We start from the raw sequence: 72089 nt of genomic DNA on the forward strand, positions 1-72089 counted from the left end.
TCAAAATATTGTAACTTTAATTGCTACGATTTAATTATTGTCATTTTTAACTTTATTCTTGAAACATCTGGACTTTATTGTTGAAACTTTTGACTTTATTTTTGAAACATTTCGACTTTATTCTTGAAACTTTTGACTTTATTTTTGAAACATTTCGACTTTATTGTTGAAACTTTTGACTTTATTTTTGAAACATTTCGACTTATTTTCGAAAAATTTCAACTTTATTATTGAAACATTTCGACTTTATTCTTGAAACATTTCGACTTTATTGTTGAAACATTTCGACTTTATTTTCGAAAAATTTCAACTTTATTGTTGAATCCTTTTGACTTTATTCTTGAAACATTTGGACTTTATTGTTGAAACATTTGGACTTTATTGTTGAAACTTTTGACTTTATTCTCAAACCATTTCGACTTTATGGACACATTATCGACACATTTGGACTTTATTCTCAAAACATAAATGAATAGGCTTTACTCTCAAAATATTGTAACTTTAATTGCTACGATTTAATTATTGTCATTTTTAACTTTATTCTTGAAACATCTGGACTTTATTGTTGAAACTTTTGACTTTATTTTTGAAACATTTCGACTTTATTCTTGAAACTTTTGACTTTATTTTTGAAACATTTCGACTTATTTTCGAAAAATTTCAACTTTATTATTGAAACCTTTCGACTTTATTCTTGAAACATTTCGACTTTATTCTTGAAACATTTCGACTTTATTGTTGAAACATTTCGACTTTATTTTCGAAAAATTTCAACTTTATTGTTGAAACATTTGGACTTTATTTTCGAAAAATTTCAACTTTATTGTTGAAACCTTTCGACTTTATTCTTGAAACATTTGGACTTTATTTTTGAAACATTTCGACTTTATTGTTGAAACTTTTAACTTTATTTTTGAAAAATTTCAATTTTATTGTTGAAACCTTTCGACTTTATTCTTGAAACATTTCGACTTTATTTTTGAAAAATTTCAACTTTATTGTTGAAACCTTTCGACTTTATTGTTGAAACATTTCGACTTTATTTTCGAAAAATTTCAACTTTATTGTTGAAACATTTGGACTTTATTGTTGAAACATTTCGACTTTATTTTCGAAAAATTTCAACTTTATTGTTGAAACCTTTCGACTTTATTCTTGAAACATTTTGACTTTATTGTTGAAACTTTTGACTTTATTCTCAAAACATTTCGACTTTATGGACACATTATCGACACATTTGGACTTTATTCTCAAAACATAAATGAATAGGCTTTACTCTCAAAATATTATAACTTTAATTGCTACGATTTTATTATTGTCATTTTTAACTTTATTCTTGAAACATCTGGACTTTATTCTTGAAACTTTTGACTTTAATTTTGAAACATTTCGACTTTATTGTTGAAACTTTTGACTTTATTTTTGAAACATTTCGACTTATTTTCGAAAAATTTCAACTTTATTATTGAAACCTTTCGACTTTATTCTTGAAACATTTCGACTTTATTCTTGAAACATTTCGACTTTATTGTTGAAACATTTCGACTTTATTTTCGAAAAATTTCAACTTTATTGTTGAAACCTTTCGACTTTATTCTTGAAACATTTGGACTTTATTGTTGAAACATTTCGACTTTATTTTCGAAAAATTTCAACTTTATTGTTGAAACATTTGGACTTTATTGTTGAAACATTTCGACTTTATTTTCAAAAAATTTCAACTTTATTGTTGAAACCTTTCGACTTTATTCTTGAAACATTTGGACTTTATTGTTGAAACTTTTGACTTTATTCTCAAAACATTTCGACTTTATGGACACATTATCGACACATTTGGACTTTGTTCTCAAAACATAATAAAGGCAAATAGGCTATACTCTCAAAATTCTGTAACTTTAATTGCTACGATTTAATTCTTGTCATTTCAACTTTATTCTCGTAACGTTTGGACTTCATTTTTGAAACATTTCGACTTTATTCTTGAAACATTTCGACTTTATTGTTCAAACTTTTTGACTTTTCTCAAAATATTTGGACTTTTTTTGTAATTTCGCCTTTATTTTAGAAACATTTTGTCTTTGTTCTCAACACATTTGGACTTTATTCTCAAAACATTTCAACTTTATTTTCAAAACATAAGGCAAATATGCTATACTCTCAAAATATTGTAACTTTAATTGCTATTCTCGTCATTTTGACTTTATTCTTGAAGCATTCAGACTTTATTCTCGGAATTTTGACTTTTCTCAAAACATTTAGATTTTATTCTCGTAATTTCGACTTTATTCTTAAAATATTTTGACTTTATTCCCGGAATTTCGACTTTATTCTCAAAACATTTTAGATTTTATTCTTGTAACATTTCAACTTTATTCTCATAATTTTGACTTTATTCTCAAAATTTGACTATTCTTTAAACATTTCAACATTATTTTTTTAAACATTTCGACTTTTTTACTTAAAACATTTAAACTTTATTCTTGTAATTTTTTACTTTATTATAATACTCTCAAAATATTGTAACTTTAATTGCTATTTTGGTAATTTTGACTTTATTTTTGAAACATTTCAACTTTATTCTTGTAATTTCGACTTTATTCTCAAAACATTTCAACTTCATTCTCATAATTTTGACTTTATTCTCAAAACTCAACTATTCTCAAAACATTTAGATATTATTCTCAAAACATTTCAACTTTATTATTTTTTACACATTTCAACATTCAACATTCATGAAACATTTTGACTTTATTCTCGAAAAATGTCAACTTTATTCCCGTTATTTTTTACTTTATTCTCAAATCATTTAGACTTTATTTTCATAATTGACTATTCTTGAAACATTTCGAATTTATTCTCGTAATTTTGACTTTATTGTCAAAACATTTCAATGTTATTTACGTAAGTTCAAATTTATTCTCGTAAATTCGACTTTTATTCTCGAAACATTTCGTCTTTATTGTTGAAACATTTCGACTTTATACTCAAAACAAAAGGCAAATAGGCTATAATCTCTAAATATTTTGTTACTTCTCGACTTTATTCTCTTAATTTCGAGTTTATTCTTGATATATTTCGACTTCATTCTCATAACTTCGACTTCATTCTCGACACTCGACTATTCTTCATCTTCGATGATATTCTCGAAACATTTTGACCTTATTCTTTAAACATTTAAACGTTATTTCTGAAACATTCTGACTTTATTCTCGTAATGACTTTATTTTTGTAATTTCGACTTTATTTTCAAAACATTTCGACTTTATTCTCAAAACATTTAATTGCTATTCTCGTAATTTATATATTATATTATTATAACTTTAATAATTGCAACTTTATTCTCATTATTTCGACTTCTCAAAACATTTCAACGTTATTCACATAGTTTCAAATTTATTCTCGTAAATTCTACTTTATTCTCGAAATATTTTATTGTTATTCTCGAAACATTTTAACTTTATTCTTAAAAATTTTTACTTTAGTCTCGTAATTTTAGAAATTTTTTTAATGTGGCACTAAAACGCCTTGTAAATCACATTTTAAGTAAGCAACAAAATTTGTCATGAATTTTGTTATGCTCAAATAGCATTAAAAAGCTGGCTGGACCGGATCTTCTAACGGCAGCCATTTAAATCGCGGGATTTATATGAGCAAGATTTTAATTTATTCATCGCAATATGATCATCATTTGGTATCACAGGTACCGCAAAATGCTAACATCAAAAAAATGAATTGTACAGTAAACTGAGTCTGAGTCCCTGCTGAAAAAACCAGCATATGCTGGTTAGGTATGTTTTGGTGCTGGGATGCTGGTTTTAGCTGGTATATGCTGGTCCCTTGCTGGTCCTTTGCTGGTTTATGCTGGTCCCTTGCTGGTTTTTGCTGGTCCTTTGCTGGTTTATGCTGGTCCCTTGCTGGTTTTTGCTGGTTTATGCTGGTCCCTTGCTGGTTTTTGCTGGTTTATGCTGGTTCCTTGCTGGTTTTTGCTGGTTTATGCTGGTCCCTTGCTGGTTTTTGCTGGTTTATGCTGGTCCCTTGCTGGTTTTTGCTGGTTTATGCTGGTCCCTTGCTGGTTTTTGCTGGTCCTTTGCTGGTTTATGCTGGTTCCTTGCTGGTTTTTGCTGGTTTATGCTGGTCCCTTGCTGGTTTTTGCTGGTTTATGCTGGTCCCTTGCTGGTTTTTGCTGGTCCCTTGCTGGTTTTTGCTGGTCCTTTGCTGGTTTATGCTGGTTCCTTGCTGGTTTTTGCTGGTTTATGCTGGTCCCTTGCTGGTTTTTGCTGGTTTATGCTGGTCCCTTGCTGGTTTTTGCTGGTTTATGCTGGTCCCTTGCTGGTTTTTGCTGGTCCTTTGCTGGTTTATGCTGGTCCCTTGCTGGTTTTTGCTGGTTTATGCTGGTCCCTTGCTGGTTTTTGCTGGTTTATGCTGGTCCCTTGCTGGTTTTTGCTGGTCCTTTGCTGGTTTATGCTGGTCCTTGACCAGCAACATGACCAGCACAAACCAGCAAAGAACCAGCATTAACCAGCTAAGGACCAGCATAAACCAGCAAAGGACCAGCATAAACCAGCTAAAACCAGCATCCCAGCACCAAAACATACCTAACCAGCATATGCTGTTTTTTTCAGCAGGGGTAGCAAACTGTGTAGAGCATAAACTCCCAATCAGGTCAGCAGCAGAGCTTTAATCCCTGAGATTCATTTCTAACAGATTGTCGTGAATTGTTTCTTTTTACCAACAGTAATCCATCCAAAACAAGCAGAATGAATAATGCAGATTCCCCTCATGAACAGCCAGGCAGCAGTAAATACACACCGCTTCATCAGCGCCTCAGCTGGACAGCACACTTTCCACATCGGACATGACAGAGCGTGCCAGAAAGCAATAAAACTAACAAATGACCCAAACCGAATCCTAAACCTCACTCTTAGACCATCCATAAGATCAGTATTGAGAGGCAGCACATGTATTTGGCACTGCTGAGCTCATAAATCTACCCAACAGCCCCGCTGATGCTACAATACCTGAGGGTGTTTGCTGAAAGCAGAAACAGAAGCTGGATTAACCTACAATGATCCTGGACTGTTCAGGGCTAAGGGTTGATGAAACAAACTCTTCACATTCTCTGTAGTGAACGAGAGCCATGCGGGATGTTGAAGAGACCGTCTGCCATTTCTTGTTAGGAAACACTGACATCTACTGGTCATTATAGACATGACAGCGCTTTTACTTGCCCCAACAAAATTCTGGTATCCACATTATTCTTTAACAAAGAATCTTTTGGCCAAATGGGTGCCCTAAACAGAATTGCATTGTTGTATGTGTAACTAAATTGTATCATTTATAAATTACAATTGTAGCCTTGCAGAAGTATTCATACCCCTTCATTTTTTCACATTTTGTTTTGTTCCAGCATTTTTTTTTTAACTGCTTTAAATTAGTTTTCCCCACATCAATTTACACTCCATACACCATAATTATGACAAAGCAAAAAACAGATTTGCAAATTTCACAAATTTATTAAAAATAAAACACTGAAATAAGTACATTGCATAAGTATTCAGTACATAGTTGAAGCACCTTTAGAGCCTCAAGTCTTTTTGGGTATGATGTGACAAGCTTTTCACATCTGCATTTGGCAATTATCTGCCATTCTTTGCCTCACCTTTTCACCTCTCAAGCTCTGTCAGCTTGGATGGGGGCTGGCAGACATTATCTAGAGTCCTAGTTGTTCCAATCGTCTTCCATTATGGAGAATGCTTCTGTCAACCTTCAATGCAGCAGATTTTTTTCTGGACTCTTCCCTAGATCATTGCCTTAACGCAAGTCTGTCACTGAGCTCTACAGGCAGTTATCTTGACCTCAGGACTTGGTTTTTGCTCTGATATGCATTTTCAGCTGTTAGACCTTTTCTGAGAGGTGTGTGCCTTTCTAAATCACACTCATTCAAATGAATTTGCCACAGTTTAACTCCACTCCAAGTGTAGTAACATCTAGAAGCAATATGAATGCTCCTGAGCTAAATTTCGAGTGTCCCAGAAAAGGGTATGAATACTTATGCAACGGGATCTTTTCAGTTTTTTATTTTTAATAAATTTGCACAAATGTTAACCTGTTTTTTTGCTTTGCCATTTTGGAGTAGGGAGTGTAGATTGATGTGGGGAAAAAAGTAATTTAAAGCAGTTTAACATAATGCTGTATCAAAACAAAATGTGAAAAAATGAATACTTTTGCAAAGCACATATGGCTATGATTTAATTAATACAGTTTTTTTAATTTTTTCAAGCATTTAGAAATAACACAATTAAGCTTTTGGTTCATTTTGGCAAGGGTTGTGATGTCCACATGTTTTTATTGAGGCTGTAGCATTTCTATCGCAAGATTAAGTGGATATTTGAAATAAATGGTTGGTCAATATTAAACAAGGACTTGATCGTCCTGTACAGTAAGTGTGACAACAACGAGTAGGCTTATGTATGTAATAGTATGTAATGTACATAAATTGTTTATTTCGTATTAGCCTACATTATGTATTTTAACAGTGTTATTTAGTTGAAACCATATGATTATTATTAATTAACCATTATTAGTGATTATTGCCTCATTGTTTTTATATAGCCTAATGCATTTTAAAGTTCCACTGAAGTGCCTTGAAACACGCAGCGTTATGGCATCTTCACACAGCAAAGGCAGCACAGAAACCACAGACTGTTTAATGCAGTTCTGAAGCGACATAAATGCATTTACACAGGACATTAAAATTCTGGGAAACAATTGGAACTACAATTTTAAAATTTGTTTTACCAAAACAAATCCTACAAAATCTATAGGAAAAATAACAAAAATATATAAAACATGAGATAAATAAAAACAGGACACTACAAAATGTAACAATTTCCCGGGCGTGTATCGTGCGCTGGATGGTTTTTCACAATGTTAGCTTCTGTGGTATTGACAGTTATTACATTTTTTTTTTTTTTATGAATTGTTCCAGTTGTAAAAACACTCAAACCCTTGTCAAAAAATCCTATTGGAATTTCAGTTTAGCCTTTAGGATCTTACTGGATTCTTAGAATCCTTTTGGACATTCTGATTTATTTTTATGGATTTTCACTTTGTTCTGTAGGATTTTACTTGATTCTGAGAATCCTATTGGACACCGATTTATTTTAATGGAATTTTACTTTGTCCTGTAGGATCTTTTATTGATTCATAGAATCTTATTGGGCATTGCAATTTTTAAACGAAATTTCACTTTGTCCTGTAGGATCTTAATTTGATAATGTTGATTAATTTTACTTTTTTAGAGTAACACTGTTGTGTGCGCTTGTAACCCACAATAAATTGCAGCCTATATCAATACACACAAATATAAACACATAATATGTATTTTATATTTCATAATGTACGAATGAGTTCAAATGTATTACTTGTGGCTAAGAATTCACAGAAACACGAAAATCTACATACGGTATTGTCCTGACGTGGCCCCTTTAAGAAATCCGAACATAGGGCGCATGCAGCTGTAGCGCGCATCATTTGAAAATAACGGTCAAAAAAAGGAAAAACAGCGAGTGATTAACGGTGTTTAACTTGTTAAAATTTGATTTAAAGACGCTAAAAATGAAGAAATAGTAACACTTATCTGGTCTGCATCCTAAACCAACAATTTTGGGTGGCCTTGGTGAGTTGTTGAACTCGCGTGCATTTACACAGACTGTTTAATGCGGTTCTGAAGCGACATCGATGCATTTACACAGGACATTAAAATTTGGAACTACAATTTTAAAATTAGTTTTAACAAAACAAATCATACAAAATCTATAGACCTTTTTCCTAAGTAAACGATGAGCGCCACCATTACGAATTCTAACGTCAGATTGAATGCTTTTCTGTTCCGGTTTCCATAGGAACCCATTCAAATAGCGTCCATCTGTTTTTAATGTAGCTACCTTCCGCTGTTTCGTGTCATCTACACACTTATTAAAGTGAGGCACTGACAAATGACGCTCATTGCGACATTGCCAAGTGATGGCGCTATGTAGCCATGTGCTTTTTAAAAACATCATGTTTAATAACAGTGGTGAATATGACATTATTTTGGACATTATTTTCAACATTATTTTCAACCTGCTATAAAAAGTTTCCTCCCTCCAAAATCTCCAAACGATGGTCTATTATCAAGTGTTTTATTTTGTGAATATTTCACATTATATTTAATAACAGTGATGAATATAGAAAAGTTGATGTGAATACTTCATATCATGTTTAATAACAGTGGTGAATATAGAAACGTTTCTTCTTACCATATTTTTTTAAACCATATTTTCAGCCTGCTATAAAATGTGTCCTCCCTCCAAAATGTCCAAACGATGGTCTATTATCAATAACAACACAGTGATAGCTGCTGTAACTAAAAAGTAGCCAAGTACACACATTAACCTCAAATTGACATGGAATAATTAGTTAAACCCTGCCATATTCATTACATTGTTTTCTGATTGTACCATTTCTTTGTTTTAATGCTGCATTGCACATCTGAGCTTTTTGCAGTATTTTAATACTGCTGCAAACTATTTAGAATTGAATATTTTATATTGCCTTTTTAAATCATTTGTATTTTTAAGGTTTAGTATCTTATTGTGCTTGTTCAATAACAAAGATATTCTATTCAGTTAGCTCAGATATAGTTAATAGTTAAAATTAAATGATTGACTTTGTCAAAGATGAGAGCTTTAGTGAGGAAATGTTTTTTTTTTTTTTTTTACCATTGCTGCCCAGATCTCCTAATTTTCCAGCCTCTTTTCCAAATGTTGAAACTCCTCTTCAGTTTGTTCTGAGTGTGTTCACTTTTGCCTCTTCTTTTGCTTGAGTTTGTAAATGCATACAAATGATAAACTTTAACTCTATGTATTAAATTTTGCAATTAATCCTCTGATTACATGCTTGTCGAACCGTCAAGCCTAGTCACGGATCACTATTAAGTACGATCTGCTCCCTTCACTAAAATGTCACGGTTCCTAGGTTCCTACACATAACAAATAATATAAGCTCATTAAAAAAATTAGACCCCAGGTATCTGAGGTTACTGTCTATCAATTAAAAATGGCTTTGATTCGAAACGCACAAGATCGCAGTGACTTGATTGATGTTAAAGTACAAAAACACAATGTATTTATTTGACTGTGACTGTTTCAGCTCGGTGAGGGCGGGTCTAAAGGCGCTCATGTCAATCAACTGTCGTGGGAGTGGCCTACACTGACAAGAAGCTGAGAATGAGCTGATTTTAAAAAGGGGATGTTACTTTTAAAGATTAAAAAAAAATACAACTGGGTGGATTTGTATCATTGTAGGGTGGTTGTGTACACAAACTGCCAACACACATTAATGTTCAAACTACATGTAAAAGTGAGTTTTGCATCCGATGACCCCCTTTAATTTTCTGTATTGCTTTGGTTGTTCCAATGCATTACATGCTGATTTGTGATTCATTTTAGGCAGATAACAGCTCTAACAGATGCTATATATTTCTAGTGATTGTGCGCAAATCTCATAATCCTCGTTGGATTACTGAAACAGTTGTTGAGCGTAATGTTGTTTAAACAGCTCAGTATTGAATACACAAGATTAAAACAGATACAGTTGGAAAGATGAATCACTTTTTAAAGTCTGAATACTGGTAGCATGTTAGAACTATATAAAACATGCAAACAGCATTTGCAAATGGAGTGGCACGACTGTAATTGACCTTATGCAGGGAGCATTCTTTAGAAATTCAGCATAAAGATTAGCCAGCTCGTAAACTTCCGCTGAAGCCTGATTTTATATGTGCTATATAATAGTTGGACACTCTTGAGACTCATCTACTGCCTCGTTCTTCAAGGACATCTTAATCGTATTCTTGATAATCACTAACTTGCCTTCATAGTCATGAACACATTTTTAAAGCCTTTATTTTTTTCTAACTCTACAGCTGTGAAAATAAAATGTACTTCAAGGACTCACTTTTCATTCATAAAGACGACATGGGGAAATTATTTTGACGAAAACATCTCTTTTTAACCCTTATGCGGTCTTCGGGGGATTTCTGGACCCCGAATGGCGTTCGATAAAATTAAAAAAAAAAAAACCCTTTGTCCAAATGGTATGAGACTTTGTAAATCAGTCAACACTATCTTGATCTACAAATAAAAAAATGAATTGGAATGATAGCTTGATTTTATGTTAGTGTGAAAAAAAATACTCACGTTCGTGAATGCAATTATGAAATCACAATTTTTACAATAAAAAATACTTTTTGACAAAGTTAAGCATTTTTTGTACTGAAACAAAACCAGTTCTATTACATATTGAGTAGCAGTACACAACATGAACATAAGAATGCAACAACAACATCTTTTTTTTTATTTCACAAATTATAAGAGAGCAGTTTTTATGGTCTCCAAATGTAGTCCTGTGTGTTTCATGATATGTAGATATGAACTCAACTGAAAAAAACTTGTGAAAAGATATCTTTCAGGTGGTCAAATAGCAAAAAGCATATAGTGGAGCTCTGCAGCCACCTACTGGTAAAAGTATTTTTTTTTTCCATTTAAAACAGGTTTTTCCAAAAGATGGGCAAAAATCTTACACTAAACCATATCAAATTATCCATGTTATCCCCATGAATGAAAGATTAAAATGTGGGTATTTTATGAAGTGAATTTAACAAAAATAAAAGCTGTTTTTGCATATAAACCTATTAAAAATATATTTATTTAATAATTTATATATATTTTAAAAATAGCATAAAAATAGCGAAAACTGCACAAATGTGGAGTAAAAACATTAATAAACAGGGAAAACATTTTTATTATTTTTATAACATTTTTCGTTTTTTTTTAAACTATTATTTTGTTACAAAATTTAAGTTTTCTAGAGACCCCAAAGACCCTGAGTGTGATTCCAAAATCACAAAAATGACATGAAATTACCCCTATAACCAGAAGATGGCAGCAGAGGATCAATCATTGGCTGCAGCTGCCATTTCGACTCCCTAGTTTTTTCAAGACGTCTTGCTTTTCTATTTATTATAAAATTACTAGTATAATAAATGGTAGTACTTTTACCGCACTGAAGTACACAGTATAGCAAGTGCAGAAAGTCATTAAAATAAATAAGATCAGACACAACAGCCTAAAAGGGTGAATTATTTAAATACTTATATATATATAGTTCACTACAAATTCAATAAGTTAAATATCAATGGTATAAGAATTAAATAACACACTCAATCTATATGCTGTGTTTTTTTTTACATCAGCTTGTCAGATGTTTTTTCCGGTTTTTACTCACATATTTATTTATTTTTGGTCATTCTTGAAACGGTATACATGGAGGTTTGGTCCTCTTAGACAAACAAAACTCTATCACGGCACAGTACAGTTGACCGAAAATGACTTAGCTGGCTAATTGATGAACTTATTTTAATACAAAAAATTATTTACGTTTTATGTAATTTTTAATTGTACTGGTTATTCTTTATTTTAAGGTGTCCTTATTATATAACTAAAATATTTCTTTAAATTATGCTAGTAATGCGGTTTGTTTTGTTGACTGTTGTACTTAGAGTTGATTTTATAAACAAAATAAATTGTGGGTTATGCTTTATTTTATTATATTTCCTTATTATATAACACTTAAATGTTTATTTAAATTGTAGTCTATTTAGTATGTGGATTTTTTTTGGTGACTGAACTGATTTTTTCTGGTTTGGTTATACTTGATATATACTTGTTATATTTGTCCTTATTATATAACACTTAATATTTATATTAAGATTTATATTATTTATGTATATTAATATTTATTTTGTTTTGTTGATTGATGAATGGATTTCTGAAGATGAATTTATTTTAATAAAAAAATTATAATTTATTTATTTTAATTGTACTGGTTATTCTTTAATTTAAGGTGTCCTTATATAACACTGAAAGATTTATTTTAATAATACTCTTTTATGCATTTTTTTTTTTTTATTGTTCTACTAATATGAACAGATTTTATGGAGGAAAAAAAATATTGTGGGTTATGCTTTTGTAGGTGTCCTTAAAATATTTATTTAAATTATAGTCTATTTAGTGTGTGGTTTGTTTTGATGATGTTGATTGTTTAATTTGATTAAAAATATATAATTATATAATTATATATATATATATATATATATATATATATAATTATTTTTGTACTGGTTATGCAGTTGAACAGTTGAACTTCAGTTGAATTTTAAAATTTTATTTAATTTAAATTTAGTTTTCTACCTAAACTATTTCAGTTATAGTTTTTTTTTTCTTTTTTTTTTTTTAATGTTTCATCTAATGTTTGTTTTATTTAAGCTTTTAAAATTTTGAATGACCAAAAATGATTTTTAATATGCTTGCTTAATTGTTTTAGTCATTTAAGTTTTAATATATTAAAAATTTAATAATTTAATTTAGTTTATTTTAATTTTAGGTTTTCTACAGTTTTTTTTATCATTATTTATTTATTTTAATTTTATTATTCTATATAACCTGTTTCTGTTAGTTGCCAAGGCAATATTTATCATTTTTATTATTTTTAAATGTTTCATCTAATGTTTATTTTATTTAAGCTTTGAAAAATTTTAATTACTGTAATATATTTTTAATAGGCTTGTTTATTTGTTTTAGTCATATTAGTTTCAATTTAATTTAATTTGTTTTTTTACCTAAACTATTTCAGTAATGTTTATATTTTATTTCAGATTTTAATTAATTTGACAATTTAATTAAAATGACAAAAATTGATTTTTAATAGGCTAGTTTAATTGTTTTAGTCATTTAAGTTTTAATTTATTAAAAATGTAATTTAATAATTTAATTTTATTTATTTTAATTTTATTTTTCTATATAACCTGTTTCTGTTAGTTGCCAAGGCAATATTTATCATTTTTATTCTTTTTAAATGTTTCATCTAATGTTTATATTTTATTTAAGCTTTCAATAATTAAAATGACCAAAAATGATTTTTAATAGGCTTGTTTAATTGTTTTAGTCATTTAAGTTTTAATTTATTAAAAATTGTAATTTAATTCAATTAAATTTTAATTTAATTTTAGGTTTTCTACATAAACTATTTCTGTTAGCTGCAAATACAATATTTCTCATTTTTTATTTTTTTAAGTGCTTCATCTAATGTTTATTTTAAGCTTTTAATAATTTAAATTACCAAAAAATATTTTTAATAGGTTTAATTGTTTTAGTCATTTTTAGTTTTAATTTATGAAATAATAAAAATGATGATGATGATGATGATAATAATAATAATAATAATAATTTTATTTTATATTTCTACATAATCTTTCATTTTTAAAGTGTTTCATCTAGTGTTTATTTTTTTAATATAAACTATAAAATATAAAATTTTAATTACCAATAAAATATTTTTAATAGGCTTGTTTAATTAAGTCATTTTAGTTTTAATTTTTATAAAAAAAATGAATGTAATTTAATTTATCTAACCTATTTTCAGTAATGTTTATATTTTATTTCAGCTTTTAATCATTAAAATGACAAATTATTTTTTTATAGAGTAGTTTAATTGTTTTAGTCATTTTAGTTTAATTTTATTAACAAATAATTAATTATTTACATTTTACTGTTTCAGTTAGTTGTCAAGGCAATATTTCTCATTTAAAATTTTTTAAATGTTTCATCTATTGATTATATTTTAAGCTTTTAAATATTAAAATAATTATAGGCTTGTTTAATTGTTAAATAATTTAACTTTATTTAATTTAAGCTCAATTTAATTTAATTGTTTACTTAAACTATTACCTGAACAGCTTTTAATAATTAAAATGACCAAAAAATATTTTTAATAGACTAGTTAAGTTTTCATTGATTAAAATATTAATTTGTGTCACTGAGATTTTCCATGGTATGGCACAGTGAAAGTTGTGTTTTTACACACATAATAAGGAAGTGAAATAAATGTGAACAGAATGAGGTTCAAAGTCACCGAAGTGACCCAATGACCCGCGGCAGGACTATCACGTGATGACATTCCAGTTCCGCCGCGCTGAAGGTGCACTCCGGCTGCGTTACGTTTGAGCACCGGCGGTCAGTGCGCGTCCCCGCGCAACCCGTGACCACACGCACGCCAACCACCTTCATCACCATCATCATCATCATCATCATCATCATCACCACCCTCCTCCTTATCAACATGATGATGACACGCGTGCGGTCCGCGGTCTCCAACATCATCGGCGGCATCATGGCTTCGGGCTCCAGCGCGCAAGAGAACCATCCCGATCTGCCGCTCCGGTTCCCGTACAGCAGGCCGGATTTCCTCGGGCTATCACCGGACGAGGTGGAGTGCTCGGCGGATCACATCTCCAGACCCATCCTCATCCTCAAGGAGATGAAGCTGCCCTGGGCCACCGGATACGCGGAGTGAGTAGCGGCGCGCCCCTGAACGCGCGCAGATTTCAGCACGCAGATGCTGCTGTGGAATGTTTTCGTTCCTCATGATCATCGCATGAGGAACAGAAAATGAAAGATCCATGACACACATCCATGCTTTCATTTCCATGCAGGGTTAGCAGGGCGCATGCGCGCGTTTTGCGCATTATATCATAACCTAATTCATGTTAAGCTAGCTAGTTGGAGACCTACAGCAGGCTCTGCATTGGGAAATCACATTTCAGCTCTAGCTTTATGCGTTTGTCATATGTTTGGCTTCACAATTCTTGTCGTGTGTGTGTGTGTGTGTGTGTGTGTGTGTGTGTGCGTGTGTGTGTGTGTGTGTGTGTGTGTGTGTGTGTGTGTGTGTGTGTGTGTGTGTGTGTGTGATCTGTGATATTTGGATGCTGTTTTTAATCATTTCCAAACTCTTGTACTAGGATAGAGGATAATGAGCCTCTTTATTGTGATGTCTATTCATATTTTGTATTTGCTTTCATGTTTTTTCATTTACATTTTAATTTTAGTTGGCGTTTTAGTAATGTTGTCAGATGCCTTTGTCATTTGTTCATTAACTTTAATTTATTTTTATGTCAGTTTTAGTCATTTTAGTTTTAATTTGTTTAATATGTATTTTAATTCAAATTCAAATTAAATTTTAATTTTCTATTTAAACCATTTAAGTTTTCTGTGTTTCGTCTATTGTTTATATTTTATTTCAGCTTTTAATAATTAAAATTACCAAAAAATACTAGTTCAATTGTTTTAGTCATTTTAGATTTAATTTGTTAAAAATATATATTTTATTTTCAATTTAATTTTAGTTTTCTATCTAAACTATTTTAATTTTTTAGTGTTTCATCTGTTTGTTTTATTTTAGCTTGTAATAATTTAAACGACCAAAAAATATTTTAATATGCTAGTTTAACTGTTTGCCATTTAAGTTTTAATATAATTTTTTTAATAGGCTAGTTTAATTGTTTTAGTCATTTTAGTTTTAATTTGTTTAATATATTACTTAATATTAGTTTTCTACCTAAACTATTTCAGTTAGTTGCCAAAGCAATATTTTTCATTTTTAGTTCTTTTTAAGTTTTTCATCTAATGTTTATATTTTATTTCAGCTTTTAATAATTAAAATTACCCCAAAAAAATTGTAAAAAGCTTGCTTAATCTTTTTTAGTAATTTTAGTATTTTTATTAAAAATGTTAATTTTATTTTTATTTTCTACCTAATCTATTTCTCTTTTTAAGTTTCATCTAATGTTTATATTTCATTTCAGTTTTTAATAATTTAAGTGACCTAAAAATTCTGTTTAATTGTTTGTCATTTTTAATTTATTAAATCATTTAATTTTATTTAATTTTAGTTTTCTACCTAAACTATTTCAGTTAGTTGCCAAGGCAATATTTTTAATTTAATTTAATGTTTTATAATTTTAGTTTTTGTTTATTTAAAATTAATTTTAATTTAATTTAAATTTTTGGCCTAATTTATTTTTTATTTAAGTGTTTCATCTAATGTTTATTTTACTTCAGCGTTTAATAATTGAAATGACCAAAAAATAATTTTTAATAGATTAGTTTAATTAAGTCATTTTTAATTTATTAAATCATTTTAATTTTATTTAATTTTAGTTTTCTACCTAAACTATTTTAAGTGTTTCAACTAATGTTTATATTTTATTTCAGCTTTTAATAATTTAAATGACCAAAAACATTTTTATAGGCTAGTTTAATTGTTTTAGTCATTTTAGTTTTAATTTATTAAAAATAATTTTAATTTGATTTAATTTTTATCTTTCTACCTAAACTATTTCAGTTAGTTGCCAAGGCAATATTTTTAATTTTTAGTTAAGTGTTTCATCTAATGTTTATATTTCTTATCAGCTTATAATAATTAAAATTACCAAACATTATTTGTAATACTCTCGTTTAATCGTTTTAGTCATTTTAGTTCTTTATTTAAAAATTTTTATTTAATTTCCTACCTAATCTATTTCTTTTTGAAGTGTTTCATCTACTGTTTATTTTAGTTTTAATTTATTAAAAATTAATTTTAATTTAATTTAAAAAGAATTAATTTAATTTTAATTTCTGTCAGCTGTCAAGACAAGATTTCAATTTTTTTTAAATGTTTCATCTAATGTTTATATTTTATTTCAGCTTTTAAATAATTTAAATGACCAAAAATATTTTAATAGACTAGGCTAATTGTTTGTCAGTTTTAATTTAAAAAAATATATTTTATTTTAAAAATTGATTTTAGTGTTCTACCTAAAGTATTTAATTTTTTTTAGTGTTTCATCTAATGTTTATATTTTATTTCAGCTTTTAATAATTTAAATGACTGAAACATTATTTAATTGTTTGTCATTTTTAATTTATTAAAAAAAATCATTGATTTGATTTAATTTTAGTTTTCTACCTAAACTAATTCAGTTAGTTGCCAAGGCAATATTTCTCATTTTTAATTTAATCTAATGTTTATATTTTTTTATCAGCTTTTAATAATTAAAATGACCAAAACATATTTGTAATAGTTGTAACAATGTTTAATTGTTTTAGTCATTTTAGTTTTCATTTATTTCAAATTAATTTTAATTTAATTTTAATTTCCTACCTAATCTATTTTTTTTAATGTTTCAGCTAATGTTTATATTTTATTTCAGCGTTTAATTATTTAAATTACTGAAAAATATTTTGAATTATATATATATATATATATATTTGTTCTAGTTATTTTAATTTTAATTTATTAAAAATGTAATTTATTTTAATTTAATTTAATTTAATTTTAGGTTGTCTACGTAAACTATTTGCATTAGCTGCAAAGACAAGATTTTTTATTTTTTTTTCATCTAATGTTTAGATTTTATTTATGCTTTTAATAATTTAAATTACCAAAAAAATATTTCAATAATCTATATTATTTGTTTTAGTCATTTTAGTTTTAATTTATTAAAAAAATAATTTTAATATCATTCAATTTAATTTTAGGTTTTCTACATAAACTATTTCTGTTAGCTGGCAAGACAATATTTCTAATTTTTAGTTGTTGTTTTAAGTGTTTCATCTAATGTTTAGATTTTATTTTAGCTTTTAATAATTTAAATGACCAAAATATGTTTAACAGGCTACTTTGTTTTAGTCATTTAAGTTTTCATCTCCTTTTGAATATAAATCTGTCCAGTACAGTCTTAATATGCTCCAATCTCAAATATCAAATATAAGGTTCAGTTCACCTTTAATTCTCTAATATGAGGATGTTGAAGTGTAATTCGCTCACTTCCCTTCCCGGTGTTGGTGTAGAGAAGTGAGATTGACAGGGAAGCAGCTCTCGGATGTCTGCTCACATGATCATAAGAGCTCAGGACTGGATCATTGAGTGCTTGAGTGGTTCTTCATGTCCTCCAGCTCCTGCAGCTCAATGTGCTCCTGTTCACTGATCTGCTGTTTAATGTTCAACTGGAGCAGTGGAGTATTAGCCACAAACACAGACTCTGACCTCTGACATCTACTGTGGTCAGAGCTTATGCTGTCTATCGTTCCATCTATCGCTCTTGTTCTATCTATCGTACCATCCTTCTATCGTTCTATTTATCATTCTGTTGTTTTATCGTTCAATCATTCTATCTATCACTCTTGTTCTATCGTTTTATCCTTCTATCTATCGTTCTGTCGTTCTATCATTTTATCATTTTATCGTTCTATCATTCTATCGCTCTTGTTCTATCGTTCCATCCTTCTATCTTTCTATTTATCATTCTGTCGTTTTATCGTTCTATCTATAATTCTATCTATCACACTTTTTCTATCTATCGTTCCATCCTTCGATCGTTCTATTTATCATTCTATCGTTCTATTGTTTTATCGTTCTATCATTCTATTGTTCTATCTATTGTTCTATCATTCCATCGCTCTTGTTCTATTGTTTTATCGTTCTTTCTATCTATTGTTCTATCGTTCTGTCTATCATTATATCTATCACTCTCGTTCTATCTATCATTCTATCTATCGCTCTTGTTCTATGTATCGTTGTGTCCTTCTATCGTTCTATTTATCATTCTATCGTTCTATCTATCGTTCTATTGCTCTATTGTTCTATTTTTCGTTCTATCCTTCTATCGTTCTATTGTTTTATCGTTCTATCTATCGTTCTATTGTTCTATCTATTCTTTCATTCCATCGCTCTTGTTCTATTGTTTTATCGTTCTATCATTCTATTGTTCTATCTATTGTTCTATCATTCTATCGCTCTTGTTCTATCTATCGTTCCATCCTATTTATTCTATCATTTATCATTCTATCATTCTATCTATTGTTCTATCATTCCATCGCTCTTGTTCTATTGTTTTATCGTTCTTTCTATCTATTGTTCTATCGTTCTGTCTATCATTATATCTATCGCTCTCATTCTATCTATCATTCTATCTATCGCTCTTGTTCTATGTATCGTTGTGTCCTTCTATCGTTCTATTTATCATTCTATCGTTCTATTGTTTTATCGTTCTATCTATCGTTCTATTGTTTTATCGTTCTATCTATCGTTCTATTGTTCTATCTATTGTTCTATCATTCCATCGCTCTTGTTCTATCGTTCTTTCTATCTATTGTTCTATCGTTCTGTCTATCATTACATCTATCACTCTCGTTCTATCTATCATTCTATCTATCGCTCTTGTTCTATCGTTCCATCCTTCTATCTTTCTATTTATCATTCTGTCGTTTTATCGTTCTATCTATAATTCTATCTATCACACTTTTTCTATCTATCGTTCCATCCTTCGATCGTTCTATTTATCATTCTATCGTTCTATTGTTTTATCGTTCTATCATTCTATCATTCTATCTATTGTTCTATCATTCCATCGCTCTTGTTCTATTGTTTTATCGTTCTTTCTATCTATTGTTCTATCGTTCTGTCTATCATTATATCTATCGCTCTCATTCTATCTATCATTCTATCTATCGCTCTTGTTCTATGTATCGTTGTGTCCTTCTATCGTTCTATTTATTGTTCTATTGTTTTATCGTTCTATCTATCGTTCTATTGTTTTATCGTTCTATCTATCGTTCTATTGTTCTATCATTCCATCGCTCTTGTTCTATTGTTTTATCGTTCTTTCTATCTATTGTTCTATCGTTCTGTCTATCATTATATCTATCACTCTCGTTCTATCTATCATTCTATCTATCGCTCTTGTTCTATGTATCGTTGTGTCCTTCTATCGTTCTATTTATCATTCTATCGTTCTATCTATCGTTCTATTGCTCTATTGTTCTATTTTTCCTTCTATCCTTCTATCGTTCTATTGTTTTATCATTCTATCTATTGTTCTATCGTTCTATCTATCGCTCTCATTCTATCTATCGTTCTATCGTTTTATCATTCTATCTATCGCTCTTGTTCTATCGTTGTATCCTATCGTTCTATTTATCATTTTATCGTTATATTGTTTTATCGTTCTATCATTCTATCTATTGTTCTGTTGTTCAATCGTTCTATCTATCATTCTATCAATCGCTCTTGTTCTATCTATCGTTCTATCCTTCTATTGTTCTATTTATCGTTTTATCGTTCTATCATTCTATCTATCGCTCGTGTTCTATGTATCGTTCTATTTATCATTATATCGTTCTATCTATCGTTTTATCATTCTATCTATTGGGCTATCATTCTATCTATCGCTTTCGTTCTATCTATCCTTCTATCCTTCTGTTATTCTATTTATCCTATCGTTTGTTCTATCATTCTATCTATTCTATTGTTCTATCATTTTATCTATCGTTCTCATTCTATCGTTCTATCGTTTTATTGTTCTATTTTTCATTCTATCGTTCTATCCTATTGTTCTGTTATTCTATCTATTGTTCTATCATTCTATCTATCCCTCTCGTTCTATCTATCGTTCTACTTATCCTATCCTTCTATTGTTCATTCTATCATTCCATCTATTGTTCTATCTATCATTCTATCTATCACTCTTTTGTTCTATCGTTCTATCTATCGTTCTATTGATTGTTCTGCTTTTAGTTCTGTCTATCGTTCTGTCTTTCATTCTATCTATCTATCGTACTATCTATGGTTTTATCGATTGTTCTACTTTTCGTTCTGTCATCATTCTGTCTTTCTATCTATCGTTCTATCTATCTGTCGTTCTATCTATCATTCTATGTCATTCTGTAATTTTATCTACCTATAATTCTATTGTTCTATCATTCTATCTATTGTTCTATTTGTCATTCTGTAATTCTATCCATCTATCCTCCATCTATCTATCCATCATTCTATCCATCATTTTATCGTTCTATCTATCGTTTTATTGTTCTATCGCTCTATTGTTCTATTTTTCGTTTTATCTATCGTTCTGTGGTTCTATCCTTCTATCGTTTTATCATTCTATCTATTGTTCTATCGTTCTGTCTATCATTCTATTCTACTCTATTTATTGTTCTATCTTTCGTTCTATCTATTGTTCTATTTTTCATTGTATCTATCATTCTATCCTATCGTTCTATTTATCGTTCTATCGTTTTATTGTTCTATCTATTGTTCTATTGATTGTTCTACTTTTAGTTCTGTCTATCGTTCTGTCTTTCATTCTATCTATCGTTCTATCGATTGTTCTACTTTTCGTTCTGTCTTTCGTTCTATCTATCTGTCTGTCTGTCTGTCATTTTATCTGCCTATAATTCTATTGTTCTATCATTCTATCTATTGTTCTATTTGTCATTCTGTAATTCTATCCATCTATCCTCTATCATCTATCTATCCATTGTTCTATCTATCTGTATTCTATCTATTGTTCTATTTGTCATTCTGTAATTTTATTGAAAATGTATCTATTTTCTGTCATTCTATCTATCTGTCTATTGTTCTACTGTTCTATCATTTTATCTATTTATTGTTCTATCTTTCGTTCTGTTGTTCTGTCTGTCGTTCTGTCAATCTGTCTGTGGTGTGCTGAACATTTACCTGCAGTCTTGACAAAAAAGAGAGAAATAAGTTGATGTGTTTTAACCCTGAACCTGCCCCTGAAATCTGGTTGTGAGAAATGTTGTTCTTTGAATCCATTTTCTACATAAAAAGCAGCGTTTCCAGCAGCACAAGCAAGACATCACAAATGTCCCGTCAGTATGACATGAGTCTCCTCTCAGGACAAAGCCGTGGACCATATGAACCCCATTAGATCCTCATTAGCAAACGAGGATGCAGGAATGGGTTTCCGTGGAAACCCTTTTGCGGCGAGGGCAATTATCAGATGCTCGTGAACGAGCGTCATGCTGTCTGGTGCTCTTTAGACTCACGCTGTGACTCATCTGAGGAGATGATGGCAGTCGTGCATCATCCAGAAGCGTTTAGAAGTTTGAAGAAGACCAAGAGGTTGTAGGTTTAAGTTGGTTTAAACTATTCCATCACAGCCGTTTAGTCTCTTTGGGTTAAAGTTGACTTCCTGTAGAGACTGTTTATGAGGAAACTGCAGCTGTGCTGATCTTCTGTGTTTCTACAGGGTGATCAATGCAGGTAAAAGCGCCCTAAATGAGGACCAGGCGTGCTGTGAGGTGGTAGAGCTCAGGAAAAGACCCGCAGACCCGTCCAGTCCCAGCTACACGCCCACCAGGAGACGCTCCTCGCTGCCCAGCACAGACATTTTGGAGACCATCGAGAGCACAGTGACTCTTTTAAATGCGTTTACAGAATTGTCCACTATGACTAAGTCAAGAAATATGTGACCCTGGACCACAAAGCCAGTCTTAATTTGCATGGGTTTGTTTGCAGCAATAGCCAAAAATACATTGTATGGGTCAAAATTATCTTTTTTTTTTTCATCTTTTATGCCTAAAATCATGTCTCTTGAATACATTTTATACAGTAAATATATCAAAATTTGATTAGTAATATGCATTGCGAAGAACTTCATTTGGACAACTTTAAAGGCAATTTTTCTCAATATTTAGATTTTTTTTTGCACCCTCAGATTCCAGATTTTTAAATAGTTATAGCAAATAATACATCAATGGAAAGCCATGTATATCCATTTATAGATGTATAAATTGTAGATGTATAAATAAATGATGGCTGGTTTTGTGGTCCAGGGTCACATATGAAAAGAATGGATCATTTTAGAGTGAATGGGGTGATTTAAAAAAAAATTTAAATAATAATTAAAAAGCTGAAATAAAACATATTACGCAGACTTTTTAAGCATAAACCCTTGACCAATTCGGGGAAAATATGAAAAATTACAAGAACCAATCTCTAGAACTTAAACCTCTTTCAGTAAACATAAAGTGAACATATATTTTTAATCTCTTTTCACTTTAGTTTTCATAGGCCACATTCCCACCCACTGTTTTGATTTCAGTTCAATATGACTATAAAATATAAAAAATACAGGAAATAGTTGTGAAATATTAATGCAATTTAATGCAACATTCTATATTTTATTACATTTTAAAATAAAAAATTTTCCTGTTACAACATAATGATCACAATGATTACAACATGATAAATTACAATATGTATTTATTTATTTATTTATTTTTGGGAATTGGTAACTTTTTTTCAGGATTTAAGAAATTAAAAATTAAAAAGAGCAGTATTTGTTCAAAATAGAAATCTTTTGTAACATTATACTATTCACAATGTTTAATCTCATGTCTTGTGTAGAACTACAATCACTTTTTAGGATTTGATTTACAGTGCCTTGATTGTAAAATCGATCGCCTTTATCATTCATACTAGTTCGATTCACAAGGAAAACATGAACTAGCTACAAACTGATAAGCAACCTGGAATGCAGAGTAAATCACTTTGGATAAAAGCATCTGCCAAATGTTACGTATAAATGTAAATCTGATGTTTTTATTTTACAGTCTCGCTTTTTCAATTCCAAGCTGCTTCGGTTTTGTTCACACAGTGCATAAATCTAATTTGGTCTGCCTATAGTCTTTATAGTCTGCACAAAAGAAAAATCGCTCAAAATGTTTGTAGTACCAGCAAAAAAAAAAAAAGCATGATATGCCATTTGCAAAGATGTAGTATAACCTTTTCTGAGTGCTAACCTTTCCTGAGGCAGGATTTGATTTTAAAAGCATCAAGAAATGTCAACAGAAAGAAAACTTTTCATTACAGTGAAAGGTTTTGTATTTTTTTTTTTTGTATTGCACAATTATGATGAAATCATACAAAAACAGGAACACTTTCAGAACACTTCTAAAAAGAGAACTTATGCAAATAACATACTTTAAAACAATAGTGCTTAGTAAAATTAGCATGCAATAAAGCATTAATTTTACTGAGTGAAAATGTATTCTAGTTTAAGTGTATATGTGACCCTGGACCACAAAACCAGTCTTAAGTCGCTGGGGTATATTTGTAGCAATAGCCAAAAATACATTGCATGGGTCAAAATTTTTGATTTTTCTTTTATGCCAAAAATCTTTAAGAAATTAAGTAAAGTTCATGTTCCATGAAGATTTTTTGTCAAATTCCTACTGTAAACATATCAAAATGCAATTTTTGATTTGTAATATGCATTGTTAAGAACCTAATTTGTACAACTTTAAAGGTGATTTTCTCAGTCTTTTTGATTTTTTTGCATCCTCAGATTTCTGATTTCACATAGATGTATCTCAGTCAAATATTGTCCTATCCTAACAAACCATACATCAATAGAAAGCTTATTTATTGAGCTTTCATATGATGTATAAATCTCAGTTTTGTCAAATTTAACCTTATGACTGGTTTTGTGGTCCAGGGTCACATATTATATTTAGAATGTTTTTATGTGTAATTTTTTTAATGCACATTAAGTGCACTTGTTTTTCACAAGGGAATTTAATTTAGCTGTGTTTCAAAACATATTTTTCTCTGCCACACTAATACTTCTGTGAATCTGTTCGTGTAGGAGGTGAAGGAACTGCACTTCCACTACTGGGCTCTGTTTGACGGTCACGGCGGTTCCGGAGCCGCGGTTTTCGCAGCCAAGTTCCTCCACCTCCACATCGAGGAACAGCTCCAGGAGGTGCTGGAGATCCTGCAGAACCCAGCCCTTCAGCCACCCACCTGTCTGGGCGAGGAGAACCCAGTCCACCACCTGCACCCGTCCGCTGGCTGCTCCCAGCGAGGCCTGTCCCGGGCGGCTTCGCTCAGAGGGGCCGCAGGGGCCCCGGGGTCCCCCAATACAATGGCTCCGCGCTTCTTCATGGAGAAGAAGATCAAACAGGAGAGTCTGGTGGTGGGAGCCATAGAGAACGCCTTTAAGGAGATGGTTAGTCTTTAGATCAGTTGCTGTAGTGAACTCACATCCCCACTAGATGGCGACTAGATGCTTTGATATTATAAACGATTGCTTTTTAAGGGGAGACACTGCAGGCAAAAACACTGTTTTCATGCACTTGGTTTTTCATAAAGTGTTTTTTTCAGACTAGTAGAAAGAAAACATCCAAGAAACACTGTTAAGTGTTTCTTTTATAGCACTTTATCTATTAGTGTTAATAGATTTCAATTACTAAGGCAGTTTTCTCAAAATGAGTTTTTTTCTCCTACACGAAGCGATAAACCTCCAATTCAGTAGCACTTATACACACACCAAACTTTACATTTGTATTCCTGTCTATATCCTGGAGGTTTTTACAGAGGGATTTGTCCATATGTAGCCTAATGAGCTTGATTTATATACATTTTATTCCACAAAAAATGGTAAAAAATCATTTTCTGCCTGTTCTAAGTATTTTCTTAATTATGGAGTGACAAAATGAGATACCCAAAATTCTTTCTGTGAAAACTTTTGACTCTAATATGTGACCCTGGACCACAAAACCAGTCTTAAGTCGCTGGGGTATATTTGTAGCAATAGCCAAAAATACATTGTATGGGTCAAAATTATTGTCAATTAATGTCAAAAATCATTAGGAAATTAAGTAAAGATCATGTTCCATGAAGATTTTTTGTAAAATTCCTACTGTAAATATATCAAAATGTAATTTTTGATTAGTAATATGCATTGCTAAGAACTTAACTTGGACAACTTTAAAGGTGATTTTCTCAGTATTTTGATTTTTTGCACCCTTAGATTTCAGATTTTCAAATAGATGTATCTCGGCCAAATATTGTCCTATCCCAACAAACCATACATCAATAGAAAGCTTATTTATTGAGCTTTCATATGATGTATATATCTCAGTTTTGTAAAATTTAACCTTATGACTGGTTTTGTGGTCCAGGGTCACATATGTCAAAAAAATAAATAAAAACAAGAATTTTGAAACTGACTTCATTCAGTCTTTAGATTTTTGTACTAGAAATGTATGCAAATTGCCACACATTTCATTAAGTAATGCCTCATTTGCATATGAAAACCTAACATATTAAACATTTTAGAAATACAAAAAATGTTAGCGGTTATCAATGTATTTAATCAACTGTTTAGGTAAGATGATAACTATTAGTTAATTTTTTTACCCCATTCTCCTGCAGTGTCTCACCTTAAGTTTAAAATTCAGCTTTGCGTCACTGGAGTAAATTACATTTTAGTATATATCCAGATAGAACGGAGTTATTTTAAATTGTAATAATATCTCACAATTTTACAGATTTTACTGCATTTTTAATCAAAGAATTGTTTGGTGAGCATAAAAGTGTTCTTAAAGCAGTGGTTTTATATGTGTGTTAACTTGAATGCAGTTGAATACAGTCTCATGTGGGTTTACTGACCTTGATTGTGTTCTTCATGTGTTTGTGTGAACTCAGGACACTCATATCGCTCGAGAGAGGTCGGTTTACTCTATATCTGGAGGTTGTACGGCTCTGGTGGTGATGTATTTGCTGGGAAAATTGTACGTGGCCAATGCCGGTGACAGCAGGTGAGACTACATCGTCATTATTGTTAAACGTACTTCATTTATTCTCATTTAAAAGAGCTTTTGAAAAGTTTTAATTTGCCCTTCCACAAATTAAAGCCTAAAAAGTTCTTAAATCAAAGCAAAAAGTCTTGAAATAATAATAGCATGGCATTAAAAATAAATCAAAAGTTTACATAAACTTGATGCTTAATACTGTGTTGTTACCTGAATGATCCACAGCTGTGTTTTTTTTTTTTGTTTAGTGATAGTTGAACAGTTAAACTGACTGCTGTTCTTCAGAAAAGTCCTTCAGGTCCCACAAATTCTTTGGTTTTCCAGCATTTTTGTGTGTTTGAACCCTTTCCAATGATGACTGTATGAGTTTGAGATCCATCTTTTAACACTGAGGACAACTGAGGGACTCAAATGCAACTATTACAGAAGGTTCAAACTTATCACTGATGCTCCAGAAGGAAAAACCATGCATTAAGTGGATTAAGGGGGTGAAAACCTTTGAAATTTAAAGATCAGGGTAAATTTACCTTATTTTGTCTTCTGGGAAACATGTAAATATCTTATGTAGCTTCTGAAGGGCAGTAATAAATGAAAAAAAAAAAACATGATATTTAGGCAAAATAAGAAAATGTAGCCTACACATCTTCATTCTGTTCAAAAGTTTTCACCCCCGGCTCTTAATGCATCGTTTTCCCTTTTGAATCCTCAGTGAGCTTTTGAACCTTCTGTAATAGTTGCATATGAGTCCCTCAGTTGTCCTCAGTGTGAAAAGATGGATCTCAAAATCACACAGTCATTATTGGAAAGGGTTCAAATGCACAAAAATGCTGGAAAACCAAAAAAACTGGGACCTGAAGGATTTTCCTGAAGAACAGCAGGCAGTTTAAGTGTTCAGAACAAGGGACTCATGAAAAACTATCACTAAACTAAAAAAAAAAATCATTGAGGTAACAACACAGTATTAAGAATCAAGGGGATGTAAACTTTTGAACGGGGTCTTTTTTTATTTTTATAAATTCAACTATTATTTTCTCTTGTGGACTATATGCAAATGTCTTTTATGTGAGATATCTATTCAGGTCAGTACTAAATTAAAAAAAATTGTATGCATTTTGTATGATCCTTCCTCAGTAGTTTGTTTTCCTTACAAATATCTAAACATCCTTAAATTAAAATAGATTTACAGATGCAAATTGAACATTAAGTCTCACTTTCGGAGAATTTGAACAGTATTAAGTGAGTTTATGCTTGAAACTGTCACTTGGGTATGAAAACTTGATTTCTCTTTCAATTAAGTTGTTTTTTCTGATCTCACTGGAATTCCTGTTCCTGTAAATTTCAATCACAACTTTTTGAAAACAAGACTTATCTTTAGTAAACTTAAGTTAATGTATCTTGATTTTAAAATTCTTTAGACATTTGTACTCTTTTTATTTTTTTATTTTTTATTTTTTTTTCATTTTTTCACTATATTCTAGTGTTTGCAAGCAGAGATATTCAATTCTTAAGACTATTTTTTTAAATAAAATTAGTGAACGTTGGAAATTGTGTTGTCAAATGTGTTTTGAAGCATTACTAATGAAATAAATTTACATATTAAAATTCTTCAAAAGTCTTCAAAAGTTGAAGGTCTTCATAAAATCTGTAGAATCTCTGTAGAGTAATGACATATATTACTAATAATTTCAATAATACATACGCTACCATTCAACGGTTGAGGTTAGTAATGTTTTTTTAAAGAAACTAATACTATTAATATGCAAATATGGTTTTAACTGTTCAAAAGTGAGAGTACATGCATTTTTAATGCTACAAAAGATTTCTGTTTTAAATAAATGCTGTTATTTTGAGCTTTCTATTCATCAAAGAATCTTAAAAAAAATAAAATGTGTCATGATTTTTGCCAAATTATGAAGCAGCACAACTGTTTTCAACATTGATGATAAGAAATGTTTCTTGAGCAGCAAATCAGCATATTAGAGTGATTTTTGAAGGATCATGTGACACTGAAGACTCACTGGAGTAATGATGCTGAAAATTCAACTTTGATCACAGGAGTAAATTACAACTTTGCTCACACATCAAACCTGGCGAAAATTTACGTCTGGGTTTCAGAAGTGGGTGTGGCAAAATGGCTCGACAGCGCCACCTTTAGACATTCAGCGGTGTGCGCTTTCAGCTGTGATTCACGTACATGCACGGAAATCGGTACACACATGTAACACAAAAAAGCCTCTTGGAGCAAAATCCAGAACCCAACAGGAAGTCGGTTAATATTAATATTCTCAACAAAATTTGTGTCACTTTTGCCATTTTCAGGCGTTGTACTTGAACGAACTCCGCTTACACATTTATTCGGATCAACGTCAAATTTGCTGAGTCTAGTCTAAAGCCCTTTGTGACGTTAAATTGTGAAGATCTAGAGTTTTCATCAGAGGGCGTGTCCATGGCGGCCTTGCAAATTTCGATGTTTCGCCATGAAAAAGGAAGTTGCTATAACTCAGGCATACAATGTCCGATCTGTCCCCAACGTCCAAACTCTGCAACAAACTTCTCCAAGAGATTTAATCAGATCAACACCAAAATCGGTCAGTCTAATAAAAAGGCTTTAGTGATGTTAAATTGCGAAGATCTTGAGTTTTCGTTGAAGGGCGTGTCTGTGGCAGCCTGACAAATTTCGAGGTCTCGCCATGGATATAAAACTTGTTATAACTCAGCCATAAAATGAAAATTAACATGTTCGATAAGAGTCCTGGCCTGAACCAATCTGAAGGCCAATATTCTATAATCACAGCGCCACCTGTTGGCATCAGGAAATGACTTGTACCAAACTCCTCCTAGAAATTTAATGATATCAACATTATATTTGGTCTGTCTGATCTAGAGGCCTTAGATGTTTAATTGTGAATATCTTCAGTTTTCATCAAAGGGCGTGTCCTTGGTGGCCTGACAAAGTTTGATGTTTTGCAATGGACATACAAACTTCATATGTTTGATGAAAGTGCTGGCCTGAACACATCTACATGTCAATAATCAGTTATAGGCATAGCGCCACTAGCTGGCAGCAGGAAATTTGGCACATTTAAGTGACTTTGACATATTTCTCCTATTTTTACTGTATTAAAAGCATACTGCCCACCATTGGCTGTGTTCCTAAAGCCACTGGTTGGCGGTGAGACCGGATGCGAGGGCCCGTTCATCGCTGCTTGCAGCTTTAATTTCAATATATTCTGTTGAATTCTTGAGGATTCTCTAAGCTCTTCTCCTGCACTTTTTTTGTGTGTTTCAGGGCTCTGATTGTCCATGGAGGAGAGATCATTCCAATGTCTAACTCCTTCACTCCTGAATCCGAGCGCCAGAGACTTCAGTTCCTGGTGAGAAATCTGTATTCAGTTCTGTTATGTTCAGCAGCTGGCCTAGTTTGATTGCATTCTTTAAAGGTCAAAATCCCTGATTATGGAGCATGTTTGTGGATTTATACTGATTTTTCTATCTCTCAGGCTCACCTCCAGCCGTCGCTGCTTGGAAATGACTTCACGAACTTGGAGTTTCCCAGAAGGGTCACAAAGAAAGAGGTGGGGAAGAGAATGCTGTACCGAGACTTCACCATGAACGGATGGTGAGTTCAGACGTTTGACTATCAGCATCAGTTAATGTTATTCTGTTCACGAACCGGACACTTAGGAAGAAACTTCTTGACTGACTTGTAAAAGTGAGCTATCATAGTTCGTTTTATTTTTATTTACTTTTATTATGATACCACAATAATAGACGAGAAATAATGATTAATCAAATAAAATTCAATAATTAAAATATATAAATACTATATTAATATAATAAAAATAAAATAAAATATTACCTTCAATTACAGGTTAATAAATATTAATTAGTATTTTAATCTAGCAATTATTAATTACCTAAAAATATTTAATATCCTTAATTAATAAAATAAAATATGTGACCCTGGACCACAAAACCAGTCTTAAGTCGCTGGGGTATATTTGTAGCAATAGCCAAAAATACATTGCATGGGTCAAAATTTATTTTTCTTTTATGCCAAAAATCATTAAGAAATTAAGTAAAGTTCATGTTCCATGAAGATTTTTTGTAAAATTCCTACTGTAAACATATCAAAATGTAATATGCATTAAGAACCTAATTTGTACAACTTTAAAGGTGATTTTCTCAGTCTTTTTGATTTTTTTGCATCCTCAGATTCCAGATTTCAAATAGATGTATCTCGGCCAAATATTGTCCTATCCTAACAAACCATACATCAATAGAAAGCTTATTTATTGAGCTTTCATATGATGTATAAATCTCAGTTTTGTCAAATTTAACCTTATGACTGGTTTTGTGGTCCAGGGTCACATATTAGTGAAATATATTAAAATAATGACCATGGGCGACATTTGACTCTTGAGTCAGGGGGGGCAAGAAAAAAAAAATCAGATGTAAGCATTAAAACAGTGCCCTACGGTATTGCAGCACATCAAAGCAGTCAATTAAAGCGCTGCACTTCAGCCCGGGCCGATGGGCCCTGACTTTTTTTTACACCCCAGGGCTACGACTTCGGGCCAATTTTCACGTCATAGTTCAGACCCGGGCCGGCATCGGGCCTGTTTTAGGCTTCTCCTTATTTTCATAATTTAGACATCCATCAATTATGGTGAAGAAAAAAAATGCCGCGCTGCTGGAAACAACACGAAACTTCACTTTCGCTTTCACTTTTGAGACCGACTCAGACACAGTTTAGTGTGCTTTAGCGCAGCTGAATCCGTGTTCAAGCGCACACAATAGGCTAAAACTCGCCCCAAGCACCGGCAAAAATAAATAACAATGAATGTGTTGAGGAAAGAGTAAGGACATAAATGAATTATTTATTAATTAATTTGTGTATTCTGAGTCAGTGTCGCAAAGATCCTGACTCGCAATCTCCTTTTTGGACGCGCCTTTAGAGAGAAATTCATCTTTACGGATTACATGAAATAGTTTGTGCTTTTGATTTGTTTTATTTCGTTAAGTAATAATTTAAAGCTTTCTATAAATGTATTTATTATGTCTGTGAGGCATGCATTTCGCTTCATTTTGTTAAGCACTCCTGTTCAAGAACCAGACGGCAGAAAGCACATAATTTTTTGTTTTCTTTATTTTATAAAAATGCTGTAACGTTTTTTTCGATGTATTACTCGTACTTTGTGAGCAAAAATGACGGATAATTTTAAATTGCTTCCAATGAAAAAAATGCAAGTGATCGCGCTGGTGCCTCGATGTCCTGCAAGCTTTAGCTTCCACTTTCTGCACAAACTATGCGCATATAGCGCACATTTATCTGTAACGTTTAAACTACCATTGTTTTATACTTGAACTGTTTTATATCTATAGATTTCATTTTAGGCAAGTCGTGATGATTTGAGAAGGCAAACTGATCAAACAGACTATGATCAGTCTTCCGATGGGCGCTGTTCGGTAAATATATATATATTTAACGAATAAAAAATGCTCCAAGCGTTTTTCTAAATTAGCTAAATAAAAAACGAAACTAAATATAAACATTTTGCCATTACATACAAAACTGAACTATTTTATAGCTGAAACAGTAAGTTGTTTTGGGAGAAGGGGAAAATATATTTTTATCCCGTCTATTGCTTCACCGTTATTTCGAGAATAAACCCAGCGTAAATATGCAAACGTCACTCCCAAAACATATCAGCTTGCATGTGCCGAAAAACGAAAGTTTCATACAAATTCTAAATGGATTATAGCCTGGAAAGTGCAAAGCACGCTCCCCTTATTATCACTAAAAGTTCATAGAGATCTCACAAAATTCCGTTATAATTAATAAAGCTCTCTAAACTACACAATTAATATTTTATTTACATCGCGTCTACACTCATAAGATGATTCACGAGCGCACAAAACGGCACTTAATAAAAACCGATCAGGCGCTTTCAGCAGTGAGTGAATTCTGACAAGTGTTTCTAATTGTTCGGAAACAACAGATATGTCTGTGATTGGCTACATTGCTCAACGCTGCAAAAACACGTTGGATAGTTTGCCAGATCTTCAATTGATTTGCTTTCGTTTGAGGGTTATATAGCACCGTCTAGTTCCCAAGTACAACCGAGCCTAAGCTTGGTTAAAGCAGTTGCAGCGGGGCTGTCGAGGATTCCATGACTAACCACAGGGGGGGCAACTGCCCCCCCTTGCCCCCCCCTAATGTCGCCCATGATAATGACTATATTTTATTTTATTAATATAATAATTAAAAATAATTATAAAGGTCTTTTTTTTTGCCCTTATGACTGAATGAATAAGCTTTCCATTGATGTATGGTTTGTTAGGATAGGACAGTATTTGGCCAAGATACAACTATTATGAAAATAGAGATACAAATACTAAAAAAAAACAACTATTGAGATACAACTATGAAAATTGTGAATCTGAGGGTGCAAAAATCTAAATATTGAGAAAATCACCTTCAATGTTTTCCAAGTGACATTCTTACCAATGCATATTACTAATTATAAATTAAGTTTTGATATATTTATGGTAGCAAATTTAGAAAAATATCTCCATGGAGCATGATTTTTAATTACTTTGCTAAACCTATTGTGAAAACAACATAAAAATAGTCACCAACAATTAATAATTATAAAATATTAAATAAATATAATAATTATTATTCAAGTAAATATTGTTTACTATTATTACTCAATAAAATCAAATAAATATGACCAGTTTATTTGTACAGGAATTGACAAAAGGACACAAAAGCAAAATGTTTTATATTAAAATAATTGTAATATTATATTCATTTTCATTATTTATTAAATATAAATATCATTCATCAAAATTCATGTAATTATTATGTGTATATTTGTACACAAGTCAATAAAACTTTTGTACATTTTAATATTTGTAAAACCTAGTGGCTGACCGGGTTATTTTTTAGGGCCAGTGCCAATAACCATTATTATAGCTTAAGTAGACAGATAACCGATATTTTGAACCGATATTTGTAAGAATGTTAAATTGTGTAACATTAATTAACTTAAGAATACCAAAGGCTCTGACAAAAAGAAAAAAACCTTCTTGAAATGCTTTAAAAAAAATAAAACCGCCAAATCAGTTTAAAAAATAACCGATACCGATAACCATAAAAATGCTTTATTTTGGCGCTGATAATCGGTCAACCCTTAGTACAGTTGAGGTCAAAAGTTCACGTTCCCCTTTCAGAATCTGCAAAATGTTAATTATTTTACTAAAATAAGAGGGATCATACAAAATGCATGTTATTGTTTATTTAGTACTGACCTGAATAAAATATTTCACATAAAGGTACATTTATAAAAATGTTCAAAAGTTTGCATACACGTGATTTTTAATACTGTGTTGTTACCTGAATCATCAACAGCTGTGTTTTTGTTTAGTGATAGTTGTTCATGAGTCCCTTGTTTGTCCTGAACAGTTAAACTGCCTGCTGTTCTTCTGAAAAATCCTTCAGGTCCCACAAATCCTTTCCAACAATGACTGTATGATTTTGAGATCCATCTTTTTACACTGAGGGCAACTGAGGGACTCATATGCAACTATTACAGAAGGTTCAAACACTGACTGATGCTCCAGAAGGAAAAACCATGCAATAAAAGCCGGGGGGTGAAAACTTTTGAAAAGAATGCAGATGTGTACCTTTTTCTTATTTTGCCTAAATATTGTATTTTTTTTTTTCATTTAGTACTGCCCTTCAGAGGCTACAGAAGATAGTTACATGTTTCCCAGAAGACAAAATAAGTTAAATTTACCCTGATCTCCAAATTCAAAAAGTTTTTTCCCTCCTTAATGCATTGTTTCCTTCTGGAGCATCAGTGAGCATTTGAAGCTTCTGTAATAGTTGCATATGAGTCCCTCAGTTGTCCTCAGTGTGAAAAGATGGATCTCAAAATCATACAGTCATTGTTTGGAAAGGGTTCAAATACACAAAAATGCCGGAAAACCAAAGAATGTGTGGGACCTGGAGGATTTTTCTGAGGAAAAACAGGCAGTTTAACTGTTCAGGACAAACAAGGGACTCATGAACAACTATCACTAAACAAAAAAACAGCTGTGGATCATTCCGGTAACAACACAGTATTAAGAATCAAGTGTATTCAGTGAACAATTGTGGGCGACACTAGGATCTGATTGGTCCGAAAGAAGTGAGACGAATCCTATCTGAGTCAAGTGTTTATAACCGTTCCTCAGGAGACATGATTGAACTTCCATTAGTGTGTGTGTGTGTGTGTGTGTGTGTGTGTGTGTGTGTGTGTACCTGCTCAGAAGTGTGTGTGTGAGTTAGTGTGTATCCTCAGGGATGTAATTGAGCTCACGACCTCATCAGAGATGCAGCGCTGCACTGTCAGACACTGATGTTGAATGGTGTGGGAGTGCCGCTGCATCCAGGAATCATATACAGCATTTTATTATATAAATTTAGTTGCTTGAATGTCTGAATTAATGGAATAGTTCACCTACAAATCACTTCAGTGTCATTCCAAACCCAAATTACACTCTAATTGCGTGGGAAAAGTATGCAGCGCATAATTTAAAACATTCAGTCAATGGAGACGCAATCTTTTCAAGCTTCAAAAGGGATGCAAAAGCAGCTTAACATCAGACCAAATCTGAAATCATTTTAACATGTAGATGTTTTTATTTCAATATATTTTAAGATGTATTCAAAGCTTAATTTTCAGCATCATTACTCCAGTCTTCAGTGTCACATGATCTTTCAGAAATCATTCTAATATGCTGATTTGCTGTTTTTTTATTATTATTATTATTATTATTATTATTATCAATATTTAAAACAGTTAATAACCTTTTTTTCAAGATTATTTGATGAATGGTAAGATCCAAAGTTCAGCATTTATCTGAAATAAAAGCTTTTGCAACATACACTATACCACTCAATAGCTTGGAGTGTTTTTTGTAAATTATAGAAATTAATACTTTTATTTAGCAAGGATGCTTTAAATTGATCAATTTATGATTTATGATGTTACAAAATATTTATATTTCAGAAAAATGATGTTGTTCTTTCTATTAATCAAAGAAACCACTGTTTTCAACGACAATAATAATAATAATAATAATAATAATAATAATAATAATAATAATAATAATGTTTTTTAGCATTTTTTTTTTTATGTTTTTTGGGGTTGGTCAGATTTGTAATGTTCTTTTTTTTTAATGTAAAGTCTCTTTGGCTCTCCAAAGCAGCATTAATTTGATCAAAAATGTAGTAAAATCAGAAAAACAAATCTGAAATAATTTTACAATTTAAAATAGCTGTTTTCTGTTTGAATATATTCTGAAATGTAATTTATTTCTTTGCTCAAATGTGAATTTTTAGCATCATTACTCCAGTCATTAGATGATTCTTCAGAAATCATTCTTATATGCTGATTTGCTGCTCAAGAAACATTTCTGATTGAAAACAGTTGTTCTGCTTCATAGTGTTTGTGGAAATCATGATTAATTTTATTTTTCACAATTCTTGGATGAATAGAAATATCAAAAGAACTTCATTTGAAATATAATTTTGTTGCAAGTATAAATAAATCATCACTTTTGATCAATTTAATGTGCCTTTGCGCTGAATACAAATATTAATTTTCATACAAAAAAACAGCTTAATTCGTAGATAATTTTATAACTTTTTCATGTTTTCAAATCAATGTTCACTTTACTTTCTCCAGTTGAAACTCTCTTCTTTCTCTGTAAAGTCTTAGACGTGCTCTTCCTGCTGCAGAGCGTCTCTTCGCTTCTGGTTCAGCTGCTGTTTGATGTTTGTTGTGGTGTTTTTTGTGCAGGGCCTACAAAACAGTCCAAGAGGAAGATCTGAAGTTTCCACTCATATACGGAGAGGGAAAAAAGGTAAGACAGCAGCTTTTTTGCTTCACAGCCGCCAGAAATCGAAAAAAGGTCACAAAAGGGTCATCGAGCAGTTAATTATACGTCTTTAAACAAGTTTAGTGCCCTGTATCTCATCTAGGTCAGTCTGTCTCTGTTTACCCTATCAATTAAATGTTGCACAATTCATAACTTTATTGTACAGACCATATTTAGTTTTCATAACTGTCCATCAAAATGTAACATCTTGCTCTGTGTTTGAAAACACTTCACTTTCTGGCTGATATTATCAAGGCCAGACGGCTAGGGAAGAATGTCAATTAGCTTATGTTTTTGTGAATCTGGGTTCCTCTTTGCCTAATTCGGAAAATAAACCATCATATCAACTTTTGAGAGATATGAACTTCAAGGCCAGCAAAAAAGGGTTATAAAACATCTTTAGATGTTCAAAAGCAATTGCACCGAGATTTTAACTTCTATAGTAACAGTACATCAATCATCACTAAATACTAGTATTTAAAGGAATAGTTAACCCAAAAGTGAATTTTATTAAAAATTTAATCTCCCTCAGGCAATCCCAAAGTTTTTGAACAGTAAGATTTGTAATGTTTTTAAAGAAGTCTCTTTTGCTCACCAAGCCTGCATTTATTTGATCCAAAGTACAGGAAAAACTGTACAATTTTGAAATATTTTTAAATGGTTTTCTATTTAAATATATTTTAAAATCTAATTTATTCCTGTGATTTCAAAGCTGAATTTTTAGTATCATTACTCCAGTCACATGATCCTTCAGAAATATAAATCTTTTGTAACATTACAAATGTCTTTATCATCACTTTTGATCAATTTATAGCTTCCTTGCAAGATAAAAGTATTCATTTCTATAATTTCTTTCCAAAAAATCCACGCTTTTGAAAGGTATAGTGTATAATATTACAAAAGCTTTATTTAATAATTATTTAAAAATATTTAAAAATAACTGTTTTAAATATTTATGATAATAATAATTGTTTCTTGAGCAGCAAATCAGCATATTAGAACGATTTCTGAAGGATCATGTGACACTAAAGACTGCAGTAATGATGCTGAAAATTCAACTTTGATCACAGGAGTAAATTACATTTTAAAATACAGTCAAGCCCGAAATTATTCATACCCCTGGCAAATTCTGACTTAAAGTTACTTTTATTCAACCAGCAAGTTTTTTTTTTTTTGGACTGGAAATGACACTTCTCCCAAAAGTTAATAAGACGATGTACAAGAGGCATCATTGTGGAAAAAAATTATTTCTCAGCTTTTATTTACATTTAAACAAAAAGTGGCATGTTCAAAATTATTCACACCCTTTGCAATCTGTCACAGTCTATGGGAAAATCCAAAGTTCTATACCATTCCAAATAGTCCAAGCTGTTCTAAAGCATCCTAATGACCCTGATTCATTGGGAACAGCTGTTTTAATCAACTCAACAGGTGAAAAACACAAGCTCTCTGCTGTTGGTTTGTGGACAGTCATGGCTAAGACAAAGGAGCTCACTGAGGATCTGCGGCTGCGCATTGTGGCTGCCCACAAGTCAGGAAAGTGCTATAAGACCATATCTAAATGTTTTGAAGTTCCAGTGGCTACAGTGCAAAGTATTATTAAAAAATACAAGACGTTCCGCACTGTGAAAAATCTCAGAGGACGTGGTCGGAAGCCAAAAGTGACACCTGTGCTGGCCAGGAGGATAGTGAGAGAGGGAAAACAGAATCGACACCAGGGCCATCCTGATGAATCTGGGCTCTGCTGGTGGCAACATCTCAAGGCAGACAGTCCAACGGACACTGAACACCTCTGGGTTACACAGACGCAGACCAAGGAGGACACCACTTCTCCAGATAAGGCACACAAAAGCCCACTTGCCCTTTGCAAATGCTCATCTGGACAAAGAAGAAGACTTCTGGTCTTCTGTTGTATGGACAGATGAAACAAAAATTGAATTGTTTGGCCACAATGATGTAGCCTTCATTTGGTGTAAAAAAGGAGAAGCCTTCAACCCTAAGAACACCATCCCCACTGTCAAACATGGTGGTGGGAACCTAATGTTTTGGGGGTGTTTTTCAGCCGGTGGACCAGGGAACCTAATCACAGTAAACGGCACCATGAAAAAGGAGCAATACATCAAAATTCTCAACAACAACATCAGGCAGTCTGCAGAGAAACTTGGCCTTGGGCTCCAGTGGACATTTCAGCACAACAACGACCCAAAACACACAGCAAAAGTGGTGAAGAAATGGTTAGCAGACAAAAACATTAACGTTTTGCAGTGGCCCAGCCAGAGTCCTGACTTAAATCCAATTGAGAATCTGTGGAGGGAGCTAAAGATCAGGGTGATGGCAAGGAGACCCTCCAACCTGAAAGAGTTGGGGCTCATCGCTAAAGATGAATGGGCAAAAATACCAGACATGCAAAAGACATGCAAAAAGCTGGTCAGCAATTATAGGAAGCGTTTGATTGCTGTAATAGCCAATAAAGACTTTTCTATTGATTATTGAGAAGGGTATGAATAATTTTGGACATGCCACTTTTTGTTCAAATGCAACTAAAAGATGAGTAATTTTTTCCACAGTGATGCCTCTTGTACATCGTCTTATATTCTGGGAGACGTCTGTGTCATTTCTAATCAAAAAAAAAAAAACCTTGCTGGTTGAATAAAAGTAACTTTAAGTCAGAGTTTGCCAGGGGTATGAATCATTTCGGGCTTGACTGTATATTCAAATAACAAGCAGTTATTAAAAATAGGGAGAGTGGGGTGAGTTGTGCCAGTTTTTACTCAAAGTGACTTTATAGTGAAGCCATGACAGTAATCCCTCCAATTTAAGCATGTACATATATTTCAGGATGTGGTGCATCACTGGGAACAATAACTTTGGATCTGAAATAAACTGATTCAGAATTATAGCTTTCAGAAAAAAAGTGGTCTTGTGGCACAAGTTGTGCCTTTGGGGAGAATACATCGGGGTAAATTGTGCCAGTGATTATTTAAGTAAAAAAGAGCATTTTAATGTCATGAACTGTAATGCTATATAAAATCAAGACAAATTCAATACAACATGACTAATTTAAGGTTTATTTAGATATCGTTACCCTATTATTACTTTTTAAGAAAACACAAAACTCAAATACACAATATATGATATTTGTGAATAATTAGAACGCTGTCTGTCAATCATGTAACACATGAAAAAAAGTGACTTATTTCTGAACATTTCTGAACATCCCATTGTGACTTAAGCCACTTAAAAAACTGACAAACGGCAGATAAATCAAACACTGATGAGGCACACTCATCTGTTCATCTATGTAAGTCTAGATCAGGGATGCCCAACCCTGTTCCTGGAGATCTACCATCCTACAAAGTTCAGCTTAAACCCTAATCAAACACCCCTGAACCAGCTAATTCATCTCTTAGGTAGCATGTGATAATTACAGACAGTGGTGTTGGAGCAGGACTGGAACTAAAGTCTGCAGGTAGGTAGATCTCCAGGAACAGGGTTGGTCAGCCCTGGTCTAGATGGTCTACTACTTAACATCCCACTGGCACAACTTAACCCTGCCCCATTTGGCACAAATCACCCCAGCCCGACAGTTTTGAAAGACTAGAATGATCCAGCAGTTTAGAGCCAACATTATGCTAACTGTATAGACTCACTGTGTAGCCTACTAAAGCACTAAAACGTGTGAAATATTTTCAAACTTGTCTATAATTGTTCAGACGCAACAATCAAAAAACCTTGATCATATAAATTTTACTTTGAAAGGCAAAAAACTTGTTTTTTTGAGCTGAAATGTGCTTAGCTCTCATGCCATGAGTCTCTCCTCTTTGGGGGATAAGTAAATTGGATGGCTCTTCAAAAGTATGTGGTCACATGACCAATATCGTCTATGGTTTTCTAGAAACAAGGGGTGGAACTACTTCCCCCAACTTAAAAACATAAATATTACTGTTCAAAAAACCCATTGCAACAGGTTTGGAGAAATTTGAAATTTACATCACTTGCTCACCAATGGATATGAATGGGTGCCGTCAGAATGAGCATCTAAACAGCTGATCAAAATAATCCACAATTAATCCACATCACTCCAGTCCATCAGTTAACATCTTGAGAAGTGAGTGTTTGTAAGAAACAAATGCATCATTGAGACATTTTACGTCAAAAAGACGTCCATAGTCTAAATCTGAAAGACAACAGGCGGACTTTTATGGAATATGGAAATGTTAAAAATGTCTTAATAATGGATTTGTTTCTTACAAACATGCAGCTTTTGCTTTACAAGATGTTAACTGATGGACTGGAGTGGTGTGGATTACTTGTGGATTGTGTTTTTATCAGCCGTTTGGACTCTCATTCTGACGGCACCCATTCACTTCCATTGGTGAGCATCTCGTCTGGCCTGAGGATGATACATTTTCAGAAACTAGTATTAAATTTAAGTGAGTGTGGAGCATCCTGCAGCGTTTGTTCTCCAGTCGGGGTGTTAATGCGTTCAGTCTGCGGCGCTTCACTGAGATCAGTCTGTCGTGACGGGTGAAACCAGGAGGAGAGCGGCCTCTAGTCATCTTCACGGAGGTCTCAGCTTCACAAGGCATCTGTTCTGAATCCTGATCCCTCCTCGCCTCGTCTTGTCTCTGGCTCGATAACGTTCAGTTCTCCACCGTCTGTGGGATGCTAGAGGCTTCGGCGGGAGCAGATATCAAAAACGACTCTGCGGCGGCACGAGGGAGTCTGAGAAAGCAGCTGGTTGAAGGCGTGTGTATTATTAACCAGCAGGGGCCATTTCCATCTAGAGCCAGTGGCATTCTAGGAAAAAAAAACTGCTTGTTGAATTCCCTCTGTACTAGAGGAAATTTGTTGTGAGGTTTGCTTTAGTTGACTCCAAGGACTTTTAAATCATAATAAATGTTATGAATCCCTCAAATTTATTGACCATCTTCATGTACACTTTTAAAAATGAAGGTTTTTTTTAAATATTGATTGCACTTGATTGAACTTACAACATTCTTTATAGTGAAAAATGGTTCTTTAAATTTGTCGTGTTTTGTCGCTCAGGCTCGTGTTTTGGCCACCATCGGCATCACTCGTGGACTCGGAGATCACGATCTGAAGGTTCACGACTCAGACATCGCTATCAAGCCGTTCCTCTCCTGTTCTCCAGAGGTTTGTCATTCATTTACACACGTAAACCTAGGAATTTATTATTCTCATTATTCTGCATTAAACCATTTAAATTAGTTTAAAAGTGACGTTATTAAAACTAAAACCTAATAAGAACATTCTAGACATTAACTATCTAATTTAAATAAAATGAAATAAAAAGTTAAAATGAAAATAAAATATGATATAAAATCTCATTCAAATATTAACAAACACAATAGTATATAAATGATACTAAAAATAAAATAAAAACTTGCATGTGCACATTTACCATGGTATTGGTGTGTTGTTTCGAAAAACTACCATGGTATTACTGTGATTTTAATGGTACTGTCATCTTTTTTGGGATATTTACTATGGTATCACTTATTTACCATAATAATAATAGGTTATAATAGATAAAAAACATGATATTAACAAAAACATGGTATTTCTATGGTTCATGCCGAACAAAACATATTACCATGGTATCCTTTCCAAAAGCATAGAAATACCATGGTAAATATACCAAAAAAAGTGGTAATACCACGATACTATTAAAAAACCCAGTAATATTTGAAGTTTTTTTTTTCTCCAGACAATATAGAAATACCATGGTAAATGTCTACGCATTATTGTAACATCAAAAATAAATGCAGTAATACCTTGTTTTCTTGTTTCAAAAACATGGTATTAACAAAATGATAGTATTACCATAGTACATATTCAACAAACATGGTACTTTCTTAAAAAAACATATGTAAATACCATGGTAAATATCCTAAAAAAGATGACAATACTATTAAAAAACACAGTAATATCATGGTAGTTTTTTTTTTTCAAATATAACAATACCATGGTAAATAATAGTGTGTGTGTATATATATATATATATATTTTTTTTTTTGTATACTTAGCATGCTATGACTATATTTCTAGAAAGGGTGCTATGGTAAAATCATTTTTTTGTTGAGCATGCACCATAGAAATACCATGTTTTTGTTAACATTGTACCATAGTATTACTGTGTTTTTAGAAATGCCATGGTAAATGTCCATGCGTCACAGTAATACCATGGTACCATATCAAAAAGTAAATGCAGTAATATCTTGTTTCCTTGTTTTTTTACAAACATGGTATTACCATGGTAAATATACAAAAAAATTAACAAAATGATGGTACTACCATAGTACATGTCCAACAAACGTGGTAACTTCTTTAAAAAAAAAACACAGTAATACCATGTTAGTTTTTCAAAATATAACAATACCATGGTAAATGTCGACACAAAACACAGTTATACTATGGTACAATATTTAAAAAAAATCATACCTGTATTAGCAAAAACATGGTATTTCTCAACAAAACAGGATATTACCATGTCACCCTTTCCGAAAGCATAGTAATACCATGGTAAACATACAAAAAAACATGGTAATATGGTGTGTGGACATTTACCGTGGTATTGTTATATTTGGAAAAACTACCATGGTATTACTGTTTTTAAAAGTATTGTCATCTTTTTGGGACATTTACCATGGTATTTGTTGAGCATGCACCATAGAAATACCATGTTATTGTTAATATGTTTTTTTTTTTACGCTGTACCATAGTATTACTGTGTTTTTAGATGTGGTGTACCACATTGTGTGGACATTTACCATGATATTGTTAAATTTTGACAAACTACCATGGTGTTACTGTTTTTATTAGTATTATCATCTTTTTTGGGATATTTACCATAGTATTTACGTATGTTTTTTAAGAAGGTACCATGGTGGTTAAACATGTACTATGGTAATACCACCATTTTGTTAATACCATGTTTTTTTAAACAAGAAAACAAAGTATTTCTGCATTTACTTTTGATATTACAATAATGCGTAGACATTTACAGTGGTATTTCTATATTGTCTGGAGAAAAGTACTATAATATTACTGTTTATTTTAATAGTAATATGGTATGACCAAATTTTGGTATATTTACCATGGTATGACTATGTTTTTAGAAAGCATGCACCACAGCAAAAATACCATGTTTTTATTAATATCATGTTTTTTAAGCACTGTACTATAGTATTTCTGTGTTTTTAGATGTGGTGCTAACACATTGTGTGGACATTTACCATGGTACTGCTATATTTGGAAAAAATACTATGGTATCACTGGGTGTTTAATAGGATTGTCATGTTTTTTGGGATATTTACCATGGTATTACTGTTTTTTTTAAAAGGGTACCATGGTAATATGTTTGTTAAACATGTTTTTGGTATATTTACCATGGTATTACTATGATTTTGAAAAAGGAGCCATGGTAATTTCATCTTTTGTTGAGAATGTACCATAGCATTACTGTATTTTAGATGTTGTGTGGACATTTACTATGGTATTGTTATATTTGGACAATTTACCATGGTATTACTGTGTTTCGTATGTTATCATGATGCTTTCATGCTTTTTGAACATTTACTATATTACCATATTTGTTTAAAAAAGGTATTGTCAGACTTAGAAAATACCATGGTAAATAACTATGGTATCATTCTGCATCAGCATCTATTGTTGATTAAATGACTACAGTATTCCCATCTAATGCCATCACTGAAGCATGGTACCACCGCGGTACTTTTGTAAGGGTTTCTGTGTCAGAAATGAGGTCTGTTCTGCTTATTGAAGTAACCATATGTTATATAACCGCAGATATATTTATATAATGTCCTGCGTATCATTACAAAAGCATGAAATCGAATGGAATCAAGTCTAAAAGCCACAGATTTTCCTCCAGCACTTGTGTTTACCGTGATTTTTACCCTCTCGCTGCCTCTAAGACAGTTTCATCCCGTCAGAATAAAGTTATGGTCTTAAAGCAGCACAGATTCCTCCAGTGACACGAGTCTCTCCCCTACTCGCTGCACTCTCAAATCTTCTGAAGCTCTCTTGATCTTTAATTCACACGCTGTGTAAAGTTCATCCACGGTTCATCCCGCCGTCTGCACCTCAGCCGAGTTTTTTTCCCTCTTTCGGCTTCTCTTTGATCTGTTTTTCTTATTTCTCCTCCTCCATGCACTTTTCCCCTGTTATGTGCTTGTGCAATGAGTCTAAGTATGTCGGCTATGCATGCGCTTTAGACTCTGGCTGGGTCGAGTCACTCCTCATTTCCTGTCTGTTGCGCAAGTAGTAGGTCAGAGGTCGAGGATGGGTCACAGGGGACAAGCACTTGCGTCAGATATAAATTCTTTTTTTTTGTAGTGGCTGAAGGTATCCGTTAGAATTCTTATTATTATTATTCTTCTGCTCTGGAAGTCTTTGGCAGCCCATAGAACCACTTGCGGGAAAGTTGTGTAATTTGGCACACTGATAGAGGACAGTCTCAACATTAACCATAACAAGTCTCTAGCTTAAACTCTCTAGTGCCACCACTTGTCCAAAATTTCAATAAGTTTATGCTAATAACTTTTGAACCTTAAGGTCTAGAAGGAAAATGTCATCTGATTCTTTGGCTCATTCCGAGTCAAATGGACACAATTTAAAAATCGTAAGGTTTAGTTATCTCGCTATTTGTAATAGTTTGAAAAAGTTACTTTTTTACACTCGTTCTAGATTGTTAGTCTGATTTTTACCGAAATTGGCTCAGATCATCTTCAGACCACGCTGGCAAAAAGATATGGAATTCAAGTTGATTTGTCAAACCGTTCTCAAAAAACGTGCAAACAAATTCTACGAAAAGCACATAAAAATTTGGCATATTGGGACCAAACTTGGTGTGTGTTATAACAGGCATGACCTGAGGCTACCTGCAGAGTTTCGGTATAGTGCCACCTAGTGGTCAGGAGATTATTACTTCTGAATGGTTGGACCAAAAATCACAAAACTGGTCTCTTTAGATTCAGAGGAGCTTACCATGTCGACCGTACCCAGTTTTCCCATGTCGACCATTTTTTTTTAATTTTATTGTAAAATGCTATATTTTATGAACACATTGGCATATTCTTACGAAACTCAGTATGTGCCATCAGCACCATACCCTGACAGTACTCAAAAATGCTAATATATTAAATTGGCCTATTGTAATTAAATATATTCCTTGGGTCATACCAAGAACGTCGAGACCAATTATGCCAAAATTAGCAGACCTTCCTGGGCGCCATTTTGATTCATGTTAAAAACCTACTTTTTGAAGTCCTCCTAGAGCATTGGTCCGATATATATATATATATATATATATATATATATATATATATATATATATATATAATTTTTTTTTTTTTTTTTTACCAAATTTGACTCAAATTTGACATCAGTTTGCTGGCAAGGTGGCATCTCTGCAAAGCTTTGACACCAAACTTTAGATTCAGAGGAGCATGCCGTGTCGATCCGTACCCAGTTTTCCTGTTGCGACCATTTTTAATTTTATCATAAAATGCTATATGTTATGAGCACATTGGCGTATTGTTATGAAACTCGGTATGTGCTTTCGGCACCATGTCCTGACAGTACTCAAAAAGTTTGGGGTTAAAAAGAATTTATAAATGACACATTTTTCACCAAATTTTATTTAAATTTGAGATGATCTTTAGTCCATACTGGCAAAAAATTAAGGATTTTGTGTCGATATAAGAAACTGTTTTCGTTTAATGCATCAACAAATTTGCTGGCAAGGTGCCAAACTGGATCTGAGGCTGTATCTCTGCAAAGCTTTGACACTGAACTTTAGATTCAGAGGAGCATGCCGTGTTTTTCCGTGTCGGCCATTTTTAATTTTATCGTAAAATGGTATATTTTATGAACACATTGGCATATTGTTATGAAACTTGGTATGTGCCTTCAGCACCATGCCCTGACCGTACTCAAAAAGTTTGGGGTTGTAAAGAAGTTATAAATTATATATAGAAATGATATATAAAGAAATTTTTAATAATATATTAATATATTGGCCTATTGTAATGAAATTGATATTCCTTGGGTCATGCCAAGAACGTCGATACCAGTTATGCCAAAATTAGCAGAACTTTGTCCGCCATTTTGATTAATATTAAAAACCTACTTTTCAAACTCCTCCTAGAATGTTGGTCTGATTTTCAGCAAATTTGACTCAAATTTGAGATCATCTTCAGACCATACTGGCTAAAATGTAGGAAACTGCATCTGAGGCTGTATCTCTGCAAAGCTTTGACATATTGGCACCAAACTTTGTATGTGCCATTGGCACCTCACACTGATTACGCCACATCAATTTGGTAACAACACTACCTATTGGTCGAATGAAAAACCATTCATTAACCATTAATTATGAAATTTACAAAAATGCTAATAACTTTTGAAGGCATTAGCCTATTGTAATGGTCATGGTCTCAAAATATTTCATGGGTCATGCCAACAATATGTACTTCCTGTCCGCCATTTTGATTTATGTTGAAAACCTACCTTTTTTAACTCCCCCTTTTTCACCGAAATCGAATCAGACCATCTTCAGACTGTGCTGACACAAAGTTATGGATTTCTTGTCAATAAACGAAACCATTTTTGTATAGCGCCGCAACAAATTTTAGCCATGATGCTAAAATGACTCTGAGGCTTTATCTCTGCAAAGCTTTGACATAAAGACACCAAACTTTGTGTGTGTTATTGTCACCTTACACTGAACCCACCACATCCATCTGATAACAGCGCCGCCTATTGGTCAAAAGTAATAATCCAATAAATCATATTAAAAGTATTTGTTTTTATGATTTTTCACCCATTTTGATTAAAATCATCTTAAAATGGCTTCAGTTACTCATTGCTTCAGTTTCTCTGACGCTTGCTACTTTGCTTGCCTAGCACTCTGATGAAATCGGCCCGTGTTCTTTCCACAGTCACTGAGACACGATGTGTGAGCAAGACTCTGTCTGCCCGAGATAATGTACCACAGACAAGAACTAACAGGCTTATGGGATTGGGAGCGTGTTTGGCCGGCCTGTTTTAAGGGTGAATTTTAGCTTTAAAGAAAAAACACCCACTATCGACACTGAAGGTTGGAGTCTGTCAGGAAAGATGAATGTATAACGTAAGCAATAAGCTACAAGAGGCCGTGCGTTACAGTGATTTAGCAATACGATTAGGTGATAAGACTTTAAGAAAATAATCATCGCTCTTTATATTAACGATTTGACTGGCTATTATTAAATCCTTTAAAATATGTTTAATAATTTGTTTTAATAGTGTAATAGTTTGACGATAATTTACCTTATTGCAATGAAAATAAACTTGGATGCTGACATGGCATAAATGAAGTAATTAATTCATTAATGTAAAAAAAAGTACTGCTCAACTAAAATGTCTGTTAATCTATATTTTACTGTGTGTATATATATATATATATATATATATAGTTTAGTAAATATTTTAGTAATAAAAAAAATTATGAAGTTTTCCATTTTTAAAAGTGTCTCTTAGACTTAGTTTTACTGAATTTTAATGTCAGTGCATCCCTAAAATAATTAGAAAAATTGTTTAGTGCGATTAGAATAATTTATCTAGTTATACAATTTGTGGGGTGTTAAATATGTTTAATAATTTTATTTGATTACATTTTATTTTTTTTAGCTTGTTCTTGCAATGAAAATAAATTGAGATGGTAACATGGCATGCATAAATAAATGTAAAAAAAGTAACGCTCACTATAAATCTATAATTTCTTTAAAAAAATATATGTAACACTCACGTAAAATTGTTTATAGATATTTTCTTTAAACAAATGTGTATGCATGTATTATATATATATATATATATATAATCCTAAAATTAATATCAATTTTTCTGACATAATTTCATTATATTGTGATTGTTAATTTATTATATTTTAGTAAATAAAAAATAAAGTTATGAAATGTTCTATTTGTAAAAGTGTTTATTAATCACTTTTTTAGACCTCACGCTATACACACACACACACACACACACACACACACACACACACACACACATATACATATACATATACACACACATACATACAATCATAAAATTAATATCCAGTTTTTTTAATTTATTTTGAGTTAATGATTTATTATAATACATTAAGAAAAAGTAATTTATTAAAAATGATATTTTATTATTAATCACTTAGTTATGCAGAATTATAATATCAATGCAAAAAAAGTTAAAGTAACGCTCACTTAAAATTTTGTTTAAAGATCAATAATTTTATAATTTAAAAATTTATATAAATTGTTTTATAATGTTGTGATAATTTTTTCTTAATTTATTATATATTTTAGTAAATAAAAAAAACAACACAAATTTTCCATTCATAAAAGTTTCCATTGCTCACTTCAAGGAACTCCCTACACAATATCAGTGCATCGTAAAATAATTACATTATTGATACCAATCGCACTAAACAATTTTTCCATCGAGTTCTTAAATTTGTGGAGTATTTACAGTTGACAATCCGCAACAATCTAGAATCATTTCATGAAATAATTATAGGCGCTTTAAAACCGAATTCTATGAATGTGCACGTCCATGTTTGTGTATTATACTATGACTGATGCGTGTTGTCATTTCTACAGGTGAAGATCTATAACCTCTCCCAGTTTGAGCACGGTGCCGATGATGTCATGATCCTGGCTACAGATGGACTCTGGGACGTGCTGTCCAATCAGGAAGTGGCAGAGGCGGTATCCGGTTTCCTTGGAAACTGTGACCCTGATGACCAGCACAGGCAGGTTCCTCAGTGTTTGGTTGAGCATCAACCATCTACTCATGCAACCCTAAAGACAACACAGTACACCATGATGATGGGTTAAATGGAGCAATGTGACGTTGCTTTTAATATGAGATGGTGAAGTTGGAAACGAAGGTTCCAAAAGGTGGTTTTCTAAGCGATGCCATAGAAGAACCATGTTTGGTTCCTCCAAGAACCTTACATTGATCTGTTCTTAAAAGAACATTTATAACATTTTATAAATCTAAAAGAATTTGTCCTCTTTGAAGAGGATTTTGTGCAATGGAAAGGTTCTATGAGTGTTAAAGGTTCTTCATGGAACCATCAATGGAAGATCTGGTATATGAAAGGTTGTAGGTTCAAGCCAAGAACCATCACCATTAATCAAGACACTATAGATAGAAGACACTTCAAGATATGTGTTTGATCCAGGGTTCATACAAGGTGCTTAAAGTACTTGAATTTGACTCATTGAAATGTAATGGCTGGAAAACCTTTGAAGATAGCAATTTTTCCGAAGAGGTCTGTAAAAAGTGCTTGAATTATTGAAATATGTAATAGTATATCTAATTAATTTTGTCAATCAGCACTTATCTTTTCATGCAAAGTTCACACAATTTCAAAAGCTACTGACTGCCGTCGTGTAAACATGGCTGAAGATGTGAAAAGAGGAACAGATGAACCAAATCGATTGAATCATTTGCACTGGAACCGCTCTGATTGATTCCAACTTGTGACTTCGATCATTAATTTCAAGTGATTCACTAGCAAAAACCAGATCAAATTGAAAGAACCATTCATTTTCAAATTCGTAATGATTTTAAAAAGCACATAGTGATGGGTGAAATAGAGCTTTACAAAACTCTGAATCAGTTAAACCATTGCTTCGCAAAATGATTCACTATTTCGAAGCTTTTCAATTGGATCACGCATTGTGAATCATTTGATTCAGATTTGTACTTCGGAGCACGTATTGCAAACCAATTGATTTAGATCAGAACGGGTTTGTAAATTATTTAGCGAATTAAATAATTCAAATGAAATGATTTACAATACGTGATTTGAAGTTCCGATCTAAATCAAATTCAAATTGGGACTTTAGAGCGTGGATTGCGAATCATTTGATTTAGATTGGAACTTCGGTGCGGGTTCGCAAATCTCTTGCTTTCGATTGGAACTTCGGAGCATGGATTGCAAATAATTTGATTCGGATCAGGACTTCAGTGCAGGTTTGTGAATCATTAGTTTCAGATCATGAGTTTGGAGTGATTTTACGAATCTTTTTTTTTTTTTTTCAAGGAATTCAATAGCAAAAACCTGATCAAATTAAAATAGCCATTCATTTTCAAATTTCAACAATGCTTGTAACGATTTTAAAAAGCACATAGTGATGAATGAAACAGCTTTTCGAAACCCAGAATCAGTTAAACCACTGCGGTGCAAAATAATTCTCTATTTCGAAATGCCCCAATCGGATTGCGAATCATTTGATTCAGGTCGGGACTTCTGAGCTTGTATCGCAAATCATTTAATTTAAGTTGGAGCGGGTTTGTGAATCATTTAGTGAATTGAATAATTCTAATCAAATGATTTGTGATATGCAATTTGAAGCCTTGATTTAAATTAAATTCAGATCAGGACTTGAGAGCGTGGATCACAAATCATTGATTTAGATCGGAACTTCGGAGCAGGTTCGCGCATCTTATTGTTTTAGATTGGAACTTCAGAGTGCAGATTCGTGAGTCATTTGATTCAGATCGGGATTTCAGTGCAGGTTCACAAATCTTGCTTTAGATTGGAACTTCAGAGTGCGGATCACGAATAATTTGATTCAGATCGGAACTTCGGAGTGGGTTCGCAAATCTTTTGCTTTAGATCGGAGCTTCAGAGTGCAGATTCGTGAGTCATTTGATTCAGATCGGGATTTCAGTGCGGGTTCACAAATCTTGCTTTAGATTGGAACTTCAGAGTGCGGATCACGAATAATTAAATTTAGATCGGAACTTCGGAGTGGGTTCGCAAATCTTTTGCTTCAGATCGGAACTTCAGAGTGCGGATTTGCGAATCATTTTATGCTATTTTATTAGTATTTTTATTGATTGATTTCTCTTTTTTAGAATTTGAAATGGAAGACATTGTTCGACAAGTGTTTGATCTCTGATTGAAGTCCTTGAAACTCATTTTACAGTGTCTGTACGAACCCTGTTGATCGTCTTTATCCAAAAATGGCATTATTCATTCACCCTTGTGTTCCAAACCTGTACGGCTTGCTTCTTCTGATGTTCTGCAAAACAGAAAGTCATAAGGGGTTAGAAACTTCATGAAGGGAAGTAAATCAGAACTTCATGTTTGGCTGAACTATTCCTTTAACCTCAGGTTGCTCTCGGAAGGATGAACCTGTTGTTAGTAAACTAAATAGCTAAATAGCATCTCCATTGTTTTTCAGGTACACAATGGCAGCTCAAGACCTGGTGATGAAGGCCAGGGGAGTCCTGAGGGACCGAGGCTGGAGAATCGCCGGAGATCGGCTCGGCTCTGGCGACGACATTTCGGTCTTCATAATTCCTCTAATGCACGGCAATAAACAGCCTCAGCCTAGCTGACCAATCAGAAGGCAGGGCGCTAACCGAATCGGACTGAATCCGTCTCTAACCCAACATTCAGATGCTCAGACAGCGTCCTGCTGGAGTTTGTGGAACCCGCTGTGCGTTTGAACTCATTTACAATACGAACACTCGCTTTTAAGACTTCAAAGTCGACAACCGCTGACTTTGAAGACCCACGTCAACGTTCCCTACCTCCGCGTGGGTCGGTGGGATCAGTATGTAAGTTATAACTTTGCACAATGACTAAAGGAGGGTCCGGTTCTTTGAAGTTCTCCACGGACAGATGCGCACCCTCCGCAGTTTGTTTATCCGCACTCATCTGGCAGCTAGGCGGAACCAACCGTGTTTTGTTTTTCCTTTCAGGATATTAATTTATCCTCTGAATGTTTAGTTTTGCGGTTTTCTTTTCTTGCGTCCCCTGAAAAAAAAAAATCAAAGCAATTCTGGCTGTTATTCGTACATCCTGTTTTGACTCCAACTTGCTGTAAATTAAAAAAATAAGTATTGTTTTGGTTGTGCTCTGTAAATTTGCAATAGCTAATTGATGCCTATCTGATCTTCCATTCATCATGGTAAGATTTTTAGGATGATGAAAACAAATCAAAAGAAGTCTTATGAACGCCAACCGTTCTCTTTGAATTCTATACGCACCGTTGTGAATTAACACCTACCTGCAATCTGTTCTTCGGGGCTCCTGTGTGGCGGTTCGGTGAGGTCTGACTTACAATACATCATGTTCACAGTGGCACCTTCCTCTTCTACAGCACAAACCCGCTGTGAGCATTTGGAAAGGCTTGCGTATACACACACAGACACACACTACGTGCAAACACACACATATACACACTCCCCAAGAGAGTGGCCATCTGGTCAGCACAACCCGAGTGTGACCAAAACAAGACTAATTTGGCCAGAGATTCAGCTGTGTGTGTTTGTGTGTGTGTATGCGGACTGCTCTCTAACACACTTTAGCGCAGTCGCTTGTGTGGGTGGACGGCGCTGCAAGGGCATCACATGCTTACTAAAGGAGCTTTCTGGGAAGTGCACACACATGCGCTGCAAAAATGATTCATAAACTGCTTATGTGGCTTCATTAATGCTGGCCCACATCTTTTAATAAAAACTCATTGAAGATATTTCACTAGAATCTTTCTAAAGCAATGGTAATAATTTCCCAAATGATGTACTCTCGATGTAAAAACTAAAATTCCAGACAGTTAAAAGAATAAAGACTTGATATAGACCAAATTGATCCGTCTGTCATCATTTATTTGACTTAAATTATTCATTGAAAATCGCCTCAAACTAATTTGCCACGAATGAAAAAACACCAGCGTCCATCTTGACTAAGTTCTGTGGTATTTTGTCTTTTTTGGAACTGAGACTATACATCTTGTTGAAGAAAGAACTTTATACAGGTTTAGAACGACATTAGGTAAGTGAATGAGTCTCATTAACAATAGGGTTTCAGTGCTATGCGCTTTATTGTCAGAATGTTCACGGATTAGCGATCTCCGTGTAAAACTGATCGTGCAGACCAAACCGTAAGTCATAGAGACTTGAAATTTGGAAAGATGGTAGTACTCACACCGCCTACAATGTGACCAAAGCTCACCCCAATCGGCCTGACAGGGGCGCTGTAAGAGGGGATAAAAAAAATGGCTATACCAACGCAACCATTTGTCCTATTAACATGGAAATCGCTGCGCACAGTCTTGGTCTAAAGTGCCACAAATGTCTACATTTGTGTATCTCAAAAAAACAAAAAACAAAACATGCCCGCTATTGGCCGATGAAGTTTGAGCACCTATTAGACATGGTTAACGGAGGCCGATTGGAACAAAACTCGATGAGCCCGTTTGACTCATGGCCGCAAAGGTCTGAGAGAAATTTGAAAAATTGGCGATATCACGTTTTTCACTGCTGTCAATCAAATAGTTTGTTAAATGATTGAGAATATGTAAAAAAAAAAAAAAAAAAAAATACTTTTGCGAACACTGAAACACTTCAGTGCAATTATCTGGGTTCTCTAGGTCAATAATTATCAACAAAAATGTTGATATGTGCCCTTTGGGAAGCTATAGAAAAGAAAAGGGGCCTGTCCAAATTTATCCAAAATCCTATAAAGCCTAAAGGAAAGCTCAAAACATCACGAAACCTGGTGAGCACATGCGACAGGTGATTCTAAACAAGCAAGCTAAGTTTTAAGGAGATCAGACCACAGCTGGCGGTACAACAGTCATAAACATTACAAAACATATTTATGGCGTTTTCGTATTTTTCACGATATGACAGAAAAGGAGTGGGAGAAAATGAGAGAGGAGGGGTGGGATCATGAAAGGTCCACGATGTGGGATTCGAACTCGGGACACCCGAAGTTCAATGTCGGCGCACTGCCCACAAGACCACCAGCGCCGACACATAACATAATTCTATGGTAAATTACTTGTATTTGTGAAAAAGGCTTGCTATATGTTTTTTTTTTCATATGTGCTTAAATGCCTTAAAGTGCTGGAATTGCTGCTTGCAGCTATACTTTTTTTTTTTTTTTTGAGTTTACTCATTGAGATTCTGTCCAAGAAAGAAAGAAAATGCTACTGACAGGCTATTACACTTCATTTGTGGCCATTTACATCCTCTGTAAGTGGAAACAGTCGTAAGTGTAGTCTTTATGATCTTCAACTTAAGTTCAAATATTTGACGAATGGATGGATTAACCACCAGGAGGACCAGCCAACATACAGCTGTGATAATATTCCTAGCAGAGACCACGGAGTTTGATAGACCCTGTAACGATCGAATAGTATGCAGTTGGTTTGAACCCCTGCTGGGTTCAAACATGAACATTTCTGAACATCAGAAAGACGGCGTTTCGTCTCTGGGTCATGAACCTGTTGGAAAAGAAACGCCGAGCGATTCTCTCAGAGTTACATGAAAGGCTTGCAGCCTACGTACTGCATTCACTGCATGAATGAGGGCAGCACATTATCTGCACTAATCATGCACTTCCGCTATGAAATCCAGTTAAATGTGACCACCTACAACCTCTACGCCAGATCAAGAGTAGATAGATGGATGCATTTATTACAAATCGAAGACATTCAGAATGGACTGTTTTTTATATATATATATATATATATATATATATATTATTTTATGCTTAGATGTTGGCACCTGAATGTGGAAACCTGAATGTAACGAGAAAAGCAAGAAAATACATGTTGAATACACCCACATACTCGCATTTCTGGTTGAGCGGAGGTCTTCGGGGTTAAATAAGGCTAAACCATTTGATGACACCAGACCACGTCATTCCACATCCCACATATACATTAACTACACGCTTTTTTTTCTACGTTCATTAAATGTAATCATTAACCCAAGTGGACAAAATATTAATTTTCCGCACACGTGCTCTGGTTGAGTCCAAAGCAGCTCAGGTAATGTTTCTTACCACGTGACGTCACGATCGATGATTCTACCGTAGTGGGCAGAAGAAGCCACGTCACAGCTCTCTTCATAGCAACAGTAGAGTATGACCTACATGTATTAGCCATCCCAAGGGCAAAATCAAGTATCTATTAAAATTAATAACCCTACCCGTCGTGTTCCCGAGGGTAATATCTGCTTTTCTGCTGTGCTCGACAAAAAACACAGTACTTTACTGAAATAAACTGGGGCATATGGGCTATCAGCATGAATTTACAATTGCAGTGGTAAGAAAGAACAGATAAATAAGCAAAAATTAGACGCTTAACACAGGAACGTGTTTCATAACACATTTATTGAATTTAAATGAGACTTACCAGTGAGCACACATTTACACAGCACAACTCTCAGAACAATTTTAGCATGCACAACTGTAACCATATCACACACATATACATCAAAATCAGATAAAGCATCATATTTCCCCAGAAGATTTGGATTCCAAAGCGAATTGCAGCTTGGGAAGAGTGTAACCAGCACTGGCAAGGGAGTAGCTTGCGCAGTCATCTCCATAACGGGCAATGTCACATCCCAACCAACAGCACAAACTACTACCTCAGCCAGTACACGGCTAAATCGCTCTCGGAGCTTGTAAAATGCCGCGAATTCGCATCCTTGAGGAAAGAATCCCAAGAATTCGCACTGAACGTTCCAGAGAGCGCGAAGACTCCGAGCTGAATGGTCGTAGTACTCGTGAGCGGGCTACACTCCCTTTAGCTGCTCCGCCATTGGCTGGGACTGCAGCCAATGGGGTGTCAGAGGGACACCGCCCACGACGCACACACCCCCAATTGAGGCCACGCCTCCCGAGGTCCTCAGCCAATAGCGCTGTACAGAGTTGACACGAGACGTTGAGCTGGTGATTTTGAATGAGTTGATTTTGATTGACACTCACTTACTGTTAAGAGACATACAACCGGAACAGAACTCCTGAGAGAAGGTTTGCTGTCTTAAATAATACGTTTTAAACGGTTATTTTTGATGATAAAACATAATTCAAAACTAATACTACATAAAACGGATAGTTCTCGTTTCGGATGCTGACTGGTCAATACAGTCGTGCTGAGGCGAAATGGCTGCGACTAAAAAAAAAAATAGAAAAATGCTGGCTTAGCAGTAGAAAATAACTGGAGGCAACGGTCAACATGACGGTTGAAAGGACGCTGTAGAACAAATACAAGTAAACATTTGAATAGATCATGCATATCCATAAAATGTGACCCTGGACCACAAAACCAGTCATAAGGGTCACTTTTTTAAATTGAGGTTTATACATCAATGGAAAGCTTATTTATGCATCTTTTAGATTTTGTATGGCTTGTTAGGATATGAAAATCTGGAATCTGAGGGTGTAAAAAAAAAATACGGTCACACTATATTAGGTGGCCTTAACTATTATGTACTTACATCAAAAAATAAGTACAATGTACTTATTGTGCACATACGTGCTTTTACATTGTATTTATTCATTTTTAAAAAACTATATGTAATTACATTTGTAATTAATGTCGGTAATTACCACTGTTGACCCATCCCTTACACCTTAACCCACCCTTAAACCTACCCATACCTGTCCCTAACGTTACCCGTATCCCACCTTAATAGAAGCAAAAGTGTTTTGCAATGCAATATGACCACATTAAGTACATTGTACTTATTTTTTGATGCAAGTACATAAGTTAAGACCACCTAATATAGTGTGACCGTATTTTTTTTTTTTTACACCCTCAGATTCCAGATTTTCATGTCCTAACAAACCTACATAATATGATAATACATACATACATAATATGAAAGCTGAATAAAAAAGCTTTCCATTGATGTATGGTTTGTTAGGATATGAAAATCTGGAATCTGAGGGTGTAAAAAAAAAAAAAAAAAATTTGAATGTACTTAATGTGGTCATATTGTCAAGTTGTGATCTATTTCTTGTGCAATTCCCCACTTGAAAAGGATAGTCCCTCCACATGAAGATCTTAACTGGATTTCACTCAATAAACAGCCATGGAATCAGTTGTTTGTCTTTTATTTACCATTCTTTGGTTGGCAGTAAACAGGTGAAAAACCTCAAAAGAGAGATGACAAATACAAGATTATTATTTGAGTTGACAGCCAAATTAAATAAATAAAATTATTCACATTCACCTCAGATAAACACATAACTGCTATTACAAGGTTTCCATTTTTATTCTAATCAGTAGTTTTAAGCAGTATTTTCATAATAAAGAATTATTCTAAGGTTGCATTGTGTCCACACAACTAGGTATGCTTTACCAAAACAAATCAGTTGGCATTTTAATTTTCAAAATTTATATTTTCTTATCTTTTAACCATTTCAAACACATTCTTTGTCAAACAATGAAATTTGGCTTTTCTTACTTTTCCTTTTTTACCCCACTTGTTTGAGAAAACCAAACAACATTTGAAGTTACAAAGTTCTAACAAAGTCAACAAGAGTTAAGAGTCTGTGTTTTCCAGAGTATCATTTGCACTGCACTGCTCAAGTCAGTCTAGCCAAACATGGCCAATATGGCGCTTACCGGCTGTCCTTCACTGTTTTGTGGAGGGCTTGGTTTTGCACAGTCACCTTGATGACAAAGATGAAGTTTCCTTGGTCTAGTGGTGCTATAAATGCTCCTTTCACTGTGGTTTAAAGACAACAACAGAGCCAGGTACTGGCACGCTCAGATTGCCTCAGATTTGTTCCACCTGGTTCTCCACTGATTGAAGGAGGAGGAGTTTCACCACTGAGGAGCTCCCAGGCAGTTTGTCAGCACACATATTGCATTGCAAAACACTTGCTTCTATTAAGGTGGGATACGGGTAAGGTTAGGGACAGGTTTGGTGGTATGGGTAGGTTTAAGGGTGGGTTTAGGTGTAAGGGATGGGTCAACAGTGGTAATTACCGAAATTAATTACAAATGTAATTACATATAGTTTTTAAAAAATTAATAAATATAATGTAAAAGCATGTATGTACACAATAAGTACATTGTACCAAATGATTAATTTAAACGTAAGTACATAGTAGTTAAGGCCACCTAATGTAAAGTGGGACCAAAAATACTGAGAAAATCACCTTTAAAGTTGTTCAAATGACATTCTTAGCAATGCATTTACTAATAAAAAATTTAATTTTCATATATTTACGGTAGAAAATTTACAAAATATCTTTACATGATCTTTACTTAATATCCTAATGATTTTTGGCATAAAAAAAAGAATCAATACTTTTTTGGCTATTGCTACAAACCCATCCTACTTAAAACTGGTTATGTTGTCCAGGGTCACATATATATATAAAGGACGTTTATTTATGGGCCATTCTACAGAATTGGTCTAAAGTCAGAGTTGAAAACATGTCTTTTTCCATAAATTTTGTATGCATGCAAATTGTAATATAGCCAAGGTACACATCTAGTTATTGTGCAGTTAATTCTCACATTGTATTTTTAGAATGTTTTGGAATATTTGTTGAACTAAAAACAAATGTCACTACCAAAACTTTACCAAATGTAAATCTGCTGAAACTTCATCAAATGTTTCAGTCGTGACTGTTACGGCAGTGGCAATTTTATGGGATAACATCCAAAAAAAAAAAAAAAAGTCACTACCGAAACTTTACCAAATGTTTACGACATAGTTAAGCATGTAATTTTGACTTTTTATCTCAGTCAAAATTACGACATACTTTAGCATGTTATAATTTTGACTTTTTATGTCAGTCAAAATCATGACATTTTTAAAAGTCGAAATTACGACATACTTGAGCATGTTATAATTTTGACTTTTTATCTCAGTCAAAATCATGACTTTAAAAAGACGAAATTATGACATACTTTAGCATGTTATAATTTTGACTTTTTATTTCAGTCAAAATTACGACATAGTTAAGCATGTTATAATTTTGACTTTTTATCTGTCAAAATCATGACTTTGAAAAGTCGAAATTACGACATACTTTAGCATGTTATAATTTTGACTTTTTATCTCAGTCAAAATTACGACATAGTTAAGCATGTTATAATTTTGACTTTTTATCTCAGTCAAAATTACGACATTTAAAAGTCGAAATTACGACATACTTTAGCATGTTATAATTTTGACTTTTTATCTCAGTCAAAATCATGACATTTTTAAAAGACGAAATTACGACATACTTTTGCATATTATAATTTTGACTTTTTATCTCAGTCAAAATTACGACATAGTTAAGCATGTTATAATTTTGACTTTTTATCTCAGTCAAAATCATGACATTTAAAAGTCGAAATTACGACATACTTTAGCATGTTATAATTTTGACTTTATCTCAGTCAAAATCATGACTTTAAAAAGTCGAAATTACGACATATTTTAGCATGTTATAATTTTGACGTTTTATCTCAGTCAAAATCATGACTTTAAAAAGATGAAATTACGACATAGTTAAGCATGTTATAATTTTGACTTTTTATTTCAACATTATGACATACTTTAGCATGTTATAATTTTGACTTTATCTGAGTCAAAATCATGACATTTAAAAGTCGAAATTACGACATAGTTAAGCATGTTATAATTTTGACTTTTTATCTCAGTCAAAATTACGGCATACTTTAGCATATTATAATTTTGACTTTATCTCAGTCAAAATCATGACATTTAAAAGTCGAAATTACGACATAGTTAAGCATGTTATAATTTTGACTTTTTATCTCAGTCAAAATCATGACATTTAAAAGTCGAAATTACGACATAGTTAAGCATGTTATAATTTTGACTTTTTATCTCCGTCAAAATCATGACTTTAAAAAGTCGAAATTACGACATACTTTAGCATGTTATAATTTTGACTTTATCTCAGTCAAAATCATGACTTTAAAAAGACGAAATTACGACATACTTTAGCATGTTATAATTTTGACTTGTTATCCCAGTCAAAATCATGACATTTAAAAGTCGAAATTACGACATACTTTAGCATGTTATAATTTTGACTTGTTATCTCAGTCAAAATTACGACATACTTTAGCATGTTATAATTTTGACTTTATCTCAGTCAAAATCATGACTTTGAAAAGTTGAAATTACAACATACTTTAGCATGTTATAATTTTGACTTTTTATCAGTCAAAATTACGACATACTTTAGCATGTTATAATTTTGACTTTATCTCAGTCAAAATCATGACTTTGAAAAGTTGAAATTACAACATACTTTAGCATGTTATAATTTTGACTTTTTATCAGTCAAAATTACGACATACTTTAGCATGTTATAATTTTGACTTTATCTCAGTCAAAATCATGACTTTAAAAAGTCGAAATGACGACATACTTTAGCATGTTATAATTTTGACTTTTTATCTCAGTCAAAATTACGACATACTTTAGCTTGTTATAATTTTGACTTTATCCCAGTCAAAATCATGACATTTAAAAGTCGAAATTACGACATACTTTAGCATGTTATAATTTTGACTTGTTATCCCAGTCAAAATCATGACATTTAAAAGTCGAAATTACGACATACTTTAGCATGTTATAATTTTGACTTTTTATCTCAGTCAAAATTACGACATACTTTAGCTTGTTATAATTTTGACTTTATCTCAGTCAAAATCATGACATTTAAAAGTCGAAATTACGACATACTTTAGCATGTTATAATTTTGACTTTTTATCTCAGTCAAAATCATGACTTTGAAAAGTCGAAATTACAACATACTTTAGCATGTTATAATTTTGACTTTTTATCTCAGTCAAAATTACGACATAGTTAAGCATGTTATAATTTTGACTTTTTATCTCAGTCATAATTACGACATACTTTAGCATGTTATAATTTTGAGTTTATCTCAGTCAAAATCATGACTTTAAAAAGATGAAATTATGACATGCTTTAGCATGTTATAATTTTGACTTTTTATCTCAGTCAAAATCATGACTTTAAAAAGATGAAATTATGACATACTTTAGCATGTTATAATTTTGACTTTTTATTTCAACATTATGACATACTTTAGCATGTTATAATTTTGACTTTTTATCTCAGTCAAAATCATGACATTTAAAAGTCAAAATTACGACATACTTTAGCATGTTATAATTTTGACTTTATCTCTGTCAAAATTATGACATACTTGAGCATGTTATAATTTTGACTTTATCTCAGTCAAAATCATGACTTTAAAAAGTCGAAATTACGACATACTTTAGCATGTTATAATTTTGACTTTTTATCTCAGTCAAAATCATAACTTTAAAAAGTCGAAATTACGACATAGTTAAGCATGTTATAATTTTGACTTTTTATTTCAACATTATGACATACTTTAGCATGTTATAATTTTGACTTTAGCTGAGTCAAAATCATGACATTTAAAAGTCGAAATTACGACATTAGTTAAGCATGTTATAATTTTGACTTTTTATCTCAGTCAAAATTACGGCATACTTTAGCATATTATAATTTTGACTTTATCTCAGTCAAAATCATGACATTTAAAAGTCGAAATTACGACGTAGTTAAGCATGTTATAATTTTGACTTTTTATCTCAGTCAAAATCATGACATTTAAAAGTCGAAATTACGACATAGTTAAGCATGTTATAATTTTGACTTTTTATCTCAGTCAAAATCATGGCATTTAAAAGTCGAAATTACGACATACTTTAGCATGTTATAATTTTGATTTGTTATCCCAGTCAAAATCATGACATTTAAAAGTCGAAATTACGACATACTTTAGCATGTTATAATTTTGACTTGTTATCCCAGTCAAAATCATGACATTTAAAAGTCGAAATTACGACATACTTTAGCATGTTATAATTTTGACTTTTTATCTCAGTCAAAATTACGACATACTTTAGCATGTTATAATTTTGACTTTATCTCAGTCAAAATCATGACTTTGAAAAGTTGAAATTACAACATACTTTAGCATGTTATAATTTTGACTTTTTATCTCAGTCAAAATTACGACATACTTTAGCATGTTATAATTTTGACTTTATCTCAGTCAAAATCATGACTTTAAAAAGTCGAAATGACGACATACTTTAGCATGTTATAATTTTGACTTTTTATCTCAGTCAAAATTACGACATACTTCAGCATGTTATAATTTTGACTTTTTATCTCAGTCAAAATTACGACATACTTTAGCATGTTATAATTTTGACTTTATCTCAGTCAAAATCATGACTTTGAAAAGTTGAAATTACAACATACTTTAGCATGTTATAATTTTGACTTTTTATCTCAGTCAAAATTACGACATACTTTAGCATGTTATAATTTTGACTTTATCTCAGTCAAAATCATGACATTTAAAAGTCGAAATTACGACATACTTTAGCATGTTATAATTTTGACTTTTTATCTCAGTCAAAATTACGACATATTTTAGCATGTTATAATTTTGACTTTATCTCAGTCAAAATCATGACTTTGAAAAGTCGAAATTACAACATACTTTAGCATGTTATAATTTTGACTTTTTATCTCAGTCAAAATTACGACATACTTTAGCATGTTATAATTTTGACTTTATCTCAGTCAAAATCATGACATTTAAAAGTCGAAATTACGACATACTTTAGCATGTTATAATTTTGACTTTATCTCAGTTAAAATCATAACATTTAAAAGTCGAAATTACGACATACTTTAGCATGTTATAATTTTGACTTTTTATTTCAACATTATGACATACTTTAGCATGTTATAATTTTGACTTTATCTGAGTCAAAATCATGACATTTAAAAGTCGAAATTACGACATATTTTAGCTTGTTATAATTTTGACTTTTTATCTCAGTCAAAATTACGACATACTTTAGCATGTTATAATTTTGAGTTTATCTCAGTCAAAATCATGACATTTAAAAGTCGAAATTACGACATACTTTAGCATGTTATAATTTTGACTTTTTATCTCAGTCAAAATCATGACTTTAAAAAGTCGAAATGACGACATACTTTAGCATGTTATAATTTTGACTTTTTATCTCAGTCAAAATTACGACATACTTTAGCATGTTATAATTTTGACTTTATCTCAGTCAAAATCATGACTTTAAAAAGTCGAAATTACGACATACTTTAGCATGTTATAATTTTGATTTGTTATCCCAGTCAAAATCATGACATTTAAAAGTCGAAATTACGACATACTTTAGCATGTTATAATTTTGACTTTATCTCAGTTAAAATCATAACATTTAAAAGTCGAAATTACGACATACTTTAGCATGTTATAATTTTGACTTTTTATTTCAACATTATGACATACTTTAGCATGTTATAATTTTGACTTTATCTGAGTCAAAATCATGACATTTAAAAGTCGAAATTACGACATATTTTAGCTTGTTATAATTTTGACTTTTTATCTCAGTCAAAATCATGACATTTAAAAGTCGAAATTACGACATACTTTAGCATGTTATAATTTTGACTTTATCTCAGTCAAAATCATGACTTTAAAAAGTCGAAATTACGACATACTTTAGCATGTTATAATTTTGACTTTTTATCTCAGTCAAAATCATGACATTTAAAAGTCGAAATTACGACATACTTAAGCATGTTATAATTTTGACTTTTTATCTCAGTCAAAATCATGACTTTAAAAAGTCGAAATGACGACATACTTTAGCTTGTTATAATTTTGACTTTATCTCAGTCAAAATCATGACATTTAAAAGTCGAAATTACGACATACTTTAGCATGTTATAATTTTGACTTTTTATCTCAGTCAAAATTACGACATACTTTAGCATGTTATAATTTTGACTTTATCTCAGTCAAAATCAGGACATTTAAAAGTCGAAATTACGACATACTTTAGCATGTTATAATTTTGACTTTATCTCAGTCAAAATCAGGACATTTAAAAGTCGAAATTACGACATACTTTAGCATGTTATAATTTTGACTTTTTATCCCAGTCAAAATCATGACATTTTTAAAAGTCGATATTATGACATACTTTAGCATGTTATAATTTTGACTTTTTATCTCAGTCAAAATTACGACATACTTTAGCATGCTATAATTTTGACTTTATCTCAGTCAAAATCATGACATTTAAAAGTCCAAATTACGACATACTTTAGCATGTTATAATTTTGACTTTTTATCTCAGTCAAAATCATGACATTTTTAAAAGTCAAAATTACGACATACTTCAGCATGTTATAATTTTGACTTTTTATCTCAGTCAAAATTACGACATACTTTAGCATGCTATAATTTTGACTTTATCTCAGTCAAAATCATGACATTTAAAAGTCCAAATTACGACATACTTTAGCATGTTATAATTTTGACTTTTTATCTCAGTCAAAATCATGACATTTTTAAAAGTCAAAATTACGACATACTTCAGCATGTTATAATTTTGACTTTTTATCTCAGTCAAAATCATGACTTTGAAAAGTCGAAATTACAACATACTTTAGCATGTTATAATTTTGACTTTTTATCTCAGTCAAAATTACGACATACTTTAGCATGTTATGATTTTGATTTTTATCTCAGTCAAAATCATGACATTTAAAAGTCGAAATTATGACATACTTTAGCATGTTATAATTTTGACTTTTAATCTCAAAATTATGACATACTTTAGCATGTTATAATTTTGACTTTTTATCTCAGTCAAAATCATGACTTTAAAAAGTCGAAATTACGACATACTTTAGCATGTTATAATTTTGACTTTTTATCTCAGTCAAAATCATGACTTTAAAAAGATGAAATTATGACATACTTTAGCATGTTATAATTTTGACTTTTTATTTCAACATTATGACATACTTTAGCATGTTATAATTTTGACTTTTTATCTGAGTCAAAATCATGACATTTAAAAGTCGAAATTACGACATATTTTAGCTTGTTATAATTTTGACTTTTTATCTCAGTCAAAATTACAACATACTTTAGCATGTTATAATTTTGAGTTTATCTCAGTCAAAATCATGACTTTAAAAAGTCGAAATTACGACATACTTTAGCATGTTATAATTTTGACTTTTTATCTCAGTCAAAATCATGACTTTAAAAAGTTGAAATTATGACATACTTTAGCATGTTATAATTTTGACTTTATCTCAGTCAAAATCATGACATTTAAAAGTCGAAATTACGACATACTTTAGCATGTTATAATTTTGACTTTATCTCAGTCAAAATCATGACATTTAAAAATCGAAATTACGACATACTTTAGCATGTTATAATTTTGACTTTTTATCTCAGTCAAAATCATGACATTTTTAAAAGTCGAAATTACGACATACTTCAGCATGTTATAATTTTGACTTTTTATCTCAGTCAAAATTACGACATACTTTAGCATGCTATAATTTTGACTTTATCTCAGTCAAAATCATGACATTTAAAAGTCCAAATTACGACATACTTTAGCATGTTATAATTTTGACTTTTTATCTCAGTCAAAATCATGACATTTAAAAGTCGAAATTACGACATACTTTAGCATGTTATAATTTTGACTTTTTATCTCAGTCAAAATCATGACATTTAAAAGTCGAAATTATGACATACTTTAGCATGTTATAATTTTGACTTTTTATCTCAAAATTATGACATACTTTAGCATGTTATAATTTTGACTTTTTATCTCAGTCAAAATCATGACTTTAAAAAGTCGAAATTACGACATACTTTAGCATGTTATAATTTTGACTTTTTATCTCAGTCAAAATCATGACTTTAAAAAGTTGAAATTACGACATACTTTAGCATGTTATAATTTTGACTTTTTATCTCAGTCAAAATCATGACTTTAAAAAGATGAAATTATGACATACTTTAGCATGTTATAATTTTGACTTTTTATTTCAACATTATGACATACTTTAGCATGTTATAATTTTGACTTTTTATCTGAGTCAAAATCATGACATTTAAAAGTCGAAATTACGACATATTTTAGCATGTTATAATTTTGACTTTTTATCTCAGTCAAAATTACGGCATACTTTAGCATGTTATGATTTTGACTTTTTATCTCAGTCAAAATTACGACATACTTTAGCATGTTATGATTTTGACTTTTTATCTCAGTCAAAATCATGACATTTAAAAGTCGAAATTACGACATACTTAAGCATGTTATAATTTTGACTTTATCTCAGTCAAAATCATGACTTTAAAAAGTCGAAATTACAACATACTTTAGCATGTTATAATTTTGACTTTTTATTTCAACATTATGACATACTTTAGCATGTTATAATTTTGACTTTATCTGAGTCAAAATCATGACATTTAAAAGTCGAAATTACGACATATTTTAGCTTGTTATAATTTTGACTTTTTATCTCAGTCAAAATTACGACATACTTTAGCATGTTATAATTTTGACTTTTTATTTCAACATTATGACATACTTTAGCATGTTATAATTTTGACTTTATCTGAGTCAAAATCATGACATTTAAAAGTCGAAATTACGACATATTTTAGCTTGTTATAATTTTGAGTTTATCTCAGTCAAAATCATGACATTTAAAAGTCGAAATTACGACATACTTTAGCATGTTATAATTTTGACTTTTTATCTCAGTCAAAATCATGACTTTAAAAAGTTGAAATTACGACATACTTTAGCATGTTATAATTTTGACTTTATCTCAGTCAAAATCATGACATTTAAAAGTCGAAATTACGACATACTTTAGCATTGTATAATTTTGACTTTTTATCTCAGTCAAAATCATGACATTTTTAAAAGTCGAAATTACGAAATACTTCAGCATGTTATAATTTTGACTTTTTATCTCAGTCAAAATCATGACATTTAAAAGTCCAAATTACGACATACTTTAGCATGTTATAATTTTGACTTTTTATCTCAGTCAAAATCATGACATTTAAAAGTCCAAATTACGACATACTTTAGCATGTTATAATTTTGACTTTATCTCAGTCAAAATCATGACTTTAAAAAGTCGAAATGACGACATACTTTAGCATGTTATAATTTTGACTTTATCTCAGTCAAAATCATGACATTTAAGTCGAAATTACGACATACTTTAGCATGTTATAATTTTGACTTTTTATCTCAGTCAAAATTACGACATACTTTAGCATGTTATAATTTTGACTTTTTATCTCAGTCAAAATCATGACTTTGAAAAGTCGAAATTATAACATACTTTAGCATGTTATAATTTTGAGTTTATCTCAGTCAAAATCATGACTTTAAAAAGTCGAAATTACGACATACTTTAGCATGTTATGATTTTGACTTTTTATCTCAGTCAAAATCATGACATTTAAAAGTCGAAATTACGACATACTTTAGCATGTTATAATTTTGACTTTTTATTTCAACATTATGACATACTTTAGCATGTTATAATTTTGACTTTATCTGAGTCAAAATCATGACATTTAAAAGTCGAAATTACGACATATTTTAGCTTGTTATAATTTTGACTTTATCTCAGTCAAAATCATGACATTTAAAAGTCGAAATTACGACATACTTTAGCATGTTATAATTTTGACTTTATCTCAGTCAAAATCATGACATTTAAAAGTCGAAATTACGACATACTTTAGCATGTTATAATTTTGACTTTATCTCAGTCAAAATCATGACATTTAAAAGTCGAAATTACGACATACTTTATCATGTTATAATTTTGACTTTTTATCTCAGTCAAAATCATGACTTTAAAAAGTTGAAATTACGACATACTTTAGCATGTTATAATTTTGACTTTATCTCAGTCAAAATCATGACATTTAAAAGTCGAAATTACGACATACTTTAGCATGTTATAATTTTGACTTTTTATCTCAGTCGAAATTATGACATACTTTAGCATGTTATAATTTTGACTTTTTATCTCAAAATTGACATACTTTAGCATGTTATAATTTTGACTTTTTATCTCAGTCAAAATCATGACATTTAAAAGTCGAAATTACGACATACTTTAGCATGTTATAATTTTGACTTTTTATCTCAGTCAAAATCATGACATTTAAAAGTCGAAATTACGACATAGTTAAGCATGTTATAATTTTGACTTTTTATCTAGTCAAAATCATGACATTTTTAAAAGTCGAAATTACGACATAGTTAAGCATGTTATAATTTTGACTTTGTATCTCAGTCAAAATCATGACATTTAAAAGTCGAAATTACGACATACTTTAGCATGTTATAATTTTGACTTTGTATCTCAGTCAAAATCATGACATTTAAAAGTCGAAATTACGACATACTTTAACATGTTATAATTTTGACTTTGTATCTCAGTCAAAATCATGACATTTAAAAGTCGAAATTACGACATACTTTAGCATGTTGTAATTTTGACTTTTTATCTCAGTCAAAATCATGACATTTAAAAGTCGAAATTACGACATAGTTAAGCATGTTATAATTTTGACTTTTTATCTCAGTCAAAATCATGACATTTAAAAGTCGAAATTACGACATAGTTAAGCATGTTATAATTTTGACTTTTTATCTGTCAAAATCATGACATTTTTAAAAGTCGAAATTACGACATAGTTAAGCATGTTATAATTTTGACTTTGTATCTCAGTCAAAATCATGACATTTAAAAGTCGAAATTATGACATACTTTAGCATGTTATAATTTTGACTTTGTATCTCAGTCAAAATCATGACATTTAAAAGTCGAAATTACGGCATACTTTAGCATGTTGTAATTTTGACTTTTTATCTCAGTCAAAATCATGACATTTAAAAGTCGAAATTACGACATAGTTAAGCATGTTATAATTTTGACTTTTTATCTCAGTCAAAATCATGACATTTAAAAGTCGAAATTACGACATAGTTAAGCATGTTATAATTTTGACTTTTTATCTAGTCAAAATCATGACATTTTTAAAAGTCGAAATTACGACATAGTTAAGCATGTTATAATTTTGACTTTGTATCTCAGTCAAAATCATGACATTTAAAAGTCGAAATTACGACATACTTTAGCATGTTATAATTTTGACTTTGTATCTCAGTCAAAATCATGACATTTAAAAGTCGAAATTACGACATACTTTAACATGTTATAATTTTGACTTTGTATCTCAGTCAAAATCATGACATTTAAAAGTCGAAATTACGACATACTTTAGCATGTTATAATTTTGACTTTGTATCTCAGTCAAAATCATGACATTTAAAAGTCGAAATTACGGCATACTTTAGCATGTTGTAATTTTGACTTTTTATCTCAGTCAAAATCATGACATTTAAAAGTCGAAATTACGACATACTTTAACATGTTATAATTTTGACTTTGTATCTCAGTCAAAATCATGACATTTAAAAGTCGAAATTACGGCATACTTTAGCATGTTGTAATTTTGACTTTTTATCTCAGTCAAAATCATGACATTTAAAAGTCGAAATTACGACATACTTTAGCATGTTATAATTTTGACTTTTTATCTCAGTCAAAATCATGACATTTAAAAGTCGAAATTACGGCATACTTTAGCATGTTGTAATTTTGACTTTTTATCTCAGTCAAAATCATGACATTTAAAAGTCGAAATTACGACATAGTTAAGCATGTTATAATTTTGACTTTTTATCTCAGTCAAAATCATGACATTTAAAAGTCGAAATTACGACATAGTTAAGCATGTTATAATTTTGACTTTTTATCTAGTCAAAATCATGACATTTTTAAAAGTCGAAATTACGACATAGTTAAGCATGTTATAATTTTGACTTTTTATCTCAGTCAAAATCATGACATTTAAAAGTCGAAATTACGACATACTTTAGCATGTTATAATTTTGACTTTTTATCTCAGTCAAAATCATGACTTTAAAAAGACGAAATTACGACATACTTTAGCATGTTATATGCGTCTCTAGCGCGCACACATGCCATATGCTGGGAAAAACACAAGCTCATTGAAGAGAGGATTGCGATGCGTTGGAGAATCCATTTTTCACCCACCCTTAATGAAACCGGACAAAAGTGCAGCGGTGCATTGCGTGGACAACTCGCAGGTATCACACACACACACACACACACACACACACACACACACACACACACACACACACACACACACACACACACACACAGGACTCATCGCGTGTAGTTCAAGGGGAAGTCTAACACAGTTAATTTAATCCCCAAACAAGCAAATGTTTACTTCAAGAATGATTAAAAAAAGCGGCAAAGATTAGTTTAAACAACAGATCAAACGGAAAGAGAAAGAGCGATATATATTGTTGTAGCCATTTAAGATTTTTTTCTGTTTTACATTATGTTTAAATATTATTTGTTTGTGTTTTGTTTCAGTTCAATCTGTTTATTACGAAAGAAGTTTGTGTAATTTGTAAATGTCATAAAGGACGTGGTATGAATTGGACGGCAATACGCCGGGAGAGTTGGAGAGGGTCATACACAATTTTTTGACAATTTCGTACGTTTTTATTTGTGGAAAAATCCCTTCTTAAACAAATTTCGTTTTGTATAATTTTTATCTTAATTTTTAATACACATTTTTGTTGATCATTAAAATCAAAAATCAAAATAAAAAAAAATCAAAAATCAAATAAGAACAAGGAAAACTGGCATTGTTAAATAAAGTGCGTAACTGCCATGCTTCCACAGCCTGAAGAAAAGGCTAAAACATAAATTATAGCTCTATGAAGCATACAGACTTTATTAGAGCTACAGAAATACAAAAGTTCTGCTTAAATGCACAATAATCTTCCAGCCCAGGGTCAAGTCTTTATGAACATTAACAACGATTTTGGGACAGATTTGATGTAATGTAATGTGTGTGATGTAATGGCGCGCTGTGGCGCAGCAGGATTTCAGTCGGCTAAATGAACACAGTTTGCTTTCTCACATCATGTCTTTAAATCTGCAACTTTGCTGGCTAACAATATGACCAGCTTGACATAAACCAACGCAAATATATGGTAACAATCCTGACATTAAACATTGGTGTCGAACTTAACCTCTCATACTCTATGACAGCGGAGCAGAGCGTGTGCCGCTTCAGCAAAGAATGCAACCTGGAAAAACTATCGGCAAGGATTTTTGCCGATAACCGATAGTTCCTCCAATCAACTATCGGTGCAGATTAATCGGCAAAACCGATACATCGGTCAACCTCTACACAATAGCACTAAAAACGCCACAAAACTCTTCTAAAGTCGACCTTCTATGATGGAGAGACTCAGATGTAAGCTTTTGCAGAAAATCCGTTTGCTGACAAGCACTCAATGTAGCGCAGAGACGCCATATATATGTACGCAAACTATGCAAACTTTCACTCTTTGTAAACGTCCTCGTGATTGGCTAACACTTCCATCCATCAAAACTTTGCTGGCTATGCATTGGCTTGCTTGAAACAGCCAAACCTTATGACCGCAAGAGTGACACCCCGGTGAGCCAGTCAGTACCTCTCCGGAGACTTTGCGTCATGGACTGGGCTCTGATTGACTGAGAGAGACGGGAGAGGACTCATTTTACTCGGAAGAGTCTATTCTATGGGAAATGTATGGCATTTCAATGCTGGAATACGAATTAGAATAGATATTTCTTTGAAAATGGACGTTATCGATAACTATAACTCGAATCGCTCATGTAAACAAAGGAGGATCTTTCGGTTTTTACCCCATTTACTCTTTGTTTTGGATTAAAAACTGGGATGCATTTTGAACAGTGAACACTTACCTTGAAATGTGTGCTGTTTCTTAGATTAGTCGGAGCTGATCGGAACTATAGGCAATGAAACGGAAGAACTGCCGTTCACTTTTACGGTTTACATTGGTGTGATCCTTCAGCATTTATATTAACCCTTTCCTCTCTGGTGTTTTGATTTCGAAAACAAGCTCAGAACATGAATC

At 32.2% G+C, this 72089-nt stretch overlaps 1 protein-coding gene across 1 annotated transcript; it reads left to right on the forward strand.

Annotated features, from left to right (window-relative positions):
• Positions 1-14079: 14079 nt before the first annotated feature.
• On the forward strand, positions 14080-52943 carry ppm1h (protein phosphatase, Mg2+/Mn2+ dependent, 1H). The gene is made up of 10 exons (XM_073832183.1): positions 14080-14450; positions 21974-22136; positions 24374-24736; positions 26218-26330; positions 29614-29698; positions 29825-29943; positions 36179-36242; positions 41307-41414; positions 48944-49095; positions 51545-52943. The coding sequence occupies exons 1-10, from the start codon at positions 14221-14223 to the stop codon at positions 51699-51701; spliced, it is 1554 nt and encodes a 517-aa protein (XP_073688284.1). The 5' UTR covers positions 14080-14220; the 3' UTR covers positions 51702-52943.
• The last annotated feature ends 19146 nt before the right edge of the window (positions 52944-72089 follow it).

The sequence above is a fragment of the Garra rufa genome, chromosome 25 (genome assembly GCF_049309525.1).
Source record: "Garra rufa chromosome 25, GarRuf1.0, whole genome shotgun sequence".
Classification (NCBI taxonomy): Eukaryota; Metazoa; Chordata; class Actinopteri; order Cypriniformes; family Cyprinidae; genus Garra; species Garra rufa.

Excerpts from the sequence above, each read along its gene's own strand:
- ppm1h (XM_073832183.1), top strand. The coding sequence starts at position 14,221 with ATGATGATGACACGCGTGCGGTCCGCGGTCTCCAACATCATCGGCGGC. Across the intron at positions 41,415-48,943 it reads TCCTCTCCTGTTCTCCAGAG|GTGAAGATCTATAACCTCTC; the intron begins GTTTGTCATTCA and ends TCATTTCTACAG. Across the intron at positions 49,096-51,544 it reads GACCCTGATGACCAGCACAG|GTACACAATGGCAGCTCAAG; the intron begins GCAGGTTCCTCA and ends ATTGTTTTTCAG.